Source organism: Glycine soja, chromosome 1, assembly GCF_004193775.1.
Source record: "Glycine soja cultivar W05 chromosome 1, ASM419377v2, whole genome shotgun sequence".
Lineage (NCBI taxonomy): Eukaryota > Viridiplantae > Streptophyta > Magnoliopsida > Fabales > Fabaceae > Glycine > Glycine soja.
In genome coordinates, this window is record NC_041002.1 from 8,183,489 (window position 1) to 8,255,577 (window position 72,089).

Here is a 72,089-nt window from a genome sequence, read left to right on the forward strand (position 1 = left end):
GAAAAAAACCTAGCCAACATCAACTAAAAAACCTAGCCAACATCAACTAAAAAACCTAGCTAATGCGGTTAAGAAATAGCTCTGATTGAAGCTAGAAAATTGCTCCATCCAAACACAGGGTTAAGGTTAAATTAATCTTTTAATCCTCTAATATATTATTTAAATTCAATTTGATCTTTAAATTTATTTTAGGTTTAATATGGTCCTCTAATTTTTAAAATTGTTTCAATTTGATCATTTAATTTTTTTTTATTCAATTTGATCCTCTAATTTTTAAAATCAATTCATTTTTTAAAAAAAATATGTATTTTGTGACGGTTTAAAATCACTTAGTGACGATTTTGAACTGTCACAAAATATGATTTCTGATCATTTGGATAGAAGGATCAAAATGAATTGAATTAAAAATTTAGGGACCAAATTAAACCCAAAAACAACTAGAAGAATAAATTGAATCTAAAAAATAAATTAGAGGACTAAAAATTAATTTAACTTACTTTTAATTTTTTCTAACGTATTTATTTTTATTTACTTTTATTATTAATTTATCATTCAAATTAATCAATTCTAATTCTATCGAATAAGGATTTTTTATAATATATTTCTACTTGTTCATGTTCCGAAAATAAAGAAAATACTTCAAAATTTAGAAATATCATCAATCCTACAATATCATCAATCCTACAATATTTTGTCTGGCTTTTAAAAGGCTCAATGTAATATTTGTATTAAAATTATATTCAGTTTTCCATATGAATTTCATTATTAATTTTCAATTTAAATATGTCCTTCATTGTTATGTACTTTATTGTCTCTTTCAAATTGTTTTAATTGATGAATAAATTTGTTTGACTAACTAGAGAACCATGTTATCAATTTCTTTTACTCTCATAATTCTTTTTGAAGCAATACTCTAATAAATTTATTTATAATTACACGTATTATCTTTTTATCATCTAACTACATTAAGTAATAAATTTATTTGTTCTAATAATATATTTTTAGTTGTTCATATTCCAAAAATATATTTTTATTTGTTCAATTTTTCAATATGAGTATAACCTTCATTATTAGCTTTTTAATTTGAATATGTCCTTCATTGTTAATTTTTAAATAAATGTATAAAATAATTAAGAAGTTTACTTCATGTTCTCTTTCCAATTAAAGATATCTTCATCAAATCATTTCAATTAATTTTTAACTCTTTTTAGTTAATAAAGAAAACTTATTTGACTCTATGATAAAAAAAAGTTTTTTTAATCATTTTTAATATTTTTTAAAATTTTAATTAAAATAATATTTTTTTAAAAACACTAGCTTCTTAATTTTTATATTTTATTTATTTTTAATCCTTAAACATTTACTAATTTACTATTACTCTTTTTAAATAAAACATTAATTTTTTTTTCATTCATTCCTCCTATACATTTTTTATGTTACACTAATTTATTTTAGCCATTCTACTATTTATAATATTTAATTTATTATTTTAATATTATACTTCATGAAATTGAGAATGATAAATGTTAGATTTATTTTATTTTTATTTTCTGACATAATTAAAAATAAAAATAGTTACAAAATTACATGATGGTCACGTGTTTGGACTTTTGTAACTATTATATATTCTAGTATAACATCAATAAAATCTAAATTATAATTTTAGTCCATTAAATTTCTAAATCCACGATTTTGGTTTCTTTGGTTTTTAATTGGAATATATTTTTAGTTGTTCATATTCCAAAAATAAAGAGTATTTTTTTATAAATATACTTGGTATATATGTTATTTATATTAATATTATTTTTAATTTTTCATTATGATTTATGCATATAAATTACTTTATAATTTTTTAATTTTTTTCTTTGAATATGTCCTATATTATTTTTTAAAAACTAAGTGTGTAAAATAATTAAAAAATTTACTTCATTTTTTCTTTCCAATTGTTTTAATTTATCATATAATTATGCTATTGGCATGAAGTACTTATTATCAATATCAATATGAATGATTAATTTTTATTTAAAAAATCTTATTAAACACATTTAATGGATCTTTCCTATGTTATTACTTTTTTTTCATCTATTCATAAAATTTGAACCTAAAACTTTATTCAAGAGATTTAAATTGAATTCAATTTCACTTGTAGTAACAACATGTTGATCATTCTCTACAACCTCAAGATCATTCTCAACCAACCAAGTCTTTCACAACATCCGAGGCCCATAGCACCAAGCCTCCGGTTCCAACTCCCATCCGCATTCACCTTCAAGCAAACATCTAAGGGAGGGCACCAATGCAAGCTAGGGTCACCCAACTCTTTGTGCTTTAAGGTCATAAGATTTATATATTAAAAATATTTAATATATAAATCTTTTTAGTTTTATTTTATATTATTTTTTAATTTTGAATAGTTTACATATTTTTATTTTACTTTTATTAATTTATAATTAAATTTCATAAATTAATATATAAATTATTTTGTAAATTTATTTTAATATACAAATTACTTTTATTATAATTATATAAATCAATATTTTTTGCATCAATTAATATGTAAATCATACAAATTATGTAAATTTATTTTAAACTTCTTTTATTCTAATTATATAAATTAATAAAATTTTGATATTTAATTTTTTAGGAAACTTACATGTTAATATTTTTGTTTTAACTGTAAAAAATTATTTCATAAATAATTTTTTTAATGCCAATTATATAAATAGAGAAAATTAGATCAGTTAATATGTAAATTATTTTATGTAATTCATCAAAATTATCTACATTTATTTTTAAGTATAAATAATACAATTTTTATTTTAACTATAAAATTAATGAAAAAAATATTTTATATCATTTAAATGTTATTTTAAATTTACATAATTTGTATAAATTACTTAAAATATTTTTTTAAAATAATCTATATATTAGGTTTAGTATTTTTATAAAAAGATTATAATAAAATAAGAACAATTTTGTTAATTTATATTAAAATAAAATTTTACAATAATAATAAATACACATAAAATTAAATATTAAATATTTTAATTTAATTTATAAATTTTTATATTTGAAAAAAAATTAATAAGGATTGACTAATGATATATGTAAATTACTATTTATAAAATTAATTAAACAAAATAACTGATTTCAGAGTTTAGTGTTTTGTTTTTAGGTAAAAGAACATGAGTTTAACTTAAGTTTTTTTATTTTTTATTTCATTTAACTCGTTGTTACATATTTATCATGTTAATAACTTAAATAAGCATTGTAATAATATTAATACACAATCAAAATTAAAAAAAAATAACTTGCATAAGTATTATATCAATATCAATATATCATATCAAAATTAACGTTTAATTTTAAATGATTAATTAATGAAAGAACTAAAACTATTTATTTAAAAAATAGAAAAAATAAATATTTTAATTTAAAAATAAAAAAATTAAATTTGCAAATTTAGATTTATAATATACCAAAATTACAACTTAACTTTGTTAAACAATGAAACTATGAAAGGACTCATTAATCAATATTACCATTGACCATAAAACAGGGTCAAACAAAAAAGAGAAAACCTCGAACCCCAAAGTGCGCAGGTCAACGAGGTAGAGCATAGTGGAGGTGGGTGACCGGGTGAAGCAGTGAAGCACTAAGAACACAAGACACGTCACATGGTCCCAAGCACACAGTCATGATGAGGCGGGCCCCACCTACCACTTAATTTTTCATAAATAAAAAATAGAAAAAGAAAAAGGCGATAAGAAAAAAGGGTCTGAAAAGAAAAGGACAAGCAAAAGGACTGGTGTACGTGGGAATGACACGTGTTGTACTGTGGCAGGGTGCCACGTGTCGATTCGGGTGAGGAGAGTGTAATGTCACCACATTTCAATCAACGACAGGTGAAAGCGACCCTTCGATGTTTCTTAGAGCCAGCACTATGACATCACGCCGCGCACGTGTCACCTTTACTTCACATTTTTGGAATAAATAAAGGATAAAATATTCATTCATTTTGTCTGAAAATGTGAAACGAATAGATGTGTGTTTTTTAAAAGATAAAATATCGAATTCAATTTTAAAGTATATAAATAATATAATAAATTAATTTTTATTAATTTTTTAATATATAATTTATTATTAAATTGATGATTAAATATTATAACATAATAATAAAATAATTTAACAAAAGAGTTAAACTATTACACATTTTACATATAGAATGATTAAATTCAAAATTTTCAATCTACATCAATTTATCATGCTACAGGGGCGGGAGATTGTGGAGGTTGGTGTTGTTTATTCTGGAGGGGCTGCAACGATCAGCCATGTGTATATGTATTTTGTTCCTTGCTCTTCTAGGGCTTTTAATGAAATTGCTATTGCTGATTAAAAAAAAAAAATCATCGTGTCACATCTTAGACCAAAATAAATGAACAAAAAGATGGGTTTGTATTTTGTAATGTTCCAGTGTTTTCTAAGAAGAAGGAAGAAGAATAATGATACCTGCAGAAAATGCACGTTACCCACAACATGTAATTATTGTTATTTTATTTTAGGATAAATAATTATTTTTATTTTTAAATGTGTAAAATATTAATAAATTCGTTGTTAAAAAATAAAAATTTTAATTTTAATTTCTGGAAAAGTACAAAACTATCAATGCATTAACTTGGTCCGTTAGCGTATGTGAAAAAGTCTACGTGACACATTCAGGGACAAAATGATTATTTATCTAAAATATAATTTAATATTCATCTTTCTTTTTTTTTTAATCGTTACAAGTATAACATTAAAATAAACACTTAAGAAAAATAAGAAAACAAGTATAAGTTAGAACAAACATAACAATAAGCGTAATATTGATTAATAAGTATAATATGTTTATTGTTCTAAAATTTGTAATGTGACAATACCTTATCAAAAATATGAAACTCAAACAAAATGCATAGTTATTAAGTTAATCCTTACAAAAAAATGAGACACAACTTTTTTTTCACTACCTAATGTTGTTACAATAAAAATTTTATAATAATAGATAAATTATATTTATTAATCAATGTTATGTTTATTATTATGTTTGTTCTAACTTTTTTCCTATTTTTTTGTAGTGTTTATTGTAATGTTATGCTTGCAAAGATTAAAAAAGGGGAGAAGATGAAGATTAAATTATATTTTGGATAAATATCCATTTTTGTCCTTGAATGTGTAGAACGCTGACAAACTCGTTCCTGAATATACCACGTAAACTCTTTCATGAACGATAACGGATAGAAGTTAATAAATGAATAGATTTGTAACATTTTTTTTTACTTTTAGAGACTAAAATTTGAATTTTCATCTTTTGAAATGAATTTATTAACACATTACAGACAAAAATAACTATTTACTTTTTATTTTATTACATATGGACAAAAAATGATGTTTATTAAGACACGTACTACCACATTAACATTAAGATATAATACTTCAGGATGTTTTTTCATTCACAATAATTATTACATTCATGTGTGATTATAAGATTCTTTTTAAAATTTGTTGGTTTATTTTTATAAGATCATTTTTTCATTTTTAGATACATTAATTTTTTTTTATATATCTTTATTTAATTATTCTCTCTCTAAACATTAATGAAAATAATTAAGTGAATAAAAAGATTAAAAAAATGGTAATTTTACAATGATAGTATAATTAATTGATAAATTTAATGTGATTAACTAAATTAACTATTTTTTAGGTGTGTGAATTAATTGAAATGTTCTTATAATTAGGAACAGATGGTGTATAAGACTATTTCAATTAATTCATGTCCCTTGAAAAAATAATTAATTTAATTAATCACATTAAATATGTTAATTATTTATATTATCATTCCTAAATTATCCTTTTCTTAATTCTATAACCCCCTTAATTGTTTCTTATTAATGTTTGGAAAGAGAATAATTAAGTAAGTATAATAATACGATAATACTATAGCTAGATTTTTTTATTTAACTCTAATAATGGGCATAGATGTTTGTTAAAAAACTAACAACAATTGTCTTAATCAAGTGATCCAAAGTTTGAATGTTGGTTGGTCCTTGGGTATAAAATAAATTGTGTTTCCAGAAGAAGCGCACCTTGCGTGTGCTTAGGGTCCTTGACAAAGATTTGTCACCACTTTTGATGGGGACAACTTGGTATCAATAGCATGATCAACAAAAAAATTTATGTTTGTTAAAGAAAATGGCAACTTTTATTTGTTTTTTTTTTTAATCTAACCAATGCCTAATTTTATCTTAAATGTACTTACTTTTATTTATTGCAACAATTTTACCAAGAAAATATTTGAAATATGAAAAATCATACTAGAATTAATAATACAAGTGTAATATTTAACTTGTACATAAACATACATAATAAAATTAAATCATTTATTTAATATGTATTATTCACTCAATGAGATTATCCAAATTTGAAAATAGACATAAACAATTGTCAAAGAGTGATAAATTATACATGAATTTTTTTTATCTAATTAATGCCACAATTTTATCTTAAATGTGATTAACTTTATTTAATAGAAATTAACTATATTGAGCAACATTTATTTGAAATATGAAAAATAATGACATGATTAGTATATCAAGCATAGTATTTAACCGTTGATATTCATTCCATGTGATTTGTCCAAGTGTAAAATAAGCATAGACAATTGATAAAAAGTGTGACAAATTTTACTTGAATTTTATTTTTATGTATCAAACTAACACTATAATTTTATCATGAATGTTTCAATGGAAATGAACAATTGATTTATATTTACAAAGAATATCTTTGAAATATGCAAAATCACATCAAGATTAATACATAATAAAATTGAAGCATAATATTTGACATTTGTTATTCACCCACTATAATTTGTCTAAGTGAAAAATAGGCATAGACAATTACCAAAGAGTGTGATAAAAAATAAAAATAAAAATTCTCTCTAACATTATTTTAGTATGCTTATTTGGAATTATTTTAGTATCTAATGTGATTTGTCTAATCATAAAAATAGACATAGATTTCTTCACAATAATGTGGCAAATACTATTATTAAAATGTTTAAATTAAATATTGTTAGTATTAATAATTAACAATACTATTTTTGTTTTTATATATAAAAAACAAGTACTTAATTCATCAAGATTAATAAAAATAGTTAAATTAATTCATTTTAATCAATATTGTTAATAGTTTAATAATTACATCCACTTTTATAGGAAATGATAATATCTCATTAATAGAGTTCACAGTAAAGTAAGGGTATTAAAGGAAATGAGAAATAAATACATTTTTAAGTGGTCATATATTTCTTGTAATTAGAAAAAAAATAATACTATTTATTTCTTATATATAGGAATAAATGTAATGATATAGAGTTTTGATATTTCTAAAGTAAATAATAATTATATACTTTAAAGCAATGTGAACATTTATTTCAAAATTAACTTTTTTTTAATTTTAAATCATAAAGTTTTGAAAAAAAAAAGTTTTCATTATTTATTTCTTTCTCTTTTGATCATGATTAATGTTTAGATTTATACATCTGCAAGTAAAATTTCATGAAGCTAACTTCACATATTTTATATAGTTACCACATTTTTTATGAGTATACTTGAATTTTTAGGTAAAAAGAGTGTATTTGAATATACACGTCTTATATTTACTCTTGACAACTACTACTTTTTAGCATAATCATTATTACTTTTTAGCTTGTGAATTTTAGCTAATAAATTTCTTATGATACTTTTTCATACATGGATATAATATAATACTCTCTTAACTTTCAAAAAATCATCCAAGGTATATAATAAAAGAGAAGGTCGTAGAAAACCCTAAAATGTTCATGGCTGAGAGCTTGACATGTGACACTTTTGCTGGTTTTTTGGTGATTTTACCCCTCCAGCTTTGGGCTTAATCTCCTGTCACCTGGCTTGTTGTGCTGTCTTTGTTTTTGTTGTGTTGTCTTTGTTTTTTGTTGTTTGCTCCACGTGCTGAATCCAGAGGCACATTTGCGTGAATGCTTCCTTGTTGCTCCATTATTTCTCTTTCTTCCTCTCATTTGCATTAATGCTTCCTGTGTCTGGATCCATGCATGCTTTAATTCTTTAACAACTACTTATTTGTTTCTTCTGTTTTCCTTATTTTGCTTGGTCTGTTTGCTTTCTTTTTTCTTAATTTTTGTTGTTTTCAGTTCCAATTGAGTTTGCCAGCTGCTATGGATTTCCATTTTCATGCACGGTTTGTATCAGTTGATTTGCTGGGCTTTTCTCCAAGTTGTTCTCCTTTGTTTTTGGGTTTCTTTTGCTGCATGCTTGTAGTGTCCTTTTATTTCCTCTGTTTTGTGGTTTATTACGTGTGCTTTTTGGATTTTTCCTTACTTTGCTTTTCTATTTGAGGTCGTTTCCATTTGTTTTGCAGTTTAGTTTGGTACGATGTTCTCTTTGGTTGTGGCGAGTGAAGGTAATACCTTTTCACATAGGCATCAACTTTGGTTTGGTCTTCCTTTTGGTTGTACAATTTTGGGAAATAAATCCCCTGTTTTCTGTCTAACTTTTGATGCAGTTGACATTTGAAAGGGGTTCTTTAGCTTAAATATTTTTTTTTTTTTTTTTGTTGGTGTTTTCCTGAGATTTTTTCTTTTTTTCTGAATGCATGGTTGGATTTTTTGTATCATTGTCTTTCAGTCAGTTTCTGCTGCAATTTGTTTCCTAAAAATTGTGGGTGTGTTTTGATTATAAATTGATACATTGACGATTTTTTGTTCCTATATTTTTTTGGCGTAATGCTGACACTTGCATATCTATTATATAGTTGTGCCTGCAGGTTGGCTGATTCCTATAGATGTATGCTTTTTCTTATGCATGTCTATTATATACTGTCTTGCACTTTGTAGGATGATTATTGGTTGCAGTTCTTAGAGTACTTGAATGAGGCTGAAAATGATGTTGCAACTAGCTTGCTGGCTCGCTTTTGTTTTCTGCCATGTAGATTGTTGGTGAAATGGGTTCTAAGTTATGTGTTTGGTCAAATGCCTAAATAAAGTTTTATTTTGGTCATTTTATTGTTGTGTTGCCTTTGTTTTCTGTTGGTTGCTCCACCTGCAGAATTTTGTTTTCCTTATTTTGCTTCCTCTGCTTGTTTTTTTTCCTTGATTTTTCCTGTTTTCAGTTCCAGCTGAGCTTTGTAGCTGCTATGGTCTTCCATTTTTACGCAGGGTTGATCACTTGATCCAATGGTTAGGTTGGTAAGATGTTGCCGCCGTGGTTCAATTTTATTTAACTTGGATATCTATGCATTTATGGTTTCCTTGGTTTGCTTTCTTTTTTCTTAATTTTTTGAGTTTTTAGTTCCAGTTGAGTTGGCCACCTGCTATGGTCTTCCATTTTTTTGGCAGGATTGAGTCAATGGTTAGGTTGGTAAGATGTTGCCGCCGTGGTTCAATTATATTTAATATGTATGCATTTATGGTTATTTTGTTTGGTCATGATAAAACCAAGTTAGCATCAATAACGAAATGTTGTTTTTGTTCCCTTATGATCTTATTTGTGAACTTTTGTGGTTGTTTATGTTGGCATTTGAATAGGATCAAGAAAATTGGAAGATAGGTAACATGTGGTCATGTACATTGTTGGCTTGCTTTTGTTTTCTGCCATGTATATTGTATGTGTTTGGTCAAATGCCTAAATGAAGTTTTATTTTGGCAATTTTACTGTTGTGTTACCTTTGTTTCCTGTTGGTTGCTCCACCTGCAGAATTCTGTTTTCCTTATTTTGTTTCGTCGATTTGTTTTTTTTCTCTCTTAGTTTAACGTGCTTTCAGTTCCAGTTGAGTTTGCCAACTGCTATGGTCTTCCATTTCTACGCAGGGTTGACCAAATGGTCAGGTTGGTAAGATGTTGCCGTTGTGATTCAATTAAATTCAATTATATTCAATCCAACGTATATAATAAAAGAGAAGGCCATAGAAAACCCTATATATACCGAAGGACGCAGGCGCTCCACAACATTCGTGGATTTTCATGTATTAGTGTTTTCCCTCAAGAACCATAAACTTCTGACCATCCCAAAGATGAGCATAACATCACCTGCACCGTCAGGCAGGGTAAACCACGTAAACAACTTTGATTTTCTTAGCTTTTGTTTTTCGCCTAAGTCCTTCTCTCCACACCAAATGGTTGTTGTGACTGTAATTATCATCTCTGTGTTATTGCCGATGAGGAATCGCATTATGAGCCAACACTACACGTTACAATTTATTGCCGCATTCCACAACGACAAGGTGATATTCGACTTCTCTTTTACTCATATTGTTTTTTCTGCTGATTCTTTTGACCTGATGCATAACACTTACCATTACCACATTTTTTGGGCAGGACTATATAAAAATACCAGTACTCTATCATGAACAGTGGCCACCGCACTACCCGGACTTTGCCCGCTTTGACTATGACGGAGCCTCATACTAGATACGACTCAGATAGGATCAACGAAGATTGTTCTTTGCTGATGGCCTCAAACACTTAGGCATCTATGAGTCAGTAACCATCAACTTTATGGCGTGTGAACACAGATGGCTTTTTAACCTCCATTTCACTCCTCCGCTGGAACAACAAGCATGCGGCAGACCCCTACTAGCAGCTAGAATGCATGTCTGGACTCTTGAACTCACACAGTCCCTGCTTGGTGATCCTAAACCATTGGTAATCTATATTTACTACTTTTACATTATAATCAAATTTTTACCCCAAAAAAATGAACTCAATCAAATTTTTTGTTCAGGTGCTTCCACCTCTTGTAGCAATACATCTTCCTTCTTGCGGTTTTCATATGACGATTTTAAGAAGGTTCGGCCCTCCATTGCAATGGCCTGTCCTTCCAGTTGGCCCTGGCTTTCATGACAAGTGTGTTGCTCGACCATGGTACCGGTTTCTCGCTTAAGGTGATTTTGTTCATGGAGACGAGCTTTCATTCTACTACATGCCTTTTGACGATATTTGGGAAGTAGTTATTAGGAAACAAAGAAATTGGGGTGACAGTGATAGTGACTGAATTTTAATTTCTGCTTTGTCAGTTTAGAAAACATGTTTGGTTAATTTTGATGTTGAATGCTATCTAAATTTAAAATATTAATCTTCTTAGTTTTATCCATGTAGTTGTTCTAGACGATATTTATATATTAAATATATTATGTTTTAAAAGCTTGAATACTTAATGCTATTATACAAACTACATATAGTTGGGAAAGTTCAGTATAAATATTTATCTTCTTAAATATCACATTAGGTGGCCAACCTCAATCTGACAATTGGAAATACCACTATTAGTTAGGCTGCAAAGATGGATCACAGCTAACAAAATTAAAATCTTACCAAGATGAAAAAAAATATGACTCTTGTTGATCTTATTCATGTTATTTATTATTGACAATAAAAGCATGCATGGACAAAAAATAGATGACACATAATTTTTAAGCTTCAAAACTTAATCTTATTATACAAACTACATGGTTGGAAAAATACGGTATTAATATTGATCTTCTTAAATTTCACATTATGTTGCCAAGCTCAATCTGACAATCCCAAATATCACTATTAGTTAGATTGCAAACATGAATCACAGCTAACAAAATTAAAATCTTACCAAGACAAAACAAATATGACTCTCATTGATCTTATTCATCTTATTTATTAATAACAATAAAGCATATGTGGAAAATATTCATCTTATATATTAACACATGGTACATTTGGTGAATTATTAGCATTTCCGCATCACACTTCCAGTTCTCTTGCTTAGTCCACATGCCTTCTTTTCCAACCTTGCTAATGATTATATTATTCCTGCAAAGCATTCATATTCAAATTCAAATGTTTGAAATTATCAAATATATAGAAGATAAACCCCAAACTAAAGTTAAACCATAACCCAAAGTGAGAAAAAATAAACATGAAAAAAAACACTTTTTTTAAGAAGATAAATCCCAAACGAAAGTTAAACTATAAGTCAAACTGAGAAAAAATTAACATGAAAAAAAAACACTTCTTTTTGTTGAGAAATTTTAAAAAAAAAAACTTTGCCTAGAGCCTCTATAATAATAATAATAATAATAATAATAATAATAATAATAATAATAATAATAATAATAATAATAATTAACTAATAATGCTAATTAGAATTATAATAATAATCATAAAAAAATTAAAAATGATTATAATAATAATAACAGTAATAATAATACTAATAATAACAGTAATAATAATACTAATAATAACACAAATATTATATATACCTGTTTCATTTAAAATCTCAAATTATTGTATGATATAAACACTATAAATAGCATCATCATTTTGAAAGTTTCAATAATTATATCTTCAGTTTTTCAATGTTCTGCTCAGTACACAAAATAATTTAACTGATTTTTATAATAATAATAATAATAATAATAATAATAATAATAATAATAATTGTAATGATAATTATAATACTAATAATGTTATTGATCATTATTGTAATAATAATATCACAAGTTTGTTTTGTTTCTTCGTTCTTAATTGTTGTTGTTACTCTCTTTGGTTGCCCCTTATTGCTTTTCTTTTTGTTTGAATTTTTAAGCTCCTCATTGGTTTTGCTGTTGTCAATCTTCCTTTCGCCAAACAATGCTTTCCTTTTCTTTCTCTGTCGATTAATATATGACGCTATATGTTTATAGCTTCAATTAATTATTTCCAGCTTTGGGTTTAGTTTTCTGCCACTTGGCTTGCTGTATTGCTTTTGTTTTCTGCCATGTGACACTTTCGCTGTGTTGGTTTGGTCTTCTTTCTACGTCCATTTGTTCCACTATATCTCACGTTGCCTTGTTGTTTTGTTTTTTCTTCAATTTTTAGGTTTGTGAACGAAGCATTGATTTTTCCAGGTTCTTCTCCTTTGTTGTTCGGTTTCTTTTGCTGCATGGTTGAGTTTATGTTTCGTCTTTCTTTTGGTTGTAAGTTTCTGGATAATAAATCCCCAGCTTTCTGTCTAAGTTTTGAGTGCATTTTGGTTTCTTTTGCAATTTGGTTTGCCGCGGTATTCTCTTTGGTTGCGGGGAGTTAAGCTAGCATTGATGTTTTCAGGTTCTTCTCTTTTATTTTTCCCTTTCTTTTGCTGCATGCTTGCATTCATCTTTGGTCTTGCTTTTGGTTATACATTTTTATAAAATAAATCGCTTGTTTTTTGTAGCTTGATTTGCTGCGCTGTTTTCTTTGGTTGCGGGGAGTGAAGGTAATGCTTTGGTCTTTCTTTTGGTTGTAAATTTTTGGAAATTAAATTTCCTCTTTTCTGTCTAAATTTTTTAGCCCGTTGACATTTGGTTGAGCTTCTTTACCTTAAGGTTTTTTTCCCATTTTTTCGTGGGTGTTTTTTTGAGATTTTTTGCTTTTTGTCAATGCATGGCTGGATTTTTTCTATCATTGTGTTTGAGTCAGTTTGTGCTCAGCTTTGTTTGCGACAAATTGTGGCTATGTTTTGATTATAAAGTGATACATTGACCATTGTTTGTTTCTATATATTTTTTCATGTCATGCTAATACTTGCATGTCTATTATACAATTGTGCCTCCAGGTTGGCTGATTCCTATGCATGTCTATTATATATTGTCTTGCACACTGTAGGATAATTATTGGTAGCAGTTCTTAGAGTACTTGAATGAGGCTAAAAATTATGTTCCAATGTGTTTTGCCTATTATGTATCTTTGGTTCTACATTTTATCTTTTGTACTTTTTTCTGATATATTTTTTTCATCTCATGCTGAGAGTTGCATGTTTATTATGCACTTGTGTCCGCAACTTGACTGATTCTTATGCATGTTTGTTTTTGCTTTGTTTCTCATTGTTACCACATTTCTTTGCTGCCTTGCTGCACCTTCTTTGATTCTCCCACGTGCATTTTCGTTCAAAGTTTATCGGTCATGTTATTGTGGCAGAATTATGGCACGTGCTCCTGATAACATCAAGTCTATTAATGGATCAAAAGAGCCACTTAAAGTTGCTGTAAGAATTACTGATCTTTGGTTTGTTGGGACTCCAAACAGATTTGAACAAGCAGAAATGGTCATAATTGATTCTCATGTATGGTTTTCTCTGTTTCTCATGTATGGTTTTCTTTGTCTTTTTTTTTTTGGTTCATTATTAAGCATTCAACTAGTTACTTATATACTTTGTCTGTTACAGGGAGATACAATCCATGTTGTCTGTAAACAAGATCAGTTAAAATCTTGGAAGGCTGATTTGATCGAAAATTGTACTTATGTAATGCATAATTTTAAAGTCATGAAGAATGACGACCAATTTAGAATCTGTGATCACCAGTATAAATTAGTTTTTACTAGAGTTACTGTTCTCAGGAAATCCAATTTGGAGGATCTTCCCTTTAAGAAATATAAATTTGCTGATTTCACCAATATCATTGTTGGGCTCTTCGAACTTAAACTGTTGGTTGGTAAGTTCAATTACAATTTGTTCAATTAGTTTGTCCACAAAATTTATAGTTCTTTTGATGACATTTTTTATTTTATAATTTCTTCATACATTATTGGTGTCATGGATGAGGTGGTCTATCGTCATGTGGGATCAAAGAATACAAGGGTTGTTTTCAAACTCAAGGATTTGAGGTCATATTGTACAATTGACCTTTTGACAAATTATGTCTTTTAAAATTATTATATGCTCTTACTCTTATTATTGTTTGTTTTATTTGTCATAGTGGCTAAATCCTGTCTTGCACTCTGTGGGATAGTTATTGCTTGCAGTTTATAGACTACTTGAATCAGTCTGAAAACGATCTCCCTATCATTATTATATTGACGCATGCACGAATCAAAGAAGGCCAAGGTACAACATGATGTCAAATTAGTGAATTCTTGTGCTCATTAAATAACATCTTATGTGTTTTTTTTGTCACAAACAAATACAGGATCTTATGCACCCTTAGTCAGTAATTCGTTGAGGGCCTCCAAATTATTGATCAATGAAGCTGTTTTTTAAATTCAAGAATTCAGGGTGAGGTTTGTTGGTCATGACCTTGGTCCTGAATTTATAAACTTTCTTAATTACATGTGTGCATTATTTCTTCTAACAGTTTTGGTTTATTCTATGTCTATAGCCTTTCTGATTTAGGCATTCAGGTCCAGTCAGTTTTCACAGCTGGTGACCAGGGGAGTTCCCAGGTTTCAGGTTCAAGCTAATTGTCGTCAAAAGATGCATTTCTTTCAAAAGCTGAAGCAAAGACAATCTCTGACATTAACAACATTTCTGAGGCAAAACTATTACTTATCTAAACTGTTAATTCAGTTTAATAGAAAACCTAATGAAAAGTCCTGGTGATCAAAGTCTATGAACTGTAATTAAAGTCCTGTTATTTATTCGATGATTGTACCAGTTGGTTTGGATTTGACGCCTATCTTTTTTTGCCAAGAAATTGTTTGTGTTACTATCGGCACCATTAATAGAATTGTTACGGATAACCATTCATGGTATTATTCAGCTTGTAGTTACTGCTACAGAAAAAATGATGTTGAGACAGCCGCATTCATATGTGCATGTGGCAAACATAATGATCAACCAGTGCTGAGGTTATTGCACTCATGTTTCATTGTTGTCATCTTCATTTATCATTCTTTTTTACACTTATGTACATTGGCAGGTATAGAGTCGAGGTGATGGTCACCTACAAAGAACAAAGCACAAAATTTTTTATGTGGGACCGTGAATGCACTGAGCTGATTGGACAATCAGCTAATGAAGTTAACAGGCTGAAAATAGAAGTACCTAACCATATTATCATACAATGCTTTTTAACATTTGAATGATGTTTTATTAGTTTACTATCAAATTTGATTACAGGTATTAATTATCGAATTTTTTTTCTTTGGTCAAGGAGGGTGATATTGATTTGAATATTTCTCCTCAAGCCCTTGATAAGTTGTTGGGTTATGTCCTTGCATTTAAAATCAAAGTTTAACCCAAGTTTAACAATGTTGTTGTTCTTAGATACTCGAATGACTTAGATTTGATCAATGTTGTGGTGGACATGCTGCCTGATGCTGAGGTAATGTTTTTAAAGCATGTTGCACCCATTATTCTCATATCTGCTATCCTGAACTTATATCTTATACAGGCATGTTCCAACGTTCATGCTCCTATTCTTGACTCTGATGATCCTTCCCAACTCGAATCTGTAAGTTGACACTGTGATAGAGTTTTCCATATTTTATGTGTGCTGACAGAATCTTTTTTAAAAACTCCACCGCCTCTAATTCCAAATTTAGTTTATTGATCAGTGTAAGTGTTATGCAGCAATCTTATTGGATCAAGTGACCTTGGAATAATTAAGAAAGGGGGTTGCATTAATTATGAACGTGTCTTAACTAATTAAAAATCTATCATTCTTAATGTTACTAGATTCAATCAGGCTTTTACTACTAAGTTAAGAGAGTAAATAACAAAAATAGAAACTTAACCAAAAGTAAAAGCGATAATTAGAAGTACACAGCGGAAATTAAAGAGTGTAAGGAAGAAGAAGACAAACACAAGATTTATACGGCCACAAATCATGCCTACATCCAATCCCCAAGCAACCTGCTGTTCTTGAGATTTCTTTTCAACCTTGTAAAATACTTTACAAGCCAAAGATCCATAAGGGATGTACCCTCCCTTGTTCTCTTTGAAAACCAAGTGGATGTACCCTCCACTTGAACTGATCCACAAGAGATGTACCCTCTCTTGTTCTTAGTATAAAAATCCCCAAGTAGATGTACCCTCTACTTGTACCACAAAGGATGTACCATCCAATGTGTTGGGACAAAGAATTCTCAGGCGGTTAGTCCTTTGAATCTTTGTAAAGGGGAAACAAAAGATATCTCAGGTTGTTAGTCCTTTGAAATCTTTTGCTTAAGGGGAAGGGAAGAATCAAAAGAATTCTCGGGCGGTTAGTCCTTTGAATCTTTTGTAAGGGAGAAAAGAGACACAAAAGAATTTAGGCGGTTAGTCCTTCGTTATTTTGGCAAAGGGAGAAGAGAATGAAAAAGATGAATAGCACAAGTTTTTGAACAAAGAACTTTTCTTGGAAAAGAAAGTGTTGATAAAAAACTTTCAGAAAGATAAAGAGAAATGAATCAGAAAATTCTGTAAAAAGATATTGAAAGATTAATTGAAAGAAGTTTAGAGATGATGTTGTAAAGATTGAAAGATAGATGATTCAAAGATGATTGATGATTATTGAAACTCATGCCATGGTCACATATTTATAATCTCTTGATGACTCAAGTCAAAGCTTGTGACTCTTGGCAATTTCTTTAAAACTAGTCACTTAAAAAGTTGACTTTTGAAAGAATCTTCAGAAACAAGTCACTTGAAAAATTGTGACTTTTGGAAATGTATTTTTCGAAATCAGTCACTGGTAATCGATTACCATTAAGGTGTAATCGATTACACATCAACAAATGTGACTCTTCATTTTGAATTTTGAAAATTAAAACATTTAGAAGCTCTGGTAATCGATTACAAGTATTGTGTAATCGATTACACAAGTTTAAAATACTTTAAAACTATTTAAACATAAGTTGTAACTCTTGAAATTTGAAATCTTAACATTTTAAAACATTGGTAATCGATTACTACCTTCTAGTAATCGATTACCAGAGAGAAAAACTCTTTGGTAATGATTTTGTGAAAACTTCTTGTGCTACTCAATGTTTTGAAAAACTTTTTAGTACTTATCTTGATTGAGTCTTCTCTTGATTCTTGAATCTTGAGTCTTGAATCTTGATCTTGAATCTTGATTCTTGAAACTTGGTTCTTGAAACTTGATTCTTGAATCTTTGGAATTTTCTTAACTCTTGATTCTTTGGCATCATCAAAATAACCTTGGAAGACATTGCTTCCACAAATTTGTGTCTGGCATAGCAGATCATGATCCACTTCTGGGTCTTCCATTGACACCTACAAAACGGTTTACATCTGATGACTGTCATGATGAACCAAAAGCCTTTCAGATTTCACTGGCCCAGCTTTCATCTAACAAATTAGCAAGACATGATCAAATTGAATGAATGCAGCTACTTGCATTTTTTTTGCGTTGTATGGATTCTATTATTTGCAAGCCATGCAATTGTTGAAACATTGACGTTCTTTTGCTGTACTGTCCCTGTTTAACATTTTGTTAGGGTGGACATGTCTGATAGATTCCTAATGCGAAAGCATGAATCAACTTTTGGCTATTTAGATATCTTTGATGTTAAGATTGTCCAATTTGAATTTTATTTTTAATCAGTTCTCAAACCGATTACCAAATCATTATTACCAGACTGTGGTTTATTTCAGCATGACCGTAACTGATATTAATTAAGCCAATTAAATCAGGACAATCAATTATTACACCCTTTTTCCTTTAAAGAAAATATCTTTTCCATGATATGGTAGCTTCTTGGTTGCAGTTCTCCATAATCTCTTGCTTAAAAGTCTATACATGTGTTAACTTAGCACTAGAACGTGTTGTGTGTTTGCACTGTGGAGCCAAAAATTTTTTCCCCCATACTTAATTTCATGTGTTGCTATTTTCCAATTTAAATTGTATTCTCGATCATCTGTAAAAGCAAATATGATGCACTTCTCGGTCTAACACAAATAGCATTTATCACTCATTCGAGCACTGGTACATGATACAATAAAACCACTATAAATATGATACACTTTTTTTTATCATAATGTCAAATAAAGCAACATAATTTTTTTTGTAGTTCACCAAAATTCATTCTCCCTACTTCTGCACACAGAAGATCTTTGATAATAGATTTTTTCCAAATGTCAGCAAGCCATGGCTCTACATACAACTATTATTATTCTTGTATCTCCAACTTTTGTAGCTGTCAATGTTGAACCATACACTTAGCCCCTCAGCTAGGCATTTCTATTATTTTCAAAATTTGTTTCATTTTTTTAAATTAATTTCCATCTTGGTAAAGAACAACAATTGCCATTAAGAACGTGGAAATTTTCAATATAGAAACAAGTCTAATTAAGCAATAAACACATTCTTAATTGCTCAAATATACGAAAAGTTGTTTTCATTTGGCATTTCCTTAAGCTGTTTGTGCCATGTTTTGTTTTGCATCGTCCGAAGAAAAAAAAACATACATCAACCTGAATGGTATATACTATAGATGTGATTGCAAAAAATCCACTACATGTTTCATATTAGCTTTCCCATCAGTCTCACCAACCGATGCTTCTACATGCAAGTGTCATCATTCCTATATGCAGATTTTCCCAGTTGTCAATGTTGAACTATAGTTGTTGGCCTTCAGCTGTCCATTTCTCTTATTTTCATAATGTCTCGCATGCATTCCACATTTACTTGACTATTTCTTAGTTGATCTTAATCGCCATTTTCTCATTAATTTATAACTCGATCAAGTCAATAATTGCCATTAACACCATGGAAAAAGACCAATTCAAGGACAAGTCTAATTCAGCGATTGCCAAAATAAACAGAAAATGTATCATAGATAAAAAATGACAACCTCAGGCTCAGGCCCCTCCACAGCCAATTATGGACTCTACTTCACAATCTAGGAATTATCACAGTAAGAAACTATACCAACCATTTTGCATGTAAAATACATTGCTTTCAATTAATTGATTCCATTTAACTTTGATTTTTCTCTATCTATAAGCAATCAAAACTGATTCATCAGAGGATCTAAGTTCTGAATCAACACAAGGTACCATGCAAACAAACTCCTTTATTCCACATTTTTTCATTCCTGAAATTTAATAACCATATGTAATTATAATCCATGCAGCATCTGATTTAAATTTTTCGCCTAGAAATGAACATTACCAATCTTCTGCCAACGACCCTCTAATTAACACTGAAGGTGAGAATTATAATTCTGAATCATTCACAACCATATCAGTTGACATATTTTTTTATCCATCTTATCAATTGTTACCATCATCTTTCCATATGTCATTAAACAATTTCAGGCTATTCTGATCTTGGTGACCAACTAATTCAGTGTAAACACTGTAATGCAAAAATGTGGTATAATGAAAGAACATCAAAGCATAAAAATAGTAGAAGCTCGAGATTCAGCTTATGTTGTAGAGACAACAAAGTTGAACTTCCATTACTACAAAATCTACCCTAGTATCTGCACCGACTTCTCTTTGATCCTAATTCAGCTGATGGTAGAAATTATCAACAAAATATACGCACATATAACATGATGTTTTCATTTACTTCTGCTGGTATTAAACTAGACAAATCAATTAACCGTTCAAGAGGACCTCCTACAATTAGAATTAAGGGTCAACCATGTCACCGCATAGATAGTTTATTACCAATGTCTGGAAAAGAATCCAAATTTGCACAATTATATATCTTTGACACAGATAATGAAGTTAAAAATATAATTAATGCCATCAGGTACTAATTATTTCATTTCTATAATTATAAAAATCATACATTCATGACAAATATTGTTCCAGTTACATATCAGTTCTAAGATTACCTTTTTCAGCCAGCATGATGGAATTCAACCGCAAATTGTTTCAAGTTTAGCTGAAATGCTGGATAAACACAATGTGCATGCTAAAAGTTTTAGGATGGCTAGAGATAGATTGGCAAATAGTGATGTCGATAATGTCACATTAAGATTGATATCTACTCGTGAAAAGGATGGTCGGACATACAATGTTCCAATTGTTTCAGAAGTTGCTGCACTTATTGTAGGTGATTTTAATCCCAACTCAAGAAGAGATATTATTCTTGAGACTCAAAATGGACAGTTACAGGAATACATGAATTTCACTCTAGCTATCTAGGCCTACAATTCCCTCTGCTTTTCCCTTATGGTAAAGATGGATATAGGCCTGACATACTTCACCGTGCAACACCAGGCAACAAAAAAAGAGAGAGAAATCGTCTCACTATGAGATAGTGGTTTGCTTATAGACTTCAGTGTAGACGAAATGAAGCTCAAACTTTATTTCATTCTAGAAGACTATTTCAAAAATTCATTGTTGAAGCATATACCATGGTTGAATCGGAAAGACTCAACTACATCAGGAACAACCAAAAGAAACTTAGAGTTGACAAGTATTGTTGCTTACAAAATTCACTGGATGCTGGGACAAGCCAAGGTTTAAATAAACGCAAGAGAGTAATTTTGCCTCCTACCTTTGTTGGCAGCCCCCGCTACATGGATCAGCTATACTTTGATGGTATGGCGATATGCAGCCATGTTGGTTTCCCAAATCTTTTTATCACTTTAACATGTAATCCAAATTGGCCAGAAATCCATAGATTACTTGCGCCATTGAATTTGAAACCAGCAGATAGACCAGACATTATCTCACGAGTTTTCAAGTTGAAATATGAAGAAATGCTTTCAGACCTAACAAAGAATCACCTACTTGGAAAAGCAGTGGCATGTAAGTTGATAACAACTTTTTGTGATAAACTTACAATTCAATTTATTACTTTTCACTTTTGCTCATTGATCGAGGCCGTACCCGAATCAAATAAACATGAAAATGCAGTAACTAGGAAGTGATCCTAGGTCGTTTCCCAACGAGCAGTGACAAACCAAATGTTCATAATATACTTGCAGTAACAGTAACGATTGGGGGGGGGGGTTTGTTTGTTTTGTGATTAAAGAGCAGAACAAGTAAACTGGAATACGAAATTACTAATATTAAAAACGGGTTGTTTCCTTTGATTCAGAAGCCATTCTCTTATCCTGGGTTATGGAGAATTCATCCCTAACAGTCAACCACTTAATCCAACCCTATTTCAATTTACTAAGCGAAAATCAACTTAGGGTTGTCAATACGTGATTAGGCACCACATACACCAGTTAGCCCTTCGTCCATTAAGCATGAACGCAAGTTAGGCTCAGAGGCAATTAATCGAACACGAAGCGTGCACTGATTAATATTCACGAATTTGGGATAACTGGTGAAGGGAAAACTGCCAGGGAACCACATTTCAAGCGAAACCTCAAAGAGAGTTGGGTTTCGTCCTCAAAAGGAAACAACACCAGAAAATCTAGCCTTCCATGGATTCAAACAGAAAACGCAAATGAAACATGAAGCAGAAACGTAAATGAACAAAAACGTAAATGAACAGAAATGTAGATGAAACAGAAACGTAAATGAGAGTAGAAGAAGAAGTAAGAACGAAATTGTAATTAGGAACAGAAAACGTAAAATTGCATTACGTGAACAGTAGCATTAAGCAGAAAAATGAAAACCCTAAAACAAAAGCTCTGAATAATGAATAGCATAACAGAATGCCTTGCACGAATCCCAAGGCTGCTATTTAAAAAGAGTCACTCAAAGTCACTGGGCCCTATTACAATACTCTGGCCCAAAACGAAATAAACACTGAACAACATAAAATAAAATTGCGAAATTTCCTAATTAGAAATTAACTAAGGTAAGCGCTGCTTAATTTTCCCTCTTCAAGTCCATAACCAAAATCCGGATTAAGCCCAATGTTTCATTAATTCCTGAAATTAGATTAAAAACATCAAATTAGCTAAATGAACCCAAATAATAAAACTGTCTGATTAATTGACAATTAAGACCAATCAGTAATTAAAATGGTGCAAAAAGGGTTTAGAAAATAGAAGAAAATGATGGCACATCACTCATCCTATAACATAATTATTACATATTTATATGTCATTGTTTTCCTGCTAATACTATAATTCAACAATCACATATATGCATACAATAGAATTCCAAAAACGAGGACTTCCTCGTGTCCATTTATTGTTGTTTTTGCACCCAAACAATAAATATCCAACTTTAGACGAAATAGACCAGATTATATCAGCAGAGATACCTTCAAAGGAAGATGACCCATAACTCTATAGATTGGTGCAAAATCATATGGCTCATGGCCCATGTGGAATTATACGCTCTGAATCTCCATGTATGAAAGAAGGAAAGTGTAGCAGATTTTATCCTAAAACGTTCCAACCTCGCACCCTTTTAGATCCAAATGGTTATCCAATATATCATAAAAGAAATGATGGTCGTACAATTTCAAAGAATGGTGTTATCATTGATAATAGACACATCGTACCTTATAATCCAAAGTTACTGAAAAAATACCAAGCGCATGTCAATATTGAATGGTGCAATCAAAGTACTTCAATCAAATATTTATTCAAATACATAAACAAAGGGTATGACAGAGTCACTACTGTTATGCTTTATGATGACAATGATGAAATCCAGAATGCTACCAACCAAAACGATGAGATTAAGAATATATAGACTGCAGGTACCATTAATTGAACATATGTAATTAATGTGCCCATTATTGTTTTACTAAATTAATGTTTATGCTAGGTACATTTCTCCCTGTGAAGCTGCTTGGAGAATTTTTAGTTTTTCAATACATGCTAGGAAGCCTGTTGTTGAAAGATTATATTTCCATCTTCCAGGCCAACACAGTGTTCTTTATGAGGACCATGATGATATTGATGATGTCCTATCCAAGCCAAGCATTTCAGATTTCAAATTTTTAGCTTGGATGAACGCCAACAAATGTTTTTCAGAAGGAAGAAATCTGACTTATTCAGAATTCGTTTCAAAGTTTGTATATAATCAAAAGACTAGATCATGGCAACTTAGAAAGAAAGGATGCACTATTGGAAGGCTTATATGGGTCCCACCAATGACAAGAGAATTGTTTTATTTGAGGATGATGCTTACTGCTTGCAAAGGAGCAATTTCATTTGAGGATATTAGAACTGTTACAAATATTCAATACCCTACATATAGAGAAGCATGCTTTTCCATGGGGTTTTTACAAGATGATAGAGAATTCGTTGAAGTAATCAAAGAGGCAAAGGATTGGGGCACAACTAATTATTTGAGGAAATTATTTGTGTTGATGCTTTTAACAGGTGCCATCAATAAACCTGAAGAAGTTTGGAACCAAACATGGCATTGACTAGCTGATGACATTGCATATCATTATATCCAATCAACAATAAATACAGGTTAGTTTTGATTAATTCTTACATGCGATCCCATCAACCATAATCATAATTTGACTGATAACGTCTAATGTGTTAGAATTACACATCGATGATAATCATCTGAGTAATTTGGCATTGCTAGAGATTGAACAATTGTTGCACGTAAATCAAAAATCACTTAAAGACTATCCTTCAATGCCATATCCTCAGGATGCTGATTGCACGTCCTATCTAGCCAATAGCCTGATATTAGCAGAACTAAATTACAATAAGGATGATACCAGATCAGAATTTCAGCAACTTTTTTCATCCATGATAGGTGTCATACCTTTCAAATTTAAATTTAAATTGTTCTTCTTTTGCATCTAACATAAACTAATACATATTTATAGATGAAAAAACATCAATTTATAAACAAATCATTGAAGCCGTCAACAAAAATCAAGGTGGCATGTTTTTCCAATATGGATTTGGAGGTACAGGAAAAACCTTCATATGGAGAACATTGGCAACTTCATTGAGAGCAAACAATCAAATTGTTATTATAGTTGCTTCCAGTGGCATAGCTTCTCTATTGTTACCAGGCGGCAGGACTGCGCATTCAAAATTCAAAATACCTGTACCCATTTTTGAAGACTCAACATGCAACATTCATCAAGGAAGTGAATTAGCTGAATTGGTAAATCAAACAAGCCTAATTATTTGGGATGAAGCACCAATGGCTCACAAATTTTGTTTTGAAGCGCTTAACCAAAGTTTAAGAGATATAATTAAAACTAAACCCAACTCAAATAAAATATTTAGAGGTAAAGTCATCGTATTTGGTGGAGACTTTTGACAAATACTGCCAGTCATTCCAAGGGGAAGTCGCTCAGACATTGTCAATGCAACAATCAATTCCTCTTATTTATGGGATTCCTGTCAGCTCTTAAGACTGACAAAAAACATGAGTTTGTAGAACAATGAACAATCACCAAATGAACAAGAAATTGCCGCATTTGCTAAGTGGATCCTTGACATTGGAGATGGAATTATTGGACATGAAAATGATGGCTATTCCACAATTGAAATCCCTGAGGACCTGTTGATAACTCAATATGATGATTCAATCCATGCCATAGTTGACTCAACATTCCCAGATTTAACACAGCATCACAACGATGGTCAGTACTTCAACAGTAGGGCAATATTAGCTTCAACCAACGAAACAGTCGAACAGGTCAATGATTATATACTATCATTAATCCCAGGTAATCATAGAATCACTAATCCAATTCATATTACATCTATCTAAATTAACTGTGCTTAATTACCAATTTTTTAATATTATTATCTACTTTATGTTTCCTCTGTTTTGGAGAGATCTTTAACTTTACAACTGCCATACTAACTATAGAAATTATCATAGGTGAGTACATGGAATACCTAAGTTCTGACTCTATAGACAAATCAAAAACTAGTGAAAGCTGTCATTTTCAAACAATAACTATTGAATTCCTCAATTCATTGATGATATCTGGTCTGCCAAATCAGTTTATCAAGCTTAAAATAAGAACTTTTATAATGCTTTTAAGGAACTTAGATCAGACTCAAGGCCTGTGTAATGGCACTAGATTAATAACTACAAGATTGGCAAAGCATGTAATTACGGCTGAAATCATTTCTGGCAAAAATTCAGGTCATATGGTTTACAACCCAAGAATGTTCATGTCCCCTTCACAATCACCATGGCCTTTTAAACTTTTAAGGAGGCAATTTCCAATCATGTTGTCTTATGCAATGACAATTAACAAATCTTAGGTACAGTCACTGTCCACAATCGGACTTTATTTGCCAAAACAAGTTTTTAGCCATGATCAATTATATGTTGCATTATCAAGGGTCAAAACAAAGAAAGGTTTAAAAATTTTGATCCATGATAAAGAACAGAAAAATATGACTTCTACCACCAATGTAGTTTTCAAAGAAGTCTTCAATAATCTAGGAAGGTTAATATAATTTCTCCTCTAACCCAATTCTTAGTTTTTATTCCTAATACTGCTTTATTTAACAATCACTAAAAATACGCTCTCATATGCAGCTAAATACAAGATCATATCATCCACCACCAAATATTCTATTATAAGGTAAATAATATCATCTTCTACATTAAAATCTTTCTATTGCAATTTATACTTCTGAATTCAATTTATAAATTGCATCTATTTTGCTTGATTGTAAATTTATTATTATTACTATTATCACTATTATTAATTTATTGTTATCATTATGTCTACTGTACAAAATATCATCTTATGAAAGTATATATTTAGAACATGTATAATTGTTTTGCTGAGACCATTAATATTGAATATATCTTCTTCCAAATACATAATTACAATGTTTTTTTCTGATAAATTTTTCCCCCTGCATTTTTATATTTATCAATATTATTTATGACATTTAGTAACAAAAAAAAACACTTGAACTGCCTACAAAACCAGAGATACATTCATGATGATTCAGATCACTCTCCATGTCCAATCTTCTAAACCAACATTCAATGCTCTACAATTCCCAATTTCATTTATGTGCCACTAGCTACATGTTTTCAACAACCACTACATTAGTCCCACGGTTCTTCTCCGACCATCCATTTCTCCTCCATTTCCAAAAAAACCAATACTCAGACCACTGCGACCATGAGTTCAGACTCATCCTCCACTTCAACCGGGACAACGATGAGCTCAGACTCATCATCTGTTTTAAGCAAGGCAAGTCTCAAATTATTTAGAATATATATTAAAATTATGTTAACTATATTTGACTTTGTTTTGTTTAAATTTTAACTGTAACCATGGCACTGTGATGAAACTCACCATCCAGATTTCCAAAGTTGTGCCTTTCTTTTTTCACTACATACTTAGGTTTTCATTTTGTCCTGCTATTCTGTTCTATACATCAAACCAAAACTTTTTAATTAGTCAATCTTTTCAATACATGCACCGATCCATTTTGGCTGATTGATATTATCAATTTTGAGTTTAGAATTAAACAACAAACAACATATGAATAAGCACTAAAAATTTAGTTTTGTCATCCTTTGACTGCCAAACAACAAATAGGGAATTATTTTTCCTGTCTTTTCTGTTTATTGATATTAATCTGCAATGTAGTACTATAAAATTGATTCTAATAGTAATTAGATAGAATATACACCTACAAGAATGCCCAATATGAAATCCATATTCCATTATTTTTCTACAATTTATTAATAACTGATGTTCAAGAACTGATATAACCATATATAAATTAATCGTAGTATGCAACAATTGATACAATACTTCATCACTCTATCAATAACAGGATAGTGTATTAGTTGGCTACCATGAGTTTTGTTAGACAACAACATAATTGTTCCTACTCTATATCATCATATGAGAATATCAGACATACTGCAACAAATTTCAATATTGTTGCCCTGTCCCAAACCAAAACAATCCTAAACCTTTGCCATAACTTTTCTATTCTGATTTTTAAACCTGCATTCCAACCCAATCCCACCTCACTTCTCAATCTTTAATTGCATAATACACTTTATAAAACCTGCTAACTTAACCATGACTATCACTCTCAACATTAATTATAGAATACACTTCATTCCACCATACACTCATTGATTTTATTATGTTGTTGTCATTGTCCACATACTTTAAAATATTATCTTTCATTACCATATTTTATCTTATTTTTTCCATGCTATCTAACTGCAGATTCAATATCCAATCAACAAAAAACCATTAATCATGCAGTTCACAACACCATTCCACAATGATAAGGTAATCTTATATGTCCACTCTTTGCTTTTTTTTTTTTTGTTCTTTCATTGCTACAGTTTCATTTTCTTTTGTTACTATGTCTTTTTGCAGAACACAGGAAAGATTTAGCAATTTATGAATCTGTTACCATTAACTTCTTGGCTTGTGACAACAAATCCATATTCGACCTTCATTTTTCTCCCTCACTAGAACACTAGACCTGCGGAAGACCATGGCCGATCTCAAGAGAACATATTTGGACAATTAAAATCACCCAATCAATGCTTGCTGCACCCCAGCCGCTGGTAACCATCAAAAGTTGTTCTTTGTTCCTTATACAAATTGTTGTTTATGTATAACACTTTTTTTCGCATTGCAAAGGCTCCCAAATTGTGCCATTACACATGTTAATGCCTGCTGCCAACACATGACGATACTTAGAAAATTTGGACCTCCACTGCAGTGGAATGTTCTCCTCCTTGACGATACTTAGAAAATTTGGCCATAGATACGTAGTACAACCATGGTATGAATTCCTTGCCAACAATAATTTCTCTCACGGTGATGAGGTCTCTTTCTATTATAGGCGTGATAAAATATGAGAAATTATCATCCGACACAGGAAAAACTGGAATGATAGTGACACTGAATAAATTTAGAATGTTAAACTACTACTTCACTTTATGATGGTCATGTTTATATTTCTTACTTTTTAAAACAATTTATCTACTATGTAAATATATTATCAATCTTTAATCTATTTTAATTTGTACATTAGTTTTCATTTTATTCCTACTTTACAAATCAAATAAACATACATGCGAAAATTTTTACAAACAACCCGTGCGTATGCACGGGTTGCAAACTAGTTATTATAAAAAAGGATGATGACCAAAATCAATTAATCCTAGTATGCTTATTCGTGCAATACACAAACATAAATGAATTAGTGTAATATAAACCGAACATATAATAATTTAAAAGTTATAATTTTTTATACTTTCAAATTAAAAAAATGAAGGATGTTTTAATATAAAAGAAATATATATATTATTCACATATAAATTATATACATTAAATTTAAATATAAATATATAAAAATCTCTTCAAATAAAAAACTAATAATTATATAAAAAAATCACACAAATGGATTTGTCTTAATATGAATACTCATATGATAAATGAATATAAATATAAATTAGAAAAACATAAATAAAATATATAATACTTTAAAAGTATAATTTTATTCTTTCAAATTAAAAAAAGGATGTTTTGATGATAAAAAATAAAAAAATTAAACCTCATTTTATATTTGAAGGTAATGTAATTTGTTATTTTTAATTTTTCTCTCTGTACTTTCATAAAATATATTCAACTCCATTTCTTATATTTTTCAAACTTTCATGTAAAATAAACATTCAACAAATTATTTAAATCAAGAAAGAGACAACCCTAAAAAAACACATTCAAATTAAAATTATTATAATTAAAAAATATTCTCATCATACTAGTTTAAACAATAATATAACTACAGACATATAAAAATTGGTGCTATTGCGGCTACACCTCCCGATTTGTCAGGTATATTATGAAGAATGGCATGGATCGGTTGGAAATACCATTCCGGCACAATATGAGACGGGGTGGGTGGGCATTGGATTAACAGGTATATAATTGTCAGGATGGCCCAAAACATAAACTGTTTATCCCGTGAACTAAGTTTATTTATTTGTTTTTTATGAAATTAAATATATATTAATCATGTAAAATAAACTTTAATTTTGATTGAAAAGAGTGTTTAGTAAAAAAATTTATCCCTGGATTTAGAGTATACTTTTCTTCATATTTATATGATAAGTTAAGTTTAAATTTATTTACATACTTTCATGAAAATATTCATCTTCATTTATTTTATTTTTTTTATCAAATCGAACTTAAATAATATATTAGAGAATTAAAAGATTAATTTAATCTTAAAAGTATTAGAGTAAATAAAATCGATAGCAAGGTTCTCCTGTTGGTCAAACACATTTATTGCTAAATTAAAAGAATTGAATGAGAAAATGAAGTAAACTTATTAATTAACAATGAAGGTTATTTCATATTAAAAACAACTGAATATAAATAGTATATTTATTATATTTCTAGTTTTTAGGCATAATCTTTAATTATGTGCTAAAAAAAAATTAATTCTGAAATGTGAGCAAGTAAAAATATGTTATGAAAAAGTAAAAAAACAAGTAAATTTCTTTGCCCGATAGAATTAGAATTGATTAATTTTAATAAAAATAATAAAGAATGAAATTGATTAAAAATAAACTTAATGAATATAGCTCAATTGCTAACACAAATTGTGTTTAAGGAGATAACATATGTTTAATTTTTATAAAATATTTTTTTTTTAATCAGACGTTTTAAGTGTAACTAAGTTTTAAATTAAGAAATAATTTCATTGTTAATATAAAGAATTGAAGCTGGTAGGAATATCTCAAAATTTATCAAAAGTCCTAATTATGATGATTAAAAAAATTAATAAAAAATACTAAAATACATTTTTATCCTTCTATTTTAATATTGAAGACATTTGATTTTTATTTTAAAAAATTATCAATTTTAGTCCATGAGTCAATTGCGGATGTTGACTCTAAGTTCCGTTAACTTTAACCAACATCACACACTTAATCAGCCACATGGCATGCTTTTAGGAAGTAAATATGCACTTTAATACATTTGTTAACATCACACACTTAATTGTAGACCTTGACTCTATGCTCCACTTGAATGATAAAATAATAATAAATGTATTAAAGTAAATGAAATCAATAAAAAAAGTTCTTTTTTGATAAAACAAATTTATTAGTAAATTAAAACAATTAGCACGAGAAAATGAAGTATACTTTTTAAGTATTTTATACATTTAGAAGAGACGAGCGCCTTGCGTTAAATTCGTTGAATATAGAGTAGAAATAGGTAGTTACAATAGTTTTTTATTGGAAAGAGAGAGATTATAGGAGTAAATTTGTTAAAATAAATAAGATGTTAGTGTTTTCAAGAAATCATAATTAATATGTATGTTAAAATTACTTGATAGTGGATATTTAATAGGCCTTAACCTGTGCAAAGTTGTAGGATAGAAAAATCCTTTTAAAAATTATGATATAATGAATAAATATTCAAATTCAAAAAATTAAAAGGCCAATAATGAAGGTTATATTCATATTAAAATATTTTAGAAAATAAAACAAATAATATATTGATTATATTTCTAATGTTTGAGTCATAGTCTTTACTTTTGGAATATGAACAATTAAAAATATATTATGAAAAACAAAAAATAAATTTCTTTATTTGAATGATAAAATAATAATAAATAAAAATAAAAATAAATGTTTTAGGAAAGGAAATTCATATTTTTTTTAAAAATGAAATCCATAAAAAGGTTATATTGTTAGGTTTAAAGCATACTCTTTATTTTTGGAATATCAAAATTTATTATGAAAAGATAAAAAAAACAAGATATTTCTTTATTAGATGGAATTATAATTATGATTCAAAAGATGGAATTATAATTTATTAATTTGACAGAAATAAATGTAAATAGAAATAATTTTTTAAGAAAGAAATAAATTTATTAGAGTGAACGAGATTGAAAAAGGTTCTCTTTTTGGTCAAACAAATTTATTGCTAAATTAAAACAGTGACGAAATTAATGCATTAGTAAATGAAATTGATATTGGTCAAATAAATTCATTGATAAATTGAAACAATTGAAAATAAAAAAATGAAATAAAAATGATCTAAAAAAAAAGTTATACCTGTAGTAATTTGGTATCAAAGATTTCTTTTTTGTGAATTGATATGAAATATCTTGAAAATATTTTTAAAAAAGTTCTTTAATGCATTACTTAATTAAATGATTATCTTTAAAACGATTATATAAAAAATTAATGTAATAATTATTTTAAAACTATTAATAACAAAAATCCAAATTAATCTTTAATAAATTTATGTTAGATGATTGAGTTCCTCAAACATGTTAATAAGGATTTGATTTGATTTCCCATTTGTGTGTACAAAGAAAAAAAAATGATTGCGAGAGACAAATTCCACCACATAATGATCTTTATGTCTTAGGATTGATATTATGACTTTCGACTATGATGTTCCAAGAAAAAAAATACACATTTCTCTATTAGACTTGATACATTTATTTCTATTTACATATATATTAAAAGAAAGTGAAAGAGGAAACAAAAATTTAAATTAAAAGAAAATAACAAATTCAAATTTTATTTTTGAAAGTTTTCTTTTTGTTTTCCCTTTTCTCTAACAAATACAAGAACATATACATTTAAAATGTTAAAAAATACCATTATATCATTATAAATTATCATATATTATATATAATAAATTTGTTCAAATTTTGCTTATCAAGTATGTATTCAATATGGCTGAGACATTGAATTAATAAGTGAGAGGATGAATCGGTGAACTACTATTAATCCAGTTGACCTGATATATAGATAAAAAATTATATATATATATATATATATATATATATATATATATATATATATATATATATATAATATCTAACAAATTATGATTAATTCATATTTTTATACTCCAAATAAAATTCATCATCATAATCAAAACTATAAAATATTATTTAATTATTGTTAATATGGTCTAATTCAGTTGGTTGAATAAAAAATATGAATTTTTGTAAATCTTCTAGTAGTATCTTCGATTTCTACCGATAAAAATTATATTATATAATCATTTATTATTATAAATTATTTTGTAAATATTATCATTGAATTATAAAAAAACTCATTTTTTAAAATTAAATACAAAAATTATTTAAATAAATATTAAATGATATCATAATGAATATGACAATAATAAATTATTATCAAGATAAAAAAATAATATTATATGTTATTCGATAATTAAAATTATTTAATATGTTATTAGAATTTAAGAAAAAACTTATTAATCCACTCAAATTGGGATCATTGGATTCATTGAACCGTGTGCGGTTTTTATAACCACGTGGACAATTATTTTTTATTAAGTGACAATGAATAAAAATTAAACTCAGACTGATTTCTCTCTCTTTACAATTTTTAAGAAACCACGTGTCTATAGCTAAGTTTTGAACAATTTATTTAATTGAGTTCTTTACTGAAAAATTATTAAATAATGATGGGGTACAGCTAATGAGTATAGAAACAACGTTGAGTTGAGTTTTGAGGTTCGCACATGGGTGGCAGTGGCACAGAGTAATGTAGTAACTTGACAAATTGGAGAAAGTGGGAACCGTATACGATCTAACCTAACAGGACGCGACACGACCCAACCCAAAAAACACAACAACACAACCCAAAGCCGCCACGTAATAGTAGAGGACGAGGATGACAACAAGTAAATTATAAAATATCCTTAAAACATCAATTAAGAAATAAAAAAACCAAATATTTATTATGAAAATCATAAAAAAATTAAATCATAAATAAAATAATTTTATAAATTTTTAACAAATATATATATATATATTTAAAATTTTTTAATCAATATTTTTAAGATGACACTAATTAACTTTTGTCAATCATCATCATTATTAACGTTAAAGCCACGCGTCCCCTTTCCCATCCCGGGATCTTGACCGACACGTGGCGCCCCGTCTGCCCCCACCCTGAATTTGACACGTGTCTCTCCCTCCCTCGACAGCGACCTCATCTCTGCAGTGAAAAATCGTGTCAGTGTCGCCACGTGGCACCTATGCGTTCCCCTCGCGACACCCACTTGTCTCTTTTTCCTCACTCAACCCGTCACATCCCAGGGGCACTTTCGTCCTCGGATAAATATTATTATTCCTCTCTCACTTTCTCTCCTTTTTCTTCCTCTTTCAAACAAAACAAGTTTTTCTTCTTCTTCTTCTGCCCCCATTTTTTTCTCCTCACTCTCCTTCTCGTTTTCGTTCTCGCGGGTTTTTGTGAAGCCAAAAACTTTCAAGAAAGACAGAATCCGAGTTTGCTTTTTGCTGTTAATTGCTTCGTGGGGAGAGAGTGGAAGTAAAAGGAGAAAAATTCATTTATTTTCATATTCATTCGAATTAATTGCATTAATTTTAAGAGAAGAAGAAGAACAAAAAAGGAGCAGTTTTTGCGATCTGGGTGTGCGCTGTTTTTTGGCGTCATTTGATGACAAAGCGTCATCATCATCATCATCATGTTTCGTGTCATGGGTTTTGCTGATTTGAATCACCACTCGCCACCCCACCAGGGCTTGTTGTTTTGTGCAGCGCACGCGGGTTGTGTTGTGTGAGGAGCATGCGTTAGAATTAGAACAGCAAGTGTTGCTACTTCACGATGTTCTATGTGGTTTTGCCTTTGGTAACGTGCATTGATGGAGGATTATAAGAAGAACCATCCTTATCAGCAACAGCAACAGCATCAGCATCAGCAAGAAGAAGAGAAAGAAGTAGTGTGTGAGAAGATGGAGAGGTATCCTAGGGATTTGCTTCAAGGATTTTCCATCAGTGGTGTTGCTACTATTAGGGATGATAATAACAAAATTAACAATAATAACATGATGCAGCAACAACATCATGTTCTTCATCATCACCATGAGCAGCAGCAACAGCAAGAGCAGCATGAGGAGGACGATGAAGAGGTTGAGTTGAACCTTGGTCTTTCTCTCGGTGGAAGATTTGGGGTGGACAAGAACGCCAAAAAAAAGAGGCTTTTACGCTCTTCTTCTGTGGTGGGGACAATGCCTCTGTTCCGGCAGGACGATGCGGTGGCGCCGTCGGCGGCGGCGTTCCCGGCGCTCATGAGGACGTCGTCGCTGCCCACAGAGACCGAGGAGGAGTGGCGGAGGCGGAAGGAGATGCAGACGCTGCGCCGGATGGAGGCGAAGAGACGCCGCTCGGAGAAGCAGAGGGGTTCCCGGGAGGTCTTCGCCGGCGCCGGCGAGGAGGTGGAGGCAGGGGGGACTATGGCAATGGGATTCAACAAGTTTGGTTCTTCGGCGGTGGCGGTTCCGCCGCCGGGGTGGGGTGTTCCGGCAAAGCAAGTTGTTCTTGGTGATGTGTTGGGGAAGGGAAGGGGGTTTCAAGGATTGTTTGGGCAACCATCTTCTCAGGGTTCGGCTGATTCTCAAGGAGGAAGCTCTTCATCAATGTCTGAAATGGATAGCAAGGCTTTTCTAGGTAAATTTTGGTTACTCTATATCTGAGTTTAGTACTTTAGTTTAATTTTCTCTTGTTTGCATTATTATGTTACCTATTGGTTTTAAGTTGTTGACTTGTGTGTGTTTTGGACTGTTGTTTGTTGATTGAGATTGTGGTTCGCGTTGCGGTGAGACAGAAAATCTTTGCCGGAAAATGTGGCCATTGCGATTGTGATGCGATGGTAGAGCGTCAAAATGCCTTGAGGTTGCGGCCGCAATTGCGGTTGCGGACAGCAATTTAAAACCATGATTGAGATTGAGGTTGTGCTGCTTCGTGTGGTGGTGATTGTGTTTTGACCGTGTGATGGTTGATGAGGGCATGTTCTGATGTGTATTTGTGATTTGCGTATCGTTTTATCTGAGTGGCTTGCTTGTTTTAATGTCTCAATTGGTTATGTGAATTGGTCGCTAACAAGGGTGATGATGGAATGGAAATAGTATAAAAGATTTGATTCTGTTGTCATTTGTTCCTTAAGGTACTATTATGGTTTGTTACTTCTAGGGGAACTGAATATTTTTATTCAACCATCAACTGTGTTGTTTTATACATGTATTGAAGTTTACTCTACTGAAGTTGTTAACTTGTCAATCTCTTCCCTTAATGTTTTTTATTTTATTTCTTTATTTTGGTCACTGAATTTCTGAAAACTTCCAATGGTTATAAACTCGGGGCAATTCTTCCCCCTCCCTTTTTGGTCTCTCATTGTTATGCATTAGTCCCTTTCTGTATTGAAAAAGATTATTCTTTGTATGTCAAACTGTGTGATTTTGAGGTTTTCTTTTTCACCTCTCTTGCATGGTAGTAGTCACATTTATTCTGACTCTTTCGTAGTTTCTCTTGCACATGATTGCTGGATAGCATTGTTTGAAGTTATATTTGAATTAATCATGACAGAAAAAAGGAAGAGAAGATACTAGCTTACTTAATAAGGCCCTTGAATTTATTGGAGCTTATTTGAGATGGTTTGTCACTGTATTTAAGTAAACTGTGGCATTCCTCTAACGTTATGTGTTAGTGCAATTATGATTTTACAGGTTTTAGAGTTAATTTACACAGCTTCCTCTAACAGCGTTGAACTGAGCTGTCATTACTAGTTGCTAGATGGGGACAGATAAATATATTAAATGTCATGACCCCTTTCTTTTTTTCCATTTCAAACTCTGGTCATTAAAGATAAGCAGTAAAACCACTTATTCCCTATTATTAACATATTTGGAACTACTTTTTTATTTTTGAAGTAAAAGTGTTTATTGTTTGTTAACAATAAATTGAACCAAACACACACTGTCTGATGTTTTGTTTCTAAGCACCTTCATATGTTCTGGTAAACTTAAATTTGGGTGGGAAAAAAAGTAATTCAGCGCTCTTTGTATTTTACCTATCTTGGTGTGTCAGAGGTACTCAAATTTGGATTATATATCCTGGCTCTGGTTTCTAGATGTCAAATGTCTTATAATGCTCACTTATTGAAATTTGAACCATACATTCGATGATGTTATGGAATCTGAAGTTTGGCTAAATTCATGGAACTTATTACTTAATCCTTAAATTTTTGTATATTTGTGTCAAGGCAAGAACATTTTTACTGATAATGATACTACTTGCTCTATTTTGGTTGTTAAGCTTTATGAGACAGTTTCAATGTCATCCTAGTTTCCACCAGATGGTTAGTGTTTGTGCATGCTCACTGATATTGCAAGATCACTGTAATATTGATTTCCCAGTCTTGTTTGCAACAGATTACTTTGTCATTTTTCTCTTTATTTTTCCTCATTTGTTCTTTCATGATAATATGGGCAAGGGGGAGCCATTGACTGGGTTGGGTGGATTAAGCCAGGACCATTGCAATATTATGCCTGATGGCATTGTAGGCAACCATTGCGCTAGATATTGTAGGGTTTTTTATTTTTCCTTTATTGTTCTCTGGTTTTTTTCTGAATCGCACCATCACAATTCTCTTAATCTATTTCACTTGATCTAAATAAATAGGACAGATATTTCTCCGTGTGATAGTTGCAATAAAAGTATGTCTTGGCAGGTTTGATTGAGTTCACTTCTGAACAATTATAAGGTTTAACACGTGATAATAGCTTCATTTATCAAAACACACTTAAAAAACATTATGGTTTTACTTATGTCAACTAACAAGCCAATGCTAGTGGACTATGTTGGCATGCTCAGGACAGAAAGTATATCATTTAGGATCAATGGCATGCTTCAGGCATAGCCGCATATATAGGCGATGTATATCAACCTGTAAGTCGTGGATCGGCAGCCACGTAAATAATCATCAATCCTTATTAGTTCTTAACCTGTAATTTATTGTTATCATCCTTTGCTGATGGTATAACAAGAATTTTCCTTTCATTGAATAACTGAAATTTCCTGTCCTGGAAGGATCTACTCCATGCCTTGACATTAAATTTCTTTTTGAATCCAATATGTGTGTGCATGTACTTGCATTAGATAATATATCTTTGCTGGAATTGTGTATCGGAAATACAATAAATAGTTTGTGTGGAATAATCAATAATGAACTTAACCTTTTGTCTGTTTCAGAAGTTCATTCATTTACTTTCTAAATATTCACTGATTGATGTTTATAGCCTGCCATGGATGGTTTACTGGAGAATAAAACAAGACATAAATCTAGAAAAGAGAAAGGATCAAAAGGAAGTAGAAATTCACTAGTCTTGGAGCAAGTATACCCTTTCCTGCTTTTGATTTCAATGTAGCTTTGTTTCTTTGCTGACCCTTTGTTTGAAGCATCGATTGCTACTTTATGATGTTGGAGCATGTGTGCCTTTGGCTATAATCTATGTTCTTCCAAAGATGGAATTTGTGGTTGTATATATTCTATAACTTAACTGAAAAAGATGAAAATGAAAGGAAAACCAAACACCAAATTTAAGAAAAAGAAGATGATCCTATTTGGCTATGTAACCTGTTCTACCTGACAGGATCAAGTAGCTGTGGTGAAGCAAAAAGCCCTGTTAGTAATCAATCGATGCAAGAACGAAGCAGCCAGGATCCTGCGGGTTCAGGGGGAAAGATGAATGAGAATGTGACTAGAACTTCCAAAGCTGAGGCGGAGAATCCATCTAGGAAACCCCATCCTGCCCAAAAAATAACGGGAAGGCACATTGGGACAAACTCAATGGAAGACATGCCTTGTGTATTTACAAAAGGAGATGGTCCTAATGGAAGAAGAATTGAGGGTATCTTGTACAAATATGGTAAGGGGGAGGAAGTGAGGATCATGTGTGTGTGCCATGGAAACTTCCTCTCTCCAGCTGAGTTTGTTAAGCATGCTGGTGGTGGGGATGTCGCATACCCTCTTAGGCACATCGTTGTGAACCCTTCTGCTGCTCCCTTTTAGTGATGGAATTCCCTCTTTCCCTTCAACTATAGGGCTGTAATATAGGTTAACATTGAGGGAGTAAACATTAGTTTGGCAGTTTCTTTTGTCTTTGTCTCCATTTTTACTTAGCTCTTGAATGAAACAATATTATATATAAACACATGCCTCCCTTCTGGAAGGGAGGAATTCCTCACTTCCCCATCTTCATCTGTTTTTTTTGTGTGCCAAGGTGATTGTTGAAGACTGACTTTTTTGAGGCATACATCACTGAGGTAGGTTTTATCTTTTTAAATAAAGTTTGGCAAAATGTATAAACTTGGGATTAAACCCTTGTTGGGACATGTATAAACTATGGCAAAATGTATTGGTTTGACATCTCTATTTGTTGTCTTTAGTCATGGTAAAAAAGTGCCTTGCATGTCCTAGCAGGAGAGTTAACCGTTTAACATAAATAATGGCTTAAAGCAGACTTTTAAAAGTTTTTGCATTTTTAAGTTTTTTCCTTCTAAATAAAGATATGACTGAGAAGGTGGATCAATTGAGGTGTGATTATTCTAACTTAAGAGATTAGAATTGTCTTCAATAGAAAATATTTGTGGTCTAGACAAAAAAAATCAATTTTTTTTTAAGATGTAAGCTTATTTATTGTAATTCATTTTTTGTAACGTTTTTTTATTGATAACACGTTAACTCATCCAATCTTTTTTGAAATTTTGTTACTCGTAAAATATAGCTAACACTTTCGTTCAGTTCTTTTTAAAGGGAGTAATTAAAAGGCTTTTTTTTGCTAGTAATTGAAAAGGTTTTTTGGTTGGAAGGCTTAAAGCAAATACTTTAGTTACTTGCTTATAGGATTAGGGTTGATACATCATATCGTGCATTGGGAATTGGGAATAAAAGAAAGTAGAAGTATTTTATGTTTGTTGAAGTTTTGGAAAATCTATTAGCAGTCACATTACTCATATTATGAAAAAAATGTTTTAAGTATTTATATATAAGATTAATTTAGGCTTTAGCCTTTTAATTTTTTATGAATTGATTTTTCTAAATTTGTTTTTTAAAAAAGTGATTCTTACCATGCGATGTATGTCTGAATAATATGTGTTATGTCAGTATCATTTTAAGATGACATGATAAATTTATATAGTGACCAATATGTTTTTCAAAACTTAACTTTTCAAGATTAAAATTAATATAAAAATTTAAGAATGGATTTTCAAATCATTATATTTGAAGAAATTAATAAACATACAAAAAATAACTATAAGTTTAAATTATTACCAAGCCATATAATAAAATTTGAACGATCGGTGTAAATTATTTTTGAAAGAAATACATAAAGCCTTTTTTTTTCTAGAATAAAGTGTAGATATTGCTAAATTTCCATGAATATATACAGTAGTTAGCAATTTTTTTTACCACAGTATATTATTAGCAATTATATTATATTTATGTGCGTGTGATTTAATTCCACTTGTCTTTTTTTATATTTTTCAAAATAAAACTTCCAATATTTTAAAATAATCAACACAACAATTGTTAGAGTAACCACATTCATGTCAAACCTACCTATAGTAACCAGTGGGGTCCGAGATTTTATTTTGAGGGTAAAGGCAAATTTTAGTTTCTTTTTTCAAAAGCAAACATGAAAAGTTTTATACGCGCGTGTGCCCTTTCCCTCTACCCCTAGCTATTAATCTTTTCGATGATGATATGAAACTATGAAAGTAATTTCTCATCATGTTGTGTTGGGACCAAACTTTAAGCTTTGGTTTGTAATTAATTACTTATCCGTTGGCTTGACACTGAAGTTGACAAGAGGTTAATATCGAGCACAGAAATTCATCTGTCGTATCTTCATGATCTGGTCATGATATTATTTACATTGACATACCTAAATAATATCTCAATCATGGATTTGAAAAATCTAAAGTTGGCATGCATTTTTCTGTGTTCTCTACTTCTTGTACTATTATTTTCTAAAGATGATAGTGATATTTTATATGTTTATTAAACTACAGAAGGTAACAAAATGAACTTTCTAAAGTGGCTAAACATCATGCATCATATTTGTGTATGTGTGCTACTTGCTTTCCCTAAGGTCATCATCACCATCATTGGGTGTTTTTTTCTTTCTTTTTTAAAGAATATAATGTAAGATAGAGACAGCTATTTTCTTCCCCAACAAAGGAAACTTTTCCTTTACAAGGGATGCTACCTAATTTTCAAGGTTAACATAGGATGACACGATTTTAAGAAACTTTAAAAGGAAGGTGCGTTGGTATTTGTGCATGAATGTCGAATAGAGCATCGATCCTTGCAAAGCAAATTAAACCCTATTTTACGCGTGTCATTTTTTCAAACCCGAACTGATTAATTAATTAAAGGGAACGGAATTAAAAAAGTTACTAATATCAAACAAGGTAGCACTATATGGGTTGCTTTTGAGCTGTTTGACTCAATAGGATGGCTTATCATGTTGTAATATATATATATATATATATATATATATATATATATATATATATATATATATCAACGCTCAAAAGGACATTTTATTCTATGCTTCTTCTGATTTATACAGATACAAATAGGATATACACAAAGAAAAATCATATAGTAATAGTCATTACGTTTGCTTAATTTCATTGATATAGATTTTTTGAAACAAAAATAGATACTCTAAATGTAAATTAATACAGTCACCAAAAATCTAAATTAATAGAAGAAAATTCTGTTGATATAATGGAAATTAATGTATATTATATTTCACTTGTTATAATTATTGTATATCATATTAATATTACAAAATCAAAATTAAATAATTGAACATAAGTGGTTAATATGCTGAAGTTAATATTGAATTATTTGGGTAGTGTCCGAATTCAATTCTTGACAGAAACAATTTTGATCAAGCTTTACTTACCTCTTAAAAGAACACCAAATTAGTTAAAGTCCATTTTTCAAAATAAACTGAAGTATTTAGACAAAAAATATTAATACTACCAAAAACTACTCTCATTTACTAACAAAAAAGTGTCAGATGTTCCTTAAAAAGGTGTCAGATTAAAATTTTTTATTTAACAAAAACTAAATTATTATTATTATTATTGAGTTAAAATTTCTAACGGAAGTTCTTATAATTGTTTTGAATTATCAAAATGTTCCCATACTATTGAGAAAAAATGCTTATGAACTTTTAAATTTTATATGAATTTACAAGATTTTTGGATAATTTATGAAGGATGATTTCAAATTTCATAAGATCCTTTAAATCAAGAATAACTATGTTAATTCTTATTAGGTTGCTAGTGAGTATTTTTTATTTTTTATTTTTTACTTGTCACACATAATTATTGATTCACACGAATGACGTGATGATCTTAGACTAATAGGAAGAAAAATTACTACTAATATTACTTCAACTAACTTCAAAACTTTAAAAATTATAAAGGACAAGCAAATAACTGAATAAGCAGTTGTGGGTTTATATATAGTTTCACTGTCAAAATATTTTTTTAGTAAGCAAATAAATTTTATTAACAATTAAGGGATAGTTAAATCCAATTAATACACCGAAGTATAACTCCTTCCCCTAGTTACAACACCGCGGTAACACATAAAATCTAAATTAGAAAGCACGTATATAATTAAAACGGTGACAAATAATCCTTATTAGTGACTGTGTGCGTATGTATAAAACAGTGACAAAGTAGCCCTTGTTAGAGTGTGTGTACACGCGCATGGGTGTAATACAGTGACAAGTAACCCTTATTAATGTTTGTGTTATAAAACTAAGAGCTACATCCAACTGATCTAAGACCAAGAGCTCTAAAAACAGTAACATTTTACACACAGGTTTCAAATCAAGTATTTTTTTAACCCTATGCCTCTTCTGGATTTCTCATACACAAAAAATTGTTAAGGCAACTCACTTGAGTGAAAGTATGAAAATAAAGGGTACTAACAATCTCTTTACAAAGAGTTATATGAAAATGAGAGTTCTATTAGAAACTATGAAATGATTCGTTTGATTTACTTATTGTTTATTTTCTTCAACATTAATGACTTATATATGACTTGATAAATAATTCGTTGAGAAATAACAATTTTCCCTTTTTGATATGCATTTAAAACTGTTGATGTATGCTGTAATTCAGTTAATTAGTTATGAGTTAGTTAATAATTCATTTTGAAGTTAGTTTGATAGCTATAAAGTTTGTTATAGTTACATGTACAGTGTGTATAAAAATAATAGTGATTATTAATGAGAAACATGAGAGTGCAGAATTTTTTTTTTTCAGAATTCTAAGTCCCCTCTATTTTCTCTTAATCAATTCCTTCATCATCTTCTCTTATTCTCTGACATAGAGTGATAGTGAGTAGTGTGAGTGCGTATGAGAACTTTATTGTTCCAACAAACTGGTATTCGGAGTTGAAGTTCAAGATCCCTGGATACCGAAATTGAGATGGCTTCCTCGAATGGAAATTTTTTAGCATCCATGCCTGTTCTCATAGGCAAGAACTATGATGATTGGTGTGCTCAGATGAAGATAATCTTTTGATTGCAAGATGTGACAGAAGTGGTGCAAGAAGGGGTTCAAGAACATGAAAAGAACCTAACTGATGCATAGAAGGTGGCTCACCGTGATTTGATGAAAAGAAATGTAAAGACATTGTCCATTATTCATCAGTGTGTAGATGCAGATAATTTCCAGAAAATTAGATCTGCTGATACTACAAAGAAGGCACGGGATACTCTAGAGAAATCCTATGCAAGGGATAGCAAACTCAAGAAGGTGAAGTTGCAGACCTTGAGAAGGCAATATGAACTTCTACAAATGAGTGATCAGGAAAGCATTAGTGAGTTCTTTTCTCGAATCTTGGCAATTACAAATCAAATGAATGCTTATGGTGACAAACAATCAGACTTAGGGATCATTGACAAGGTATTAAGAACCTTGACACCAAGATTCGATCATATAGTGGTGGCAATTGAGCAAGGCCAGGATCTTGAAGAAATGAAGATCGAAGAATTGCAAGGAATACTTGAAGCTCAAGAGATGAGGCTCAATGAAAGAAAGTCACAAAGATTAACTGAGCAAGCTATGCAAACCCAAACAACCAAAGGGAAAAACTATGATGGTGGCAAGAATAAGAAGGGAAAGGGAAAGTGGAAGAACAATAAGTGGAAGGGGTCAGGTGAGGGCTCCAGTAGTTCTGGAAATCATAACCAGAATGAAGAAACTGACAAGAAAAGTGGAGGGAATCACAAAGTAGGCAAGAAGAAATTCAACAAGAAAAGGATTCAATGCTATAATTGTCAGAAATGGGGACATTGTGCAGATGAATGCAAAAATAAAAGGGTTCCAAGAAATACAGATAAGGCTCAATTGGCACAAGATGAAGATTCTGACTCTGATAAAGTGTTACTAATGGAAACTAAAAACTCAGAAGAAGACAATGTTAATCTGTGGTATCTTGACACAGGCTGTTCCAATCACATGACTGGACATAGAGAGTGGTTTGTAAACATTGATGATAAGGTGAAGAGTAAGATCAAGTTTGCAGATAAGAGTTTTGTAACTGTAGAAGGCATTGGAAAGGTGATGATTCAGAGGAATGGTGGATAACACTCATTTATCAATGATGTGCTATATGTTCCCAATATGAAGAATAATTTGCTGAGTTTGAGACAATTGCTAGAAAATGGCTACTCAATGCAGATGGAGGACAATCAACTGAAGATGTTTGATAGCAATAGGAGGTTGATTCTAAAAGTCCCTTTCTCAAGAAACAGAACATTCAAGATTGGAATTCAAATTGCAAAATTTCAATGCTTGGCTGCTTCTATAAGTGATGAAAGCTGGATGTGGCATCACAGGTTTGGTCATCTAAATTTCAGGAGTTTAAGTGAATTGAAAAGTAAGAAAATGGTTCATGGTCTCCCTCAAATTGAGATACCAAAACAATTGTGTGTTGAGTGCTGTGTGTCAAAGCAACCAAGGAATTCTTTCAAGTCAGAAATTCCAATCAGATCCAAAAGAAAGCTTGAAGTGATCTATTCTGATGTGTGTGGTCCTTTTGAAGTGAAATCCCTAAGAGGTAACAATTACTTTGTGTCATTCATTGATGAATTTATTAGAAAAATGTGGATCTATCTCATTAAGCAAAAAAGTGAAGTGTTTAACATCTTTAAGAAGTTTAAGTTGTTGAGTGAAAAGTAGAGTGATAAGGTAATCAAAGTGCTTAGAACAGATGGAGGTGGTGAGTATAACTCACATGAATTTCAAGTATTTTGTGATGAAGAGGGAATAATTCATGAAGTGACATCTCCCTATACACCTCAACATAATGGTGTTGCTGAGATAAGAAATAGAACCATTTTGAACATGGCCAGGAGCATGATGAAAGGGAAGGGAATGCCTCATTACTTTTGGAGAGGCAACTTCTACTGCTGTGTATATTTTGAACATATGTCCTTTTAAGAGATTGCAGGGATACACACCTGAAGAAGCATGGTAAAAAAAGAAGCCTAGTGTGAGTCATTTCAGAATATTTGGTTCATTGTGGTTTAAGTATGTGCCTGAGCATATCAGAAAGAAACTTAATGATAAGGCTGAACCAATGATACTCATTGGATATCATCCAACCGGTGCCTACAAGTTGTATGATCCTAGAATGAGGAAGATTGTGATTAGTAGAGATGTCTTGATAAATGAAACAAAGGACTGAAATTGGGAAATAAAAGCTGCTGACAATGGTGAAAGAAAGGTGATTGTGAACCTTGAAGACAAACATAGTGAAGATGATGTACCATCAGGTGGAGAGCAACTCGGAAGGTCACAAAGAGGGAGACAAGTACCACAAACACTCAGAGAGTATGAATTGTATCCTGATACAGCAATCACTGCAGAAGGGGATTTTGTGCACTTTGCTCTACTTGTTGAATCAGAACTAATAAGTCATGATGAAGCCTCACAAAGTTCACATTGGAGAGCAACTATGGAAGAAGAATTAAGATCAATTAAGAAGAACCATGTTGTACATTTTAGTGTAATTGATCTCTTTATTATGTTAAAATAAGAGTGCACACTTGTTTTAATGTAATAACGAGATGTTCGGTTTAGGCAAAGGTTGGAAGTTACATGGAAGTTACTAAAACTTCCATCAACGGTTGGAAGTTACATGGAAGTTACTAAAACTTCCATCAACGGCAATTTTTAAAAATAAATAACTTCCATCAACCGCCAAAAACCACCTGTTCTTTGATTATAAATAATCATCCTGGTTCAGAAAGCATAACATGTGAAAAACATACAAGACCAAAACAAAACTCTTGAATTATAATCTTCTGATTTTATCCGATTGAACAATTTTGGTTGAACCCCGAAATTTGATTCAATCTGAAAGTGTTTATACACGACTTCAGATTTATCCAGGATTATCTCGATTTTCAAAATTAACCAACAAACCAGACTTGAGAGTTAGTCCATTTACCTCAAGGAAAAGACCAATTGATGTGAAGTGGGTCTATAAGACTAAAGTAAAGCCTAATGGAGATGTATCCAAGTATAAGGCAAGATTAGTAGCAAGGGGATTTCTGTAGAAACATGGCTTGGACTACAATGAGGTTTTCGCTCCAGTTTCAAGACTTGAAATTGTTAGACTCATTGTGGCAGCTGCTAGCAACAGAAACTGGTCTCTATATCAACTTGATGTGAAGTCAACATTTTTGAATGGGCCACTTGAAGAAGAAGTCTACATAACTCAACCACCTGGTTATGTAGAGGCAGGTCAAAAGGATAAAGTTTACAAGTTGAATAAGGCATTGTATGGCCTTAACCAGACTCCTAGAGCGTGGAATATGAGAATTGATAGCTTCCTAGTCCAGCAGAATTTCACCAAGTCCACTACTGAGCATGGAGTTTATGTCAGAAACACAGATTCTGGTGAGTTTTTGATAATATGTCTTTATGTAGATTATTTGCTAGTGACTAACAGTAGTAAAGAAGATATGAGAGTGTTCAAAGGAAGAATAATGGAAGAATTTGAGATGTCTGATCTTGGTGAACTATCATACTTCCTAGGTATTGAATTTGTTTCTACTAGTAAAGGGATTTTCATGCATAAAAAAAGTATGCAAAAGACATTCTGAAGAGGTTCAATATGATGGAGTGCAATTCTGTGATCCCACCAACTGAAACTAGAATCAAGCTGCAAATAGATGGGGATGAGAAAGAAGTTGATCCTACCTTGTACAAGCAAATTGTAAGCTCATTAAGGTACCTATGTAACACCAGACCTGACATTGCCTATTGTGTTGGGTTGATAAGGAGGTTTATGGAGAAACCAAAGACACCTCACTTCCTGGCAGCAAAGAGGATTCTGAGATATGTGAAAAGAACATTGGATCTTGGCATTTTATATCCTTACAGTCAAAAGAATATGGAAGGAGAAGTGTTTGGTTACAGTGATTCAGATTGGTGCGGTGATAAGGATGATAGGAAAAACACTGTTGGGTATGTTTTCAAATTCGGAACAACACCAATCTCTTGTGCTTAAAGAAGTAGAGTGTACTTGCTTTGTCAATATATGAGGCAGAATATATTGTTGCCACTATGGCAGCTTGTCAAGCTCTACGGCTGGAAGCTTTAATGGAAGAACTGAACATGAGAGATTGTAATCCTGTGAGATTATTGATTGATAACAAATCAACAATTGATTTAGCAAAGCATCCTGTGACACATGGCAGGAGTAAACATATTGAAATCAAGTTTCATTTCTTGCGTGATCAAGTGAGTAAGGAGAAGCTAGAATTGGAGTTTTGTAGGTCTGAAGATCAAGTTGCAGACATACTAACTAAGCCATTGAAGTCTATCAAGTTCAAGGAATTGAGAGACAAGTTAGGAGTGACATCCTTGACAAATCTGAATTAAGGAGAGATGTTGATGCATGCTGTAATTCAATTAGTTAGTTAGGAGTTAGTTAGTGATTCATTTTGAAGTTAGTTTGTTATAGCTACATGTGCAGTGTGTATAAAAATAATAGTGATCTTCAACGAGAAGCATGAGAGTGCAGAAGTTTTTTTTAGAATTCTAAGTCCCCTCTATTTTCTCTCAATCAATTCCTTCATCATCTTCTCTTATTCTCTAACATGGAGTGAGTGAGTGCATAGTGTGAGTGCGTGTGAGAATTTTATTGTTCTAACAAAAGCAAACTTGTTTCTTCACATCTTTGTATGGGTGATTACATCTTTTTAAGAGAGAGACAAAGATTCGGAATGACTACGGGACAGTACGAATAAAAGTAGACCAACAGTTTAATTTTAAATATTAGTGAATATTCATATGTATTCATGAATATATATTTTTTAAAATAAATAAGTAAATAATTTTAAAAAATTTTACTATAATTTTTTATTTATTTTAATATTTAGAAAAGTAAATTTTAACATTTTCAACAAAAATTCAAATGGAAAATTCTTAAAAACTAAAAAATAGCAAATCTATTTTATTATTTTCAAACAAAATTATCTAAAAATTACTATTTTAAAAAAACCAAATAAAAATTACACTAAAATATAAATTCAAATAAAATTATATTCCGCAATATAAGTATAAATTAAAAAATATATATAAAAATATTTTAGTATCTTATTATTTGTGCCTGGTACTAACCCATTGTGCATCCTAGAATCCGTCACACCTTCTAGGTAATATACTTTTCTCAACAATGATCTTTGACATGGATGACAAAAAAATTGGCAACCACGGATATTTACCAATAAAATCTGCTACAGATAATAAACTAATATCGTTGGATCTGGTTGCCTGAGATGCATGTTTGTAAAAGAGGTCCACGCCACACCTGATTGAACTTAAAGGCACTCACGGGCTGCTTGTTATGTTAGTCTGGATTTAATATATTTTAAAAAAAGTCTAAATCAGTCAGAAGCTTTTAGGGGCCATTTTTTCTCTCTTCCAAAAAGAAATAGTGTGCCTTCGGATTTGGTTTGAACAGAAAATAATGTTATGTAAAAAATTAATATCAACTAAATAAACTATAAAATCATAAGGAAGAATCTTCTACATATCATATTGTTTAGCTGATTTCCATTAAGAATTTTTGGCGCATTAATATGTGCTGTGAAGTACTTTGTTAATTTATTTCTTTTATTTACTTTTCTTTTAATGAAAGTTTCTTTCTTTTATTTACTTATTGGCTTATTGCACAAAGAAAATAAAATACTATGTATATTCAGAGAATCAACGTGTATATAAAAAGATTAGTTAAAAATACTATATATTCTTCAAGGTACATATTAATTATTAAGTGCTTTAGTTCTTAATAATGCTAATGAATATTTACTACAGTTTTATTTTGCGAATGGTAAAACTTGAATACACATTATTATTCTCTAAAAAAACACATTATTATAAATTTATGATGAATAGAATTATTAATTTGATTATAATTTTACTAAAAACCAAAATGATATTCTTTTGTTCTGTTTTACATCATTTACTGTATGTGATTGTTTCAAGGATTAACGTGACTTCGGTTTATTAAGTTTTATTTTTGTTTCATTTGATATATTTAGTCTTAAGTTTTATTTTGATATTTTATATTTTTAAAAGTTTTATTTTAATGTTTTTTTTCGGTTTTTCATTTAAAACATTTAACTCTGTCAATATTTTAAATTTTAAAATAATTAATTTAAGATTTAATGTCATTTTTAATCATTGAATTTTACTTTTATTTTGTTTTGATATATTAAATTTTAAAATTTTTATTTTAATCTGATTGGTGAAAGTTTGGAATTCAGATTATTGTGGGGACAACTCCTTCCTCTATTGACTTCAAAAGAGGGTTTACCGTATAAAATTCTGACCAATAATAATTTCCAACAATAATCACATTTGAAGGGAGTTGCTAGGTGCACTCAACGTTTTTGCTGGTGCACCCAACATTCTTTAAAATGACAAAATTGACCCTGTCTTTTTTCTCCTTTTAAAAGTTGTGTGTTTTTTTTAAAAAAATCAGAACAGCCAGTGTTGTGCACTCTTCTTCTCACTTCTCTCTTCGGTGCCATATTTTCTTCGGTTCCTTGGCAACGATTAGGTTCGATGAAGGTGAAGGTAGCGGTGTTCAGTATTGCGGTGGTCGTCGGCGGCGGCATACAAGGTATGCATTATTGTTGCTTGTGCGTTCAGGTGTACGGTTGATCGTGCGGATCAAGTTGATCTGTAAAGCACCACCACCACACCGCCAAACGCCAGTTGAGGAGAACGCGCGAGGAAGAAGCAGAGCAGAGCAGCACAACAGCACCACCACCACGCCGCCAACAATGGTGAAGAAGCAACCCACGTCACCGGCACCAACAGTCCACTCGAGGTCGCGGAATCACGCAGAAGAAGAAGAAGTCTGGTCACGGTAGAAGGAAGAGGAAACGACACGGAAGAAGAAGAAGAAGAAACGGCTGGGTGCTGGGTGTAGAGTTTTTAAATAAATTTGGCAAGGGTATAAAAGTCTTTTCCACTTAAGTGCTGGGTGCACCAGCAATAATGCTGGGTGCACCTAGCATCTCCCACATTTGAATCCTACCATATGAGCCAACCTTATTAATTAAGTACTGTTACATGTTGCTTTAAGCAAGAAAAGATCTTGGAACCAAGGTTATCAAAATCCAGAATCTATCCAGACTCGTGAGAGTTTCGTAGACTCGACTCGTAGACTTATAAGAGTCTACTTCGTAAAAAAAATCTATGGATAGTAAATAAATATATTCAAAATGCACCATTTTGCAAACAAATGACAATAAGTTCATAGGAATTGATTAATAGTAATGGCAGCTACAAGGTGTGTGTATAATAGATTACTATAATAGGAACATAATATAATAGGAATTAGGAACAAAATAATGAATTACTATAATAGGAACTGATTAATAGTAACCAGTTATGGCAGCTACAAGGTGTGTGTATTATAGATTACTATAATAAGAACAACATATAATAGGAATTAGGAACAAAATAATGTATTATTATAATAGGAATTGATTAATAGTAATCAGTTATTGCAGCTTCAAGGTGTGTGTATAATGTATTACTATATATTGTTCTCTAAGAGTACTAACACTTTAACATTAACAGGAACATAATATAATAGGCAATTAGAGAATTTACTTGTCAATTACTTGACATTTTCTTTTGGCCTCACTTTTCTACATCAATAACTTCCATAAGCAAGCACTTTTATTCTTCATCCTTATCTTAAAAAATTAATGTTTTGCTGCATGACAAAAAGTTCTAGAACCTAATCCAAACTTGACTACCATTCAAACTTTCATAATCTATAATCTAATCCAAATTTGACTTATATATATGTCTTCCTATATTAGTGTTTTGCTGCATGAAAAGTTCTAGAACCTCTCTTCAAATGCATTTGTTAAAATTATTAGCATGATGAAATTCTACAAAAAGTTCTCAGAGCACCAACAATTATGTTGGAAAGGGTTGGTTCAACATATCTTTATTTCTGAGGCAAATATTATTCATGGCATAGGGAACAAAGCTTTGAGAGACTTGCCAAGAATCTAAAGGTAGATAGAGTTTTTAATACATTAATAGAAAAGATGAAAGCAATGAGAGTTGCTACAGCCTACAAGTGATGACTCATTGACTTTCATGTCACTGTGAACAACATATTTCTTAATGTTCCTCATGTTCCTTAACTGATTATTTCTTCTGATCTTTGTCAACTTAATTTCCATTCAATCTTAATTCTCTTGACAATTATTAGTACTAACTATTTTCAAACAATATTTTACCAAACTATTTCTAGAGTTCCAAAAATATCAATTTCGATTGTACTGTGGAAGAGGCAATTCTGACAGGATTATAGGAAACTTTAGGCAAAGCCACTAAAGCAAATGCATCACAACAATAGAAAGAAGACTTAGAGCACTAAGCTAACACCATGAAATTTTTGAAATTCTCACCCGAACTCGCGGCTTCTCTCAAGCTCGTCGTGGACCTCGTGGTCATGGGTCGTGGCTCGTGGTACTTGTGGCTTCTCTTGAGCTAGTCGTGTTTGTGGGTGGGACTCGTGGCTTCCAATGGATCCAGCCAACCACCGCACCGTGCCGCTGTGTCGCATGTCGTCTGGTCTCGGCTCGCACTCTCGTGTCGTTTGAGCAGCTCCAACTCGCCGTGAACAAAGAACAGGGACAAACACAAAATGCACGAAGCAAAATCCCTAAACCAGAGTGTGACTTGGGCCGTATCGCGGAGTAGTGAGCACAAAACGATGCCGTATCGCAAAGCAGTGAGCACAAAACGACGCCGTATCGTGGAAAATTTTTTTTCCACTGGACTCGTGTGACTCGGTCCAGACTCGCGAGTTTACACGAGTCTACCACAAGTCCACCAAGTCTGCTCTGAGTTTGCACAAAAACGAGTTTGATTCCGAGTCGACTCGTAGGGACCAAGTAAACTCTTAAACTCATAAGAGTCTACGAGTTGACTCTAGAGTTTGACAACCATGCTTGGAACCACTCGTACCTAATTCTCAATAGAGGCTCCATATTAACGTGCTGAGCTCTTCAATTAAAAGCCTACTAATCCACTAAAGCATATAAAAGCATAGGTGTAGTAGGAATTAGGTGTGGGGTTTCTGGGCTCCCTTCCTATGTGAAGTAAAGATCCAAATGAGAAGATCCATTTTGTCTCACTTATTTAAGTGGAGAGAGGTCAGATTAGAGAGTGAGATACAGTGAGAGAGACTCATTTGAGAGGAAAAAATAGTTACAAATCATTGAGAGAGAAAAAGAAGAGAGAAAATCATTGTGATTTTCGCATACCCACTGGAGAGCATTTTTTAAGATTGCAATTGAAGATTCGTTCACCGTTGGATTGGGCTAAATTTTGGATAATAGGGTCTACACGCGTGATAATTTAAGTTGTCCGGTTAGATCGGGAAAATAATATCTGGAGAGAGAGATAAGTGTTTCGTATTATCTACTCTATATTTTGGGATTTTATCTTCTTGTCTCTATTGTACCAATTGGGGGTTTATTTTGATTTGACTATTTGTAGCATGTTTTAGTACACTTGTTGGAGGTTCTCTTGTATCTTCATTTATTATAGTGGAGTTATTTCTTTGGTTTGGACGACCCATGATTTTTGCCCTTGCATTGAGGGGTTTTCCACGTTAAACAAATTGTGTCTCTGTTTCCTTTAATTTTTATTTTGCGCTCTATACTTTATTAGTATCCTTCACAGGTTCTTGCAAGTTTGGGGTAATTTATTTCCGCTGCCTATTACTCTGTTATAGAGTTTGTTATTGTGTTGGCCTATTGGTGCACTCTATTTTGTTACCTTCATTGATGACGACTATTCCAGGAAAATTTGGGTCTATGCTTTGAAGAAAAAAGACCAAGTTCTTGAGAAGTTCAAGGAGTTTCATGTCTTAGTAGAGAGGCAGTCAGACAAGAAGCTAAAACGCATTCATACTGACAATGGTGGTGAGTATTGTGGACCATTTAATGTCTATTGCAAGCAGCATGGTATTGCTCACGAGAAAACTCCTCCTAAAACTCCTCAGCTGAATGGTTTGGCGAAGAGGATGAACATGACATTGATTGAGAGAGTGAGATGCATGCTCTCTGAAGCAAAGTTACCCAAGCACTTTTGGGGTGAGGCACTATACACGGAGGTGCATGCTATCAATCTTAGTCTTGTTGTTGCTTTGAATAGTGAGGTGCCAAACAGAATCTGGTTTGGCAAGAATGTGAAGTATGATCACTTAAGAATTTTTGGCTGCAAGGCTTTTGTGCATGTTCCAAAGGATGAGAGGTCCAAATTGGATGCAAAGTCAAGGCAGTGCATCTTCATTGGTTATGGTGAGAATGAATTTGGTTACAGGTTCTATGATCCTATTGAGAAGAAGCTTGTTAGAAGCCGTGATGTGAAATTCATGGAAGACTAAACTATTGAAGACATTGATAAGGTGGAGAAGTCTACACCCAAGGAAGACAATGGCGTGGCTGATTTTCAACCAGTTTAATTGCCTATTCAGAATTTGAATACTGATGTTCAAAATGATGTTGGTGTCCAACAACCTGGAGATGAGGTAGATGTTCCTGTTGATGATGACGATGAAGAGGAGCATGACATGTCACAAGATGAAAATCTTGATGATGCTACCGAACCACCTCAACTTCAACTCAGGAGGTCCAACAAGGAGAGACAACCTTCTAAGAGGTATTCTCCTAATAAGTATGTGATCCTAACAGATGATGGAGAACTTGAGTGCTTTAGAGAGGCCATGGAAAGTGAAGAAAAGAGAAAGTGGCTGGATGCAATGAAAGATGAGATGAAATCCATACATGATAATCACACTTTTGATTTAGTGAAGTTACCTAAGGGTAAGAGGGCCTTGGATAACATGTGGATCTATAGGGTGAAGCATAAGAGTAACTCTACATCTCCGAGGTACAAAGCAAGATTAGTGGTGAAGGGCTATAGTCAAAGGAAGGGTGTTGATTTTAATGAGATATTTTCTCCCGTGGTGAAAATGTCATCCATTATAATTGTGTTAAGTTTGACTTCTACTCTTGATTTGGAGGTAGAGAAAATGGATGTTAAAACTGCTTTCCTTCATGGTGATTTGGAGGAAGAGATCTACATGAATCAACCTGATGGGTTTCATGTTGAAGGGAAAGAAGACTATGTGTGTAGGCTAAGAAAAAGCTTATATGGTTTGAAGCAGGCTCCGAGGCAGTGGTACAAGAAATTTGAGTCTGTTATGTGTGAGCAAGGCTACAGGAAGACTACTTCTGACCATTGTGTCTTTGTTAGAAAGTTTTCTGATGATGACTTCATTATATTGTTATTGTATGTTGACTACAGTTAGTAGATTTTTGTCAAACCCAGGTGTCAGACCCTAATTTCATCAGGTATAATGCTTTTATCATCCGGGTATAATGTTTTTTTATCATTATCAATCGAATTGCGGTGTTCGCCACCGGTTACAGAGCAAGGCATGGGGTCGCTCAGGGTTTTGATGGTTGTTTGTTAAATCCAGAAACAAAGCCACAAGGAAGGGAAAAATGATCTTTTGACCCTAAATATGCCTAGGCTAGCATCTAGCTCGCCTGGGCTAAGAGAAAACTTCAGCCCTAAGCAATCCACTTGCCTGGGCGAGTTTCCCCTACACCAAATGGCTTTTTCTATAAATAGCCATGCAGGGGAAGAGGAAAAAAGGTTCAGAGCTCAAGAAATAGAGGGAAAACACAAAAGAAGAAGGAGAAGAGGAAGATCGAAGCTGAGGCACTGCAAAATTGTGCCCGTGGATCACTTCCTTCGCCATTTCTTTTGTTAGTCTAGTGCTCTGCGCATCGATCAGTTAGTTTTTCTTAAGTATTGGATGTAATCTCTATACCCTTATGGGTCCGTTTTGATATTATGTATGCATTAGTCTTTTCTACTAATTATTGGTAATTTCGTTCTACTCGTAATGCTCGATCCTAGTTGATCATTAGTGTCATGAAATTAGATTTTAAGTGAGACCGAAAGGTAATCTTAGAATCTGAACCGAATGATTTTACTTTTTATGTTACGTTGCTGGGAATAAAGCATAACATTTTGATTACAAAGAGCACGAGAATAAAACTGTAATGCTAGGATATTTACTGCATATATGAGAAATCGATATTTAGTAAGCATTCTTAGGTTCCAAGTGTGAGGGATCGACTTGGGATAACTACGTGTGCATCAATAATGTTAGAAAATGTTTTCTATATGGTGTGAGCAATGAAATCCAATTCTATATTTCTTGAATTAATTTAATGTTGTTTTCGTAATTTACGTGTTTCTGACGCACTAAATTTCCGTTATTTTTGTATTTTCCGTTATTTCCGTATTTTTGTTGTTCCCGCAATTCCGTTATGTTTACTTCCTTTTACTTTAGGTTGCCACACTAACTCTTGAACTTTCCAGGTAATTCTCTTAGAGCACTTTGTTGTTGTAACGCCCGACGGTGGGTCTTGGACTCGGCTCGTGCGCTCAGAGATATTCATAATAGGTGGATACAAAGGATATCTGACTCATGAACAAAATCAAATAAAAAAGAAATAAACTCACAACCAAATTTATTTTCGTCAAATATCACTTGAGATCATTTTCAAGGTCCAATGCCTTAACGAATTTTCTTTTTGTAATTAAGACAAATATCTCAAAAAAGATAAAATCAGTTCAACACACAAACATTTTGTTTAAAGAACTACGTAGGTCTGATTTCCTCATTTCACCTGAGGATACGTAGGAGCAAGGGCAACACCCTTGTCGATTTGAAAATAATAATAATAATAAATAAATAAAAAAGAATTCACTACTTTTAGGAAAATAAATAATTTTGAAGTCAAATTTTTATTGCACACTCGATTAAAGGCTGTCGTTCTTTGTGACGGGCGTGCGGGGTGCTAGCACCTTCCCTATGCGTAAACAACTCCTGAACCCCTTCTTTTCAAAATTCGCAGACCTTTTCTTTTTGAGTTTTCTAACGTTTTCCTTAAATAAGCGTTGGTGGCAACTCCTACTCATTTTCTTCATTGAAGACAAAATCGCTTTTTAATTTTCTTTTGCCGTCCCTTCGTGATGTTAGGTTGCGACAGATGGCGACTCCACTGGGGAATTATTTTGTTAGAGAGTCAATTCATTTAATCAAGTGTGTGATTTCGTCATGATTTGTTCTATTTTATTTTCCCTTTTAAATGCGTCTTGTTTCCATTCATTATTGTTCTCGTTTTGTTCTTTTTCAAAGTTTCATTTTGATCTCGTTTCTTTTACCCGTTGTTATCGCGTGCATATATGTCGCTATGCTGTTTTCTTTGTGTGTATGATTGTGTTTATTTATTGCTTTGTGGGTAAAAATAACTGTTATTGAATCCTAGGGTGGATGACACCTGCTATATCTGTTTTGGAATTGTTGGTTGTTTTGTAGGTAGGGTTGGGTAGTCACCTAGGTTGTTCCACTCCCACACTTCACCTACACCTTATCACACACTTTGAGATGATGGGCCCTACACATGGGTCTGAGTGAGCCATAGGGAATGGAGGTCTAACGAGTGTCACGCTAGGTCTTGGACTCGCCTTTCCCTCTCGAGTAACGCATCATCGTTGGTAGGTCATCTACTATCGTGTATGTTGTTACAAAAAGGGTTGCTAGCTCTAGAGGTCGGTGAGATTTGTTTAGAGCTACCCATGGAAAATGTCATTGATAGTGGACCTTTAGATCTATGTCATTAGGCTGCCAAATTAGGGACACAGAGCTTTCTTGTTCTTTTTGTCTTAAATTTTTCTTCCTTATACACATTAGGTTTCTTTCTTTGCATATGGTGCATGCCATATAAGTTAAGATTTTGCATATCATAGTTAGCCATTCACATCATATTCATTGCATATCTTATAACATCACATTAGGAAGATTCAATGCATTTTGTGCATCTTCCTCGCACGTATTGATCATGCCTTGTATGTCCATACATTCTTGTGATCATGCAACATTTATCCATGTGACAGAAACATGGGCATCTTTTTGCATGATGGTGTACATCGGGTTAGCGAATGTTATCTCATCACCTCTTCAAAAAGAAGGGGAAAGACCTTTTATGGATATTAAAAATGATGTGCACAATCAAGCGAGGAATCTTTGTTCCCATCGCTCTTCGTGTTCATTAATCATAGCTCTGGCTCATTCATTGCACTCTTTCCCTAAAATCAGAAAAGTAACCATTGTAATCAACAAGAAAAATCGTGCTTTACGGCACCCTTACCGGACGCGTGCCAAGACTAAGATAATGAGTGAAATAGAGGAGGTGCAGGAACAAGTGAAGGCCGATTTGGAGGCTATCAAGGAAAAAATGATGAGAATGATGGAGGCGATGATGGATATAAGGAAGATAATAGAGGTTAACGCTGCTGCTGCTAGTACCGCTACTGAGGGGACCCAACTCACCCACCCATTTTTAATCAAGAAAGTCACCTAGTGACGAATGTGAAAGGTTAAGGAGGTGCGGCGGTGGTAGCGGCCTATGGGCCTCATTACACCCAGAGCCATAATAGATATACTTTTCCACCATATGGTCTACCTCCTAACTATGCACCACCCTTGGCTGTACCGGTGCCTACCGAGAACGTTAATAATCCTATCCCTGTTTGTACTGAGAATCATCCAACTCAACCTAATCAGTCTCAAGCCTATAAATCTAATGCCAGGGAGGAGGCACGAGAAGCTCCCGTAGACCATACTGTAACTGGTTTCAGCCCCCATCTAGGATATATTGCTGAAGGGCATGCATTTTCTGGCGTACCTGTGCCGAACGCTCCTAGAGCCTCTCAATATCTCTCGTTATCACAACCCTTGCATTTCATGGGGGGAGAAGGGCCTTCTGCAGTATTTGAGAAGGAAAAGACTGAGCATATGGAGGAGAGGCTATGCGCCATCGAAGGAGAGGGATGTTATGGTTTAGCTGACATGTCAGAGCTATGTTTGGTACCCGATGTGACTATTCCCTCAAAGTTCAAGGTTCCAAATTTTGATAAATACAAAGGGACCGCTTGCCCTAAGAACCACTTAAGGATGCATTGCAGAAGGATGAAGGCTTATGCGAAGGACGAAAAGCTGCTGATGCATTTTTTTCAGGAAAGCCTAGTTGGGGCGGCTATTATCTGGTATACTAATCTGGAACCTTCTTGGATTCGCTTGTGGAGGGATCTGATGGATGCTTTCATTAGGCAATACCAATACAACTCTGACATGGCACCGGAAAAAATGCAACTACAAAACCTGTCCAAGAGACACAATGAGTCATTCAAAGAATACGCTCAAAGGTAGAGAGATCTGGCAGCTCAAGTAGTGCCCCCAATGATGGAGAGAGAGATGATAACAATTGTAATGGACATACTACCAGTGTTATACTATGAGAAAATGGTAGGTTACATGCCTTTGAGTTTTGCAGATCTAGTGTTTGGTGGCGAGAGAATTGAAGCAAGTCTGAGGAAAGGGAAATTTAATTGTGTTGCTTTTGTGAATCCTGGTAATGGGGGACTCGAGAGGAGTGACCAGAGGAAGAAGGAGGGAAAACCTCATGTTGTGGCTCCAGTTCCTGCGTGGCCAAACTTTCCACTAGCCCCTTATAATTCCATGTACCAATATCCTCTCTCGCAATATCACTACTCAGCCAATGTTAGTCTTGTCCATTACCCACCACCCTACCAACCAAGAACACCCCCAGTCAGCCACAAAGGCCACCCCTAAATCGACCACAACATCCACCCGCAGCACATCCATGACCAAACACCACCCCCTAATACCAACCAAAACACCAATCAAGGAAGGAATTTCCTAGAAAAGAAGCTTGTAGAATTCACCCCAATCTTGATGTCATAAGCTGACTTACTTTCTTATCTACTCAATAATGCAATGGTAGCCATAAGCCCAACAAAGATTACTCAACCTTCATTTCCCCAAGGATACAACTCGAATGTGACATGGGCTTATCATGGGGGAGTTCCAGGGCATTCCATTGAGCACTGTATGACCCTGAAACACAAGGTGCAAAGTCTAATTGACATAGGCTGGTAGAGATTTGAGGAGGATAATCACTTGTGAATTCTGACATCATCAAGAGATACTACGCATGATGCTTGGGGAAATTTGAAGGTTGTTGCTGAATATTTCCAAGGACTCATTAGGATTTTCAGGTTTATGTTATTACTACAGACAACAGTCACAATGCTAATAATATGGATGAATTTGATGTCGTTATCTCTCATTCTCTCAAAATTACATCTTTGAATATTTATTTAACTTTCGTTGGAATATGAATGTATGTCATTGGTTTGCTCACTCACATGACCTGCATTCCAGAGCCAACTTCCAAGTCTGCCCGATTAGAAATCGTACATTTGGCATGTTTAGTGGGGGTGCCATAAACGTTGAGTAAAATTAAACAAAACACTTGATTGACTGTTTTGCTAAATGAATGTTAAGTACAAACATGCATCATCTTCAAGAGTTTTGCAAAAAATTGAGAGTCGTTTGGGTTTTAATCGATCGATTGAAAATCTTTTAAACTTTTCTCGTCCTTGGAAATTCTTTTTTGAGAACCTTCATAGTTTCTTTCATTTCTTCTTGCTACAAGGTCATGACAAACAACAGTAGCAGATATGCCGAAACCTATACAGGTGTTGGATCGAGTGGCCTCAGAATAATTAAGAAGGGGGGTTGAATTAATTATTCCTAAACCTTTATTAATTAAAAATCACTCTTCTAAGGCTTTTACTAAATTGTTAAGAGAATGAGGAGTAGAAGAGAAACTTAACAGAAAGTAAAAGCGGAAATTAAATGCACACCAGAAAGTAAAAGAGTAGGGAAGAAGGAAACAAACACACAAGAGTTTTTATACCGGTTCGGCAACAACCCGTGCCTACATCCAGTCCCCAAGCGACCTGCGGTCCTTGAGATTTCTTTCAACCTTGTAAAAATCCTTTTACAAGCAAAGATCCACAAGGGATGCACCCTCCCTTGTTCTCTTTGAACCTAGTGGATGTACCCTCCACTAGAACTGATCCACAAGAGATGTACCCTCTCTTGTTCTCAGTCAAACCCAAGTAGATGTACCCTCTACTTGTACCACAAAGGATGTACCCTCCAATGTGTTGAGACAAAGATCTCAGGCTGTTAAACCTTTGATACTTTGTGAATGGGGATACAAAAGAATTCTCAGGCAGTTAGTCCTTTGAACACTTTTGTATTAGGGAAAGGGAAGAATCAAAAGAATTCTCAGATTGTGTCGTTTTGAATTCTTTGACAAGAGAGAAGGGAGACACAAAAAAATTCAGGCGGTTAGTCCTTTGTTCTTTTGGAAAAGGGAGAAGAGAGACACAAAAAGAATTCAGGCGGTTAGTCCTTGGCAAATTCTTTTTAGCAAAGGGAGAAGAGAATGAAAAGGATGAATAGCACAAGTTTTCAAGGTTTGGAAAACCAGAAAACTTCAGAAAGCTTTTGGTACAAAGAAGAAGAAGTTCAAAGAGATTCAAGGCTTGTAAAGGATTGTATGAAATAAGTGTTCAAGATTATTGAAATGTAAAACAAAGCCTTGCTTTTATAGACTCTCCATGTCTGGTCAAGAAGACCATTCAGAAGAGTTATAACTTTTAGAAAAACTTAAAACCCATTTGAAAAAGTCAAAAACTTTGTGAAGAGTTACATTTTTTTATTTATCAGAAACAGTCACTGGTAATCGATTACCAAATTAGTGTAATCGATTACACAAGGCTTTTAAGTGAAAGGATGTGACTCTTCACATTTGAATTTGAATTTCAACGTTCAAAGGCACTGGTAATCGATTACCAAAACATTGTAATCGATTACAACTTTTTGAAAATAATTGGAACGTTGTAAATTCAGTTTGAAAACTTTTTCAAACTCATTTTGCTACTGGTAATCGATTACAACATTATGGTAATCGATTACCAGAGTGTAAAAACTCTTTGGTAAAATGTTTTGTCAAAAACTCATGTGCTATTCAAAGTTTTGAAAAACTTTTTAATACTTATCTTGATTGAGTCTTCTCTTTATTCTTGAATCTTGAGTCTTGAATGTTGATCTTGATTCTTGAGATCTTGAACCTTGAATCTTGATTCTTGACTCTAGACTTTCTTCTTGAGTCTTGAATTCTTCTTGATTCTTATCTTAAACTCTTGAATTGTTCTTGATTGATCTTTGAGCTTTTTGTCATCACCTTTGTCATCATCTTTTGTTATCATCATTGTTATCATCAAAACACCTTTGAATCACTTTTGATTCACCATGAAGCTTTGCTTCTACAATAGGGACAATGATAGACGCCATCCATGAGCCTCAAGGGAACCTAGGGGCAGGTAGGAAATGCTCACCCGGTAGGTTGAAAACCCAAAAAGGGCGGCCTAGGAAAAAGTTAGGGTTATAAAAAAAATGATGATAAAGGAGGGGGGGGGGGGGAGGAGAAGGAAAAAGGAAAGGTGGGAAATGAAAGCGATCAGGGGCATGTTCATCGAAGGTTTTATCCCAAAATCCAAACCGTAAGAGTCTCTAGTCAAGATTTGAAATGACACATGGTCATGTTTCTTTATCCTAAACACTAATTTATTCCTTGCAACTTGTTCCAAGCCAAATGAAATTATTTTCTTAAAAAAAAGAACCCAAAGTAAGAACCACCACTAAACTGGCGGGAAGAGCAATGCAAACAACACATGCATGAGGTTTACTAAGCTCTAGGTTGGGCAACAATGATGTAAAAAAAAAAAGAAGACAAGAGTCCTCCAAATTTTATTAGGAAGGCACAAAAGTGCAAGAAGGATTAATGTATAAGATGAATGGAGTAAAGCCCAACCCAAAAAGTTGAAATGAATAAAAGTACAAGCAAGGCTCTCGAGGTTCTTACTCAATATAACCCTTAAACACTCTTTAAGCCTCTCTGATCCTTTCTTTCATAGCCTTTTTACACCTGACCATGTTACAATCCCAATAAAGTTCATGTGGATCAATGAATGACTAATTTTGCTTTTGAGTTTGGATTTTTAAATAGAACCTGCACACGCTTGTTATTGTTAAAAAAAGGTTAAAAAAAACCCGAGGTTTGCACTTGCACATTTGAGAAGAAAACTCATTCGACCAGGAGCTCGTGGGAGATGCCTAAAGACAATTGTGGTAGTAAGGTACATCTGATGTTAGTCGCTCATGCAAACTCCTCAGGATTCCTTTCGAATCCAAGGGTAGCCTTTGTTATATAAATTCTTTCGGGATCAGCCCATGTCATCAAGTTTTAGTGGAATCGATAGACCCTTGGCATCACTCTATGATCTTAAATCAAGAAAATTTCACTTGATCATATACCAAAGTGTAACAATCCATTGCCATCCTTCAATGGTGCATACTATCGGTCCCAAAGCCTTATATTTTCTTGTTGTGCAGAATAATCGAAGCTTTTAAACAAAAAGAATGGGACGAACCCTAGAATCAATATTTTAGTTGATTGATTAATGTCAAACGGCTCCACTGCCATTACCCAAAAAGTGTCAAGTGATTAAATCAAACATACACTTTGAGGGAGTCCCCAAAGAGATTTGTAAAAGATAGAATGAGGTTGCATGAGTTATCACGTCTTTTGGAAAGAGACAACCAATATGTGCTTTTCACACAAGGAAAAAAAATCAAAATCACAAAAAGAGGAAAGAATGTCATGAGCATTGCACAGTTTTCATGATTCAAAACCTTTTGCATTGCTAGATACAAAGCCTATATTTATTGCATTTCAAGACGAAGGTTGCATGCCTCTGCATTCCAAAAATCATGTTCATATCAGGCTATAAATGCATAAATATCTCTTTATATACCAATTTTCAAAATCCAATGTCCTATCTTTTGTGTTTAGGATGAGAGGCCCTCTTAAAGAGTCAACCTCTTGCTTTCTTATAAAGGTTAAGCCCTTGGATACTAGTACTTATTGGCTTGTTTCATAGGACTCAAGGTCCTTTGTTTTTTGTTTCATAGGACTCAACGTCCTTTGCTTTTTTATGCTTTTCAGAGACTTCAATGTCTTTTTTTTATGCTTTTAAGAGACTTTAATGTCTTCTATTTTATGCTTTACAAGACTTCATGTCTTCTATTTTTTTATGCTTTATGGGACTTCAATGTCTTCTATTTTTATGCTTTGCAAAGACTTCAATGTCTTATGTTTTTATGCTTTTCAAAGAATTCAATGTCTTCTGCTTTTATGCTTTACAAGACTTCATGTCTTCTATTTTTCTTATGCATTACGGGACTTCAATGTCTTCTATTTTTATGCTTTGCAAAGACTTCAATGTCTTATGTTTTTATGCTTTTCAAAGACTTCAATGTCTTCTATTTTTATGCTTTTCGGAGACTTTAATGTCTTATGTTTTTATGCTTTACAACACTTCACGTCTTCTATTTTTTTATACTTTACGGAACTTCGATGTCTTCAGTTTATGCTTTACCAGACTTCAAAGTCAATTTCCTCTACTCTTTATGCCCTATAGGACTTCAATGTCCTTCTATTTTATCGGTTTCACTATTTTGTTTTCCTTGTCATGTGGCTTTGAATCACAAGATCACTCGAATGAAATTAGTGTCATTATCTTTACTTATCTTTTATTTTTAATAAAAGATAAATAAGGAGGGACAATTGTCAAACCCTAATTTCATCCAGGTATAATGCTTTTATCGTCCGGGTATTAATGTTTTCATCATTACCAATCGAATTGTGGTGTTTGCCACCGGCTGCATCGCAAGGCGAAGGGGTCGCTTAGGGTTTTGATGGTTGTTTGTTAAATCCAAAAACAAAGCCACAAGGAAGGGCAAAATGGTCTTTTTTTAATAAAAATTTTCTAACCCTAAATTTTCCCAGGCTAGCATCTAGCTCGCTTGGGCTAAGAGAAAACTTTAGCCCTTAGCAAACCACTCTCTCGGGCGAGCTCTAGCTCGCTTGGGCGAGTTTCCCCTGCACCAAATGACTTTTTCTATAAATGGCCTATAGGGGAAGAGGAAAAAAGGTTTAGAGCTTAAGAAACAGAGGGAAAACGCAGAAGAAGAAGGAGAAGAGGAAGAGAGAAGTCGAGGCGCTGCAGAATTATGACCGTGGATCACTTCCTTCGCCATTTCTTTTGTTAGTCTTGTGCTCTGTGCATCGATCAGTTAGTTTTTCTTAAGGATTGGATGTAATCTCTATACCCTTATGGGTCCATTTTGATATTATGTATGATTAATCTTTTCTACTCATTGTTGGTAATTTCATTCTACTCGTAATGCTCTATCCTAGTTGATCACTAGTGTCATGAAATTGGATTTTAAGTGAGACCGAAAGGTAATCGTAGAATTTGAACCGAATGATTTTACTTTTTACGTTACATTGTTGGGAATAAAGCATAACATTTTGATTACAAAAAGCACGAGAATAAAACTGTAATGCTGGGATATTTACTGTATATGCGAGGAATCGATATTTAGTAAGTATTCTTAGGTTCCCAATGTGAGGGATCGATTTGGGATAACTATGTGAGCATAAATAATGTTAGAAATTGATTTCTATATGGTGTGAACAATGAAATCCAATCCTATATTTCTTGAATTAATTTAAAGTCATTTTCATAATTTACGTGTTTTCGACGCACTAAATTTCTGTTATTTTTGTATTTTCCGTTATTTCCGTATTTCTGTTGTTCCCGCAATTCCGTTATGTTTACTTCCTTTTACTCTAAGTTGCCACACTAAGTCTCGGACTTGCCAGGTAATTCTCTTAGAGAACTTTGTTGTTGTATCGCCTCACGTGCTTGTTCGTAAACATTGGCAAGTGTACCGATTCGCACAAGTAGTATAAAACGGTAAGATCGAGTATCGTATCCTCAGGGAATTTGTTTCACTCAGATCATGTACATTCAGTATGCAAACAATTTATAGGAATCAAAGCAAGTAGATATTGGGTTTTGTACTAGAAAACCTATTCGAACATAAACAAAATATCTAAAGCTATAAAGAGTGGAAACTATCAAGTAAAAAGCGTTGGGTCGTTCTATTAAATTTCTCTTGATGTTTAATATGTATTTTTCTCTATATAACGTTATACTAGTGTTCTTATGCTGATAAACTACTCAAACCAAGATCCCTTTAGTGAATGAGCCTAACTCTCTTTAAACTTCGTCCTTGATCCCTCAACAAACTTAGTCTAAAAGAGTTACATTAAGCCTACAACATAATATGGACTAGATCACAGCACTCTATTCCTAGACATACAAATTTCTAGCTTGCTCTTCCAAGTTATAAGGTTTTAAAGCATTTCCCAATGCTAAAAATCCTAACTATACATACAAATGGGTGATCAAGCCATAAGCATGTAAAATAAGCATAGATAGAAGCAATGAACACATAAAAATAACATTAAATAGATAGTAAGAGTGTTACATCAAGGTTTTTCAGTAGAGCTCCCCAACAAAGAGGCTTAGCCTTCCATTACAAGCAAGAAACTCAAACTATAAGAAAGGAACTGTTTTTGGTGAAAGAAATTGAAGAAGATGGTTGAGGATGTCTCCTACATCCTCTAACCCCTAAATCTCTCTATTTTTTGGCCTAAGCTTTCTTTGCTGCTCTCCTTGTTTCTCTTATGCTTCCTCTAGTGAAAACTCTCTGTCTCTCTCTTTTATTTTTGCCAACTTCAGTGTTTTAAAGGCTTTTGGACCTTTCAGCTTCCGAAGGCTTGCTTAGCAAGATTGACTAGTGTTAGTCGTCTTATACGACTAACTTTTGTATAGAAAACTTTTACAAAATGTATATAAATCTCCCAATTTATGGTTATTTTTGGTAGGATTGTAAATATTTCTAGTTTAGTTTTCATATGTGCTCAATAGAAGCCTTCCTTATGAATTAATGTAAAATTCACCTCAATTTCATGTAAAAAGGAGAAAATTATGAAGGTGCAAAAGTTGCTGTCTTGCTAAGCCTTAACCATGCGCTTAGTGAGACAGCAATGATTTAGCGATTGAGGATAAGCCTAAAGAGAGTTCGTCCACGCCAGTAATCACCCAACGCGTATGTAGCTCGCTAAGCGAGACGGTTGTCTCTTCTGTGCCAAGTGCGAGATTGGCGCTAAGCCAAATCTCACTTACTCGCGCTTAGCATGAGAATGGCGCTAAGCATGCCTTCACGGACAAAAAGCCCTTTTTTTTAAGCCTGATTTGTGGTGAATGAAGGAGGAGGAAAAAAATACACAAAAAGGAGTAGCCGTCAGAGCTTGAAGAGTGAAATACAAAGGCAAAGAACAAAGCAAGAGCCAAGTTTTGATCTTTTAGGAAGATTTGTAAATTTTGAGTGATTGTGAGATTCCTAGAGGTGGAGGAGACATCCCCACTCCTTTGTAAGCAAGCAATTTCTCTTAATTCCTTTTCTTCATTGTAAAAGGAGCTTCCTTGCTATGGAAGGCTAAACCCTCAGTTGGGGATTCTTGCTGAGTAATTAATGTAAACTTTTTCCCTATCTAATTAAGGTTGTGTCATACCCTAATTTCGTCCGGGGACCTTTGCTTGATGACCTGCGACCTTTCTTTGGTCCTTGTGAGGTGCTTGGCACCCATCATTAGGCAATTTGTGAAATTATAGGACATGCCGGAAAACCAAAAAAATATTGATGCACAATCCGTAAGTTTCCGTGACACACCGAAAATCAAATGGAAGCATCGTTGCATAATTAACTGAGGTTCCGTAACATTCCATAAGTCAAAAAGGGGATGATTATGTAATCCGCAAGGTTCCGTAACATTACGGAAAGAAAACAAGTATCGTTACGAAATTCGTAAGTTTCCGTAACTTTACGAAAAAAGAATCACCAAAAAAAAAGCAGAGGGGGTGTACTTAGTAAAAATGGGGGTGCAAATAGCAACCAGGCCCACTTGGGCCCTCCAGAAGATTCCTCCAGAAGGAGGAAGCAACCTGGCTCGCCTGGGCGAGCTGGGCGGCAACCATCTCCCCTATTTTGCTATAAATAGGGGAGGAAGTGAAGAAGAAAAGGGTTTAGCCCCTTAGGCACTTCCCTCTCTTTCGAATTTGCTTGGAAAAATTGTTTCCGTGAAGAAAATCTAAGCCGAGGCGCTTCCGAAACGTTTCCGTAACGTTTTCCGTGAAGAATTTCGCAAAGGTTTCAACCGTTCTTCGACGTTCTTCATTCGTTCTTCATCGTTCTTCGATCTTCAACGGGTAAGTACCTCGAACCAAGCTTTTCGATTCGTTCTATGTACCCATGGTGGTCCACATTGTGTTTTGTGTATTTCTATTCTCGTTTCATTTACTTTTTATACCCCCTCTTGACGTGCTTAAGCCATTTTACTTAAGTCATTTCTCGCTTAACTTAAAAATAAAATAAATTTCCACCGATCGTTTGAATTGTATTATCCGTTAACTTCGGTTAAAATAAATTCCGACCGTTCGGTCGTGCCGTAACCACGTTGGAAATCAAAAAGAGGTAAAAAATAATATAATAATAAAAAAAACATCTTTTTAGTAAAATAAAGCGGAAAATCAATCGGACGTTTTTCTCTTTGGAATTTCTCATTCTTAACCGAATTGACTAATAAGTAAAGTGAAACTAAGGCTAAAATCAACTCGCCTAGTCAAGCTCGTCCATAAAAATAGGTTTTTGAAGTTTGTCATTTCAATTTCTTACTAAGTAAAATGGATCATTTTCAAGGTCCAACGCCTTAAAATGATCACCTCTTAAGTAAAAAGGAATCACTTGATAAGAAAGAACTACGTAGGTCTGATTTCCTCATCGCAAATTGAGGAATACGTAGGAGCAAAGGGAAACACCCTTGTCGACCACAAAAAGAGAAAAAATATAAAAAGGGTATAAAGGATATAAGGACATAAAAGGGAACATAAAAACCAAAGTCACGTTTGCACATTCGATTAAAGGCTGCCGTCCCTTGGGACGGACGTATGGGGTGCTAATACCTTCCCCGTGCGTAAATACAACTCCCGAACCTTTCACTTAAAGTTCGTAGATCGCGTCTTTTCCGGTTTTTCCGACGTTTTCCTCAAATAAACATTGGTGGCGACTCCGCGCGTATTCCTTTCGTGGAACACGCATCCCGCGAGTCACGCGTCACCCTCCCGCCGAAAGGTAGGTTGCGACAGTTGGCGACTCCACTGGGGACTATTTTTTGAGAGTTAGGCCATTTAATCTTGTGCAATGTTTTATCATGACATACTCCTTTGTTGGTTTCCCTTTATTATGTTCTTGTATATATAACTCTTTGATGCTTTTAGTGCATTTTTTGTATGCATGAGGTAAATATTTATTCATTTGATGCACACAAACACTAACACTATTTGCACACACGGTGAGTTGAGAAAGGGGCCCTATACCCGGGTTCGTGGGAACATAAGGAGTGGAGGTGAATCCGTGATCATGCTAGGTCTCCGACTTGCTTGATTACAGTGAACCCTCATCTAGAGTTTTTCTCTTTGAAAACATATTGTTGCTAGTAGTCCCTACTGCTGCTGTATGTTCTTCGAAGGGGATGATACCTCTAGAAACCATCAAGAGAGATATGACTACTTTGGGGGTTATCACTAAAAGCCTAGTTAGCTCTCTCCCTTATAGGTCCCTTAAATAGGGGCACGGAGCAAACACGCTGCGTGCCATTTTTCACACTGCCATGCATAAGTATCATATACCCTTTTGCTTATATTTGTTTGTGAATATTGTCGTACTATGTACATCCCTGTGTTGTGCCTTTCGCATATGCATCGTGCGTGGGTTTCGTCTTTGATCCCCTCACTTTAGCAAACTGACGGAGGGTCCGTGTCGCCTTCTTAAAAACATACGTTGGGTGCCATGCTGCCCAAACATTGTATCCAAGAAGGAAACAATTTCTCGGGCTCCCGTATTCGTAAATTGCATCTGTGTCATATGCATTTCTTCATGCATTCATCCATTCCACCCATGATAGATGTCGGAGTTTGGATTCGCACTAGATTTTATTTCACTTTAGTAAAACATGGGATCAAGTCAAAAGCCTTCGCTTAAAAAGAGGTTCTATCAAGTCAAAATCAAGAGCTTAGAGGTCACTAGTTTACGAGAGTTGGGGCAACTAATGGGTCAACTTCAACGGCAAGCCTTCCGCAAAGCCTATGGTAAGAGTTGGGACCTAGCTAGGGTAGAAGTCTCCATGGAACCGATTGCATCCCTTTCCCAGTATTATGACCAGCCCCTAAGGTGCTTCACATTCGAGGACTTCCAGCTAGTGCCGGCTGTGAAAGAGTTTGAAGAAATCCTGGGATGCCCACTGGAAGGAAGGAAGCCATATCTTTTCTCTGGGTTCTATCCCTCCACGACAAGAGTTGCCAAGGTAGTGAAAATCTCAGCAAAAGAGTTGGACCGTGTAAAGCAAAACAGGAATGGGGTAGTCGGAGTACCAAGGAAGTGTTTGGAGGAAAGGGCAAAGGCCTTGGCAAATCAAGGCGAATGGGATTTCTTTTATTGACATCTTGGCACTTTTGATATTTGGAGTTGTCCTCTTTCCGAATATGGAAGGGTTAGTGGACCTAGCAGCGATTGACGTTTTCCTCGCCTTTCATCATGGCAAGGAAAGCCCGGTCGTTGCCATTTTGGCCATGTATGACACGTTCGACCGGGGATGTGAAAAGAGCAGCGCAAGAATTGTTTGTTGTGCACTGGCTCTCTATGTGTGGCTGGTTTCACACCTTTTTCTCCAAGAAGGTAGGCCCGTCTATCCGCTACAAGGTCACCACTCGTGCATCGAAAAAGGAAAGGCGAATTGGGACCAACTCTTGGCTAGCATGGAGGGGCGTCTATTAATTGGTTCCCTCGCTAGAAGGAAGGAAGAATCAGGATTCTATCTTCATGCGAAGGATGTCCCATGAGAGGAGTGCCATCAGACGAAAGCATCACGCCTTTCATCGCATGGGGTTTCAGTGACCACAACGCGAGGGTACTCCAAGGAGTTCGCAAGGCATGGGATAAGGCGTGAAGAAAGGACAGAGAGCTTAGGGGAAGCAGTAATGGGATCATCGGCGGCTATCATAAGTGGCTGAGAATCCAAACACAAGGATTGGATTGGCTCCCAAATCTAAAGACTGTGAGAGACGATGAGGTTAAAGCTTCGGAAGAAAGTGATGAGGTACAAGCCCTAAAGGCAGAGCTTGAAAGAGCCCGGGTAGTCGAAGAGAAGTTCAAGTCCATAGCCATCAAAGTCTGAAAAGAGTATGATGAACTAAGGGACGTCAATATGGCCACCGCTGAAGCCTTGGAACGAGAAACCAAGGAAGAACACGACCAAAACAAAGTTTTGAGGGGCTTTATAGGGCAGCAATAGTGAGCTCAAGCTCCGAAGAGGTGAAAGGAATCATCATGGGTCAAAGGCATGATCTTGAAGGACAAGCTAAAGGCTTGCCTTAGGTCGAAAAGAAATTTGTCCCAACAGTTAAGCGAGACTGAAGGGAATATGTGGGCCATCATCGATGAGTGCAAAGAGAAGCTAAATCTAGCAGCGACTCACGAGCAAAGGCTAGAGGATGAGTATGCCAAGATATCAGCAGAAAGGGAAGCAAGGGAAAGGGTAATTGATTCATTGCACCAAGAGGCAACAATGTGGATGGACCAATTTGCTCTTACTTTGAACAGGAGTCAAGAACTTCCCCGATTGCTAGCCAAGGCCAAAGCAATGGCAGACACCTATTCCGCCCCCGAGGAGATCCACAGACTTCTCAGCTATTGTCAGCATATGATAGACTTAATGGACCATATGATTGGAAACCGCTAGGAAGTTTGTATTGTCGCTCAGATCTTGACTAGTTATAACTTTTTGAATAAGATGAGTTTATCCCACGTTTTTACTCCAAAAATCAGTGCGAATCAAGTCACTCCCGCATTTTATCTCTAGCATGCATTGTATGTTGGTCTCGTCCTTTGTCACGGGAAGCCGGAAGGTCCATATCACCTTCTTAATTGTACACATGGGGCACTGCGCCCCCAAATGCGCAAGTAAGAAGAGATAATTTTCCGGGCTCTCGTGTCTGTAAAATGCATTCATATCATGCACCGCATAAACATCTCTTCAGCATCATAATGAACATATCGTTCCTGCATTTGTCCGTTATCACATTCCCATTTTGCATGAGTCATTGCATCATCATATGCGTTCAACATACTTTTTGTTTGCTCATACATGATCCTTGTATTTTCCTCTACAAAACAAAAACAAAAAAAAAGGGAAGTACGAAAATTCACGCTGCATTCTTAGTTGCATATATTTGGTACCATGAGCCAACCATGTTGGGATCATAAACCCATTTCACTTAAAAACAAAATGATTGAACATGGTACCTAATGCATGTTTAACTAAGAAAGGATGTTTCTTCGGGCATCTCAATCTCATAATTACATTTTCCATGCATAGCATGCGTATTCTCGAGTCTTTCATCCCTATGAAATGTTGTTGAAGTATTGGCAATCAAAATTGCCATTCCCTGGGATATGGGGTTTGAACCAAGCTCCCGCTTTTACGAAAAGGTTCATCGAGTCAAGTTGAAGCATGGAAGTGACCATCTTGCAAAAATTGGGGCAAAAGATGGATCGTGTTACATCATTGCTTCGTCTACTGCCAAACATGTTTAGGATTGTTGATATCCTTGTTACTTCTAGTTTCACCTTGACAAAGATGTCATGAACCATGTTGAAAATTTAAATTGATTCAACCCCATGTCCTGCGTAAAAATTCGCAATACTTCAACTATGCATCATTCACATACATTCATACTTTTCATTGGTTGCATTGCTCATTACATTCTTTCCTTGAAAAAAAAAAGAGAACTTAATCATTGTTATAAAAAAGAAAAAAAAACATGCTTTACGGTGCCCTCACCGAACTTGTGCTAGAGCTAGAGTAATGGGTGAAGTAGAGGAGATACAAGAGAAGATGAAGGCCGGCATGGAGGCCATTAAAGAGAAAATGGCCACAATGATGGAGGCCATGATGAGCGTGAAGAA

The 72,089-nt window shown here is 33.3% G+C and overlaps 2 protein-coding genes across 2 annotated transcripts; both read left to right on the forward strand.

The window, feature by feature from the left end:
* Positions 1 to 10,411: 10,411 nt before the first annotated feature.
* On the forward strand, positions 10,412 to 11,067 carry LOC114402493. The gene is made up of 2 exons (XM_028365129.1): positions 10,412 to 10,732; positions 10,812 to 11,067. The coding sequence occupies exons 1-2, from the start codon at positions 10,586 to 10,588 to the stop codon at positions 10,968 to 10,970; spliced, it is 306 nt and encodes a 101-aa protein (XP_028220930.1). The 5' UTR covers positions 10,412 to 10,585; the 3' UTR covers positions 10,971 to 11,067.
* Positions 11,068 to 33,767: 22,700 nt separating this feature from the next.
* On the forward strand, positions 33,768 to 38,846 carry LOC114412133 (ninja-family protein AFP3-like). The gene is made up of 2 exons (XM_028375928.1): positions 33,768 to 35,083; positions 38,065 to 38,846. The coding sequence occupies exons 1-2, from the start codon at positions 34,279 to 34,281 to the stop codon at positions 38,481 to 38,483; spliced, it is 1,224 nt and encodes a 407-aa protein (XP_028231729.1). The 5' UTR covers positions 33,768 to 34,278; the 3' UTR covers positions 38,484 to 38,846.
* Positions 38,847 to 72,089: the final 33,243 nt, after the last annotated feature.

Bases quoted from the DNA above. Each gene is read 5' to 3' on its own strand.
- LOC114402493 (XM_028365129.1), top strand. From the start codon at position 10,586: ATGGCGTGTGAACACAGATGGCTTTTTAACCTCCATTTCACTCCTCCG. The intron at 10,733-10,811 runs GTAATCTATATT...TTTTTTGTTCAG, and splicing joins TTGGTGATCCTAAACCATTG to GTGCTTCCACCTCTTGTAGC.
- LOC114412133 (XM_028375928.1), top strand. From the start codon at position 34,279: ATGGAGGATTATAAGAAGAACCATCCTTATCAGCAACAGCAACAGCAT. The intron at 35,084-38,064 runs GTAAATTTTGGT...TCTACCTGACAG, and splicing joins GGATAGCAAGGCTTTTCTAG to GATCAAGTAGCTGTGGTGAA.